Consider the following 68,997-nt stretch of genomic DNA (forward strand, 5'->3'; position numbering starts at 1 on the left):
CAGGGTTAGGGTTATGATCATAGTCAGGTATAGGGTCAGGGTTATTATTAATGTTTAGGGTTAGTTCTACGTTTAGCGTTAGGTTGACGGTTAGGGTGAGAACTTGTTAGGGTCAGGGTCCGTGGTAGGGTTAGGGCTTAGTGTTAGGGTTAGGTTCAGAGATAGGATTCGGAGGAGGGCCCATGTTAGTGTCAGGGTCAGGGTTACATTTAGGGTCAGAGTTAGGTTCAGTCTCAGAGTCAGGGTCAGGTTTAGTGTTCAGTTGATTGTCGGGGTCACTGTAAGGGTCAGGGTTAGGTTATCGTCATGGTCTGGGTCAGGGTCAGGGTGAAGTTTAGCACCAGTGTCCTTTTTAGGGTCAGGTTCAGGTATTGGTTTAAAGTCCACATTCGGGTCAGGGACAGGGCTATGTACTGGTCAGAGTTAGTGTCAAGGTTAGGATTAGGTTCAGAGTCAGGGTCAGGTAAAGGTCAGGGCCAGGGTCAGGTTCAGGGTCAGGCTTTGGTATAGGGTCAATGTTCGGTTCAGTGTCACAGTTATGTTTTGGCGGTAGGGTTTGGGATTGGGGTTTGGGTTAGAGTTAGAAGTAGGGTTATGGTGAGAGTTAGGGTTAGGGTTAGACAGCGTAAGGTCAGGGTTAGGGTTTGGTTTAGGGTCGGGGTTAGTGTTAGGTTCAGGGTCAGCATGAGGTGTAGGTTCAGGGTCCTTATTAGGATCATGGATAGAGTTACCATTAGGTTTAGGGTTAGGGTCAAGCACACTGTCACGGTCAGGGGTGGGGTTAGGGTCCGGGTTAGGTTTGAGTCATGGTTACGGTAATGTCAGAGTTAGGTTTAGGTTCAGGGTCCACATCAGGGTCAGTGTCAGGCTTAGGTTTAGGTTTAGGGTTCAGGTCAGGATCACAGTCAGGGTCAGGTTCAGGGTCAGGGTCAGGGCTTGGGTCAGGTTTTGGGGCAGGCTCACAGTCAGTGTCAGGGTCAGGGTCAGGGTTAATGGTTTCTGTTAGGGTTAGCCCCGCTCCTGGGTCATAGACCCATCCGTTCAGGGTCTCAGGATAAACCCTGGGCAGAAGGGTGTAGACCCTACACCCGATCCCACTTAAGCAGCCTTAAACTGGGGTGTGAACATGACTTGCCCACCAGATATCTAAACCCTCATCAGCCTGATCCTGCTTGGGGCATCTCCACCCAAGATGGCATGGCAAGGTCCTCTTTACACACAGTCACACAGACACCCAGAGGCACTCGCACACACACACACACACACACAGAGACAGGGAGGAGACCTAGGGCTACACAATTGGAAAAGATGTGTGGGACTCTCTGACTCTGAGCCCCCTGGCGTCACCTTTTAATTTTATTAGCCAAAGGGCCTGCGGCGTTGGGGAAACCTGATAAGACCTGCCAGGGAGGGGACGTGTCTGGCGGGCGAGCTCTCTTTTCCCTGCATCCTCTCGGCTTTAGTACAGCAGAGAACATGTCGCTTCCTTTAGGATGTGCCTAGAAATGAGCTGGGCACGGCGGTTTTCTCTGTAATGGGGTGCATGGATACGTGGGTTCCCATTCAGTTGGGCTCTGTCGTCAAGGAAGTGAGGTCACCACTGCCTGGGGGCTCCTTACCGAACTTCCTGCTCCACCGGAGCTCCCTGAGCCGCCGGTCCCCAAGCTGCTCAAGGCTCACACTCCACTCAATGCAGAGCCCATCCAGTGACCCCCATACAGCCTCCCCCCAGGCCCTGGGAGGCCTGGGTGCAGCTGTTGTCCCCGCTGGAGGGAACAGAGCTGGGTTTAGACCAGGTTAGTGTTAGGGTTAGGGTTAAGAATGACTTAGGGTCAGGGTTAGGGTTAGACGTCTTTGGGGTCAGGGTTAGCGTAAGGTTTAGGGTGGGGTCAGGGTTAGGGATAGGTTCATGGTTAGGTTTAGGGTCAGGATCACTGTTGGTTCAGGGTTAGCATTACGGTCAGAGTCAGGCTCAGGGTCAGTGTTAGGCTGATGGTTAGGTTTAGGGTCAGGTTCAGGGTCATGGTCAGTTTTAGGGTCAGGTTCAAGTTTTGGTTTGGGGGCAAGGTCATGTCAGGGTCAGGGTTAGGTTTGGGACAGGTTTAGTGTCAGGGTTAGGGTCACGGTCAGTGTTAGGTTCATGGTCATGGTAAGGTCAGCTTTATGTTTAGGTTCTGTTTCATGAGTAGGTTCAGGATCGGGGTTAGCTTTAGGTTTACTAATCTGTTCAGGACCACGGATTGGGTCAGAGTTAGGTTTACAGTCAGGGTTAGGGTCAGTATTATGGTCAAGGCCAGGGTCAGGTTTAAGGTTAAGTTCTGACATAGGCAAAGTTCAGAGTTAGGGTTATGATCAGGGTCAGGGAGAGGGTCAGGATTTTTGTTAAAGTGGGGTTAGGTTTAGGGTTAGAGGTAGGTTGCGGGTTAGGGTTCGACCGGGGTAGGGTCAGTGTCAGGGATAATGTTAGGGGTTAGTTTTAGGGTTAGGTTCAGCATTAGGTTTCGGGTAAGGGCCCGTGTTAGTGTCAGGGTCAGGGTTACGTTTAGGGTTAGAGATAGGTTCAGGCTCCCATTCAGTGTCAGGGTTCAGCGTCAGGGTCAGGGTCACTGTTAGGGTCAGGGTTAGGTTTCTGGTCTTTGCCTGTGCCTGGGGCAGGGTGAAGTCTAGGGCCAGTGTCAGGTTTACGGTCAGGATCAGGTATTGGTTTAAAGTCCACATTCGGGTCAGGGACAAGGTTATGTAGTGGTCATTGTTAGGGTCATGGTTAGGTTTAGGGTCAGGGCCAGGGTCAGGTTTTGGGTCCGGGTCTGGTATAGGCAAAGTTCAGGGTTAGGGTTATGATCATAGTCAGGTATAGGGTCAGGGTTATTATTAATGTTTAGGGTTAGTTCTACGTTTAGCGTTAGGTTGACGGTTAGGGTGAGAACTTGTTAGGGTCAGGGTCCGTGGTAGGGTTAGGGCTTAGTGTTAGGGTTAGGTTCAGAGATAGGATTCGGAGGAGGGCCCATGTTAGTGTCAGGGTCAGGGTTACATTTAGGGTCAGAGTTAGGTTCAGTCTCAGAGTCAGGGTCAGGTTTAGTGTTCAGTTGATTGTCGGGGTCACTGTAAGGGTCAGGGTTAGGTTATCGTCATGGTCTGGGTCAGGGTCAGGGTGAAGTTTAGCACCAGTGTCCTTTTTAGGGTCAGGTTCAGGTATTGGTTTAAAGTCCACATTCGGGTCAGGGACAGGGCTATGTACTGGTCAGAGTTAGTGTCAAGGTTAGGATTAGGTTCAGAGTCAGGGTCAGGTAAAGGTCAGGGCCAGGGTCAGGTTCAGGGTCAGGCTTTGGTATAGGGTCAATGTTCGGTTCAGTGTCACAGTTATGTTTTGGCGGTAGGGTTTGGGATTGGGGTTTGGGTTAGAGTTAGAAGTAGGGTTATGGTGAGAGTTAGGGTTAGGGTTAGACAGCGTAAGGTCAGGGTTAGGGTTTGGTTTAGGGTCGGGGTTAGTGTTAGGTTCAGGGTCAGCATGAGGTGTAGGTTCAGGGTCCTTATTAGGATCATGGATAGAGTTACCATTAGGTTTAGGGTTAGGGTCAAGCACACTGTCACGGTCAGGGGTGGGGTTAGGGTCCGGGTTAGGTTTGAGTCATGGTTACGGTAATGTCAGAGTTAGGTTTAGGTTCAGGGTCCACATCAGGGTCAGTGTCAGGCTTAGGTTTAGGTTTAGGGTTCAGGTCAGGATCACAGTCAGGGTCAGGTTCAGGGTCAGGGTCAGGGCTTGGGTCAGGTTTTGGGGCAGGCTCACAGTCAGTGTCAGGGTCAGGGTCAGGGTTAATGGTTTCTGTTAGGGTTAGCCCCGCTCCTGGGTCATAGACCCATCCGTTCAGGGTCTCAGGATAAACCCTGGGCAGAAGGGTGTAGACCCTACACCCGATCCCACTTAAGCAGCCTTAAACTGGGGTGTGAACATGACTTGCCCACCAGATATCTAAACCCTCATCAGCCTGATCCTGCTTGGGGCATCTCCACCCAAGATGGCATGGCAAGGTCCTCTTTACACACAGTCACACAGACACCCAGAGGCACTCGCACACACACACACACACACACAGAGACAGGGAGGAGACCTAGGGCTACACAATTGGAAAAGATGTGTGGGACTCTCTGACTCTGAGCCCCCTGGCGTCACCTTTTAATTTTATTAGCCAAAGGGCCTGCGGCGTTGGGGAAACCTGATAAGACCTGCCAGGGAGGGGACGTGTCTGGCGGGCGAGCTCTCTTTTCCCTGCATCCTCTCGGCTTTAGTACAGCAGAGAACATGTCGCTTCCTTTAGGATGTGCCTAGAAATGAGCTGGGCACGGCGGTTTTCTCTGTAATGGGGTGCATGGATACGTGGGTTCCCATTCAGTTGGGCTCTGTCGTCAAGGAAGTGAGGTCACCACTGCCTGGGGGCTCCTTACCGAACTTCCTGCTCCACCGGAGCTCCCTGAGCCGCCGGTCCCCAAGCTGCTCAAGGCTCACACTCCACTCAATGCAGAGCCCATCCAGTGACCCCCATACAGCCTCCCCCCAGGCCCTGGGAGGCCTGGGTGCAGCTGTTGTCCCCGCTGGAGGGAACAGAGCTGGGTTTAGACCAGGTTAGTGTTAGGGTTAGGGTTAAGAATGACTTAGGGTCAGGGTTAGGGTTAGACGTCTTTGGGGTCAGGGTTAGCGTAAGGTTTAGGGTGGGGTCAGGGTTAGGGATAGGTTCATGGTTAGGTTTAGGGTCAGGATCACTGTTGGTTCAGGGTTAGCATTACGGTCAGAGTCAGGCTCAGGGTCAGTGTTAGGCTGATGGTTAGGTTTAGGGTCAGGTTCAGGGTCATGGTCAGTTTTAGGGTCAGGTTCAAGTTTTGGTTTGGGGGCAAGGTCATGTCAGGGTCAGGGTTAGGTTTGGGACAGGTTTAGTGTCAGGGTTAGGGTCACGGTCAGTGTTAGGTTCATGGTCATGGTAAGGTCAGCTTTATGTTTAGGTTCTGTTTCATGAGTAGGTTCAGGATCGGGGTTAGCTTTAGGTTTACTAATATGTCCAGGACCACGGATTGGGTCAGAGTTAGGTTTACAGTCAGGGTTAGGGTCAGTATTAAGGTCAAGGCCAGGGTCAGGTTTAAGGTTAAGTTCTGACATAGGCAAAGTTCAGAGTTAGGGTTATGATCAGGGTCAGGGAGAGGGTCAGGATTATTGTTAAAGTGGGGTTAGGTTTAGGGTTAGAGGTAGGTTGCGGGTTAGGGTTCGACCGGGGTAGGGTCAGTGTCAGGGATAATGTTAGGGGTTAGTTTTAGGGTTAGGTTCAGCATTAGGTTTCGGGTCAGGGCCCGTGTTAGTGTCAGGGTCAGGGTTACGTTTAGGGTTAGAGATAGGTTCAGGCTCCCATTCAGTGTCAGGGTTAGTGTTAGGTTCAGGGTCAGGGTCACTGTTAGGGTCAGGGTTAGGTTTCTGGTCTTTGCCTGGGTCTGGGTCAGGGTGAAGTCTAGGGCCAGTGTCAGGTTTACGGTCAGGATCAGGTATTGGTTTAAAGTCCACATTCGGGTCAGGGACAAGGTTATGTAGTGGTCATTGTTAGGGTCATGGTTAGGTTTAGGGTCAGGGCCAGGGTCAGGTTTAGGGTCCGGGTCTGGTATAGGCAATGTTCAGGGTTAGGGTTATGATCATAGTCAGGTATAGGGTCAGGGTTATTGTTAATGTTTAGGGTTAGTTCTACGTTTAGCGTTAGGTTGACGGTTAGGGTGAGAACTTGTTAGGGTCAGGGTCCGTGGTAGGGTTAGGGCTTAGCGTTAGGGTTAGGTTCAGAGATAGGATTCGGGGGAGGGCCCATGTTAGTGTCAGGGTCAGGGTTACATTTAGGGTCAGAGTTAGGTTCAGTCTCACAGTCAGGGTCAGGTTTAGTGTTCAGTTGATTGTCGGGGTCACTGTAAGGGTCAGGGTTAGGTTATCGTCATGGTCTGGGTCAGGGTCAGGGTGAAGTTTAGCACCAGTGTCCTTTTTAGGGTCAGGTTCAGGTATTGGTTTAAAGTCCACATTCGGGTCAGGGACAGGGCTATGTACTGGTCAGAGTTAGTGTCAAGGTTAGGATTAGGTTCAGAGTCAGGGTCAGGTAAAGGTCAGGGCCAGGGTCAGGTTCAGGGTCAGGCTTTGGTATAGGGTCAATGTTCGGTTCAGTGTCACAGTTATGTTTTGGCGGTACGGTTTGGGATTGGGGTTTGGGTTAGAGTTAGAAGTAGGGTTATGGTGAGGGTTAGGGTTAGGGTTAGACAGCGTAAGGTCAGGGTTAGGGTTTGGTTTAGGGTCGGGGTTAGTGTTAGGTTCAGGGTCAGCATGAGGTGTAGGTTCAGGGTCCTTATTAGGGTCATGGTTAGAGTTACCATTAGGTTTAGGGTTAGGGTCAAGCACACTGTCACGGTCAGGGGTGGGGTTAGGGTCCGGGTTAGGTTTGAGTCATGGTTACGGTAATGTCAGAGTTAGGTTTAGGTTCAGGGTCCACATCAGGGTCAGTGTCAGGCTTAGGTTTAGGTTTAGGGTTCAGGTCAGGATCACAGTCAGGGTCAGGTTCAGGGTCAGGGTCAGGGCTTGGGTCAGGTTTTGGGGCAGGCTCACAGTCAGTGTCAGGGTCAGGGTCAGGGTTAATGGTTTCTGTTAGGGTTAGCCCCTCTCCTGGGTCATAGACCCATCCGTTCAGGGTCTCAGGATAAACCCTGGGCAGAAGGGTGTAGACCCTACACCCGATCCCACTTAAGCAGCCTTAAACTGGGGTGTGAACATGACTTGCCCACCAGATATCTAAACCCTCATCAGCCTGATCCTGCTTGGGGCATCTCCACCCAAGATGGCATGGCAAGGTCCTCTTTACACACAGTCACACAGACACCCAGAGGCACTCGCACACACACACACATACAGAGAGACAGGGAGGAGACCTAGGGCTACACAATTGGAAAAGATGTGTGGGACTCTCTGACTCTGAGCCCCCTGGCGTCACCTTTTAATTTTATTAGCCAAAGGGCCTGCGGCGTTGGGGAAACCTGATAAGACCTGCCAGGGAGGGGACGTGTCTGGCGGGCGAGCTCTCTTTTCCCTGCATCCTCTCGGCTTTAGTACAGCAGAGAACATGTCGCTTTCTTTAGGATGTGCCTAGAAATGAGCTGGGCACGGCGGTTTTCTCTGTAATGGGGTGCATGGATACGTGGGTTCCCATTCAGTTGGGCTCTGTTGTCAAGGAAGTGAGGTCACCACTGCCTGGGGGCTCCTTACCGAACTTCCTGCTCCACCGGAGCTCCCTGAGCCGCCGGTTCCCAAGCTGCTCAAGGCTCACACTCCACTCAATGCAGAGCCCATCCAGTGACCCCCATACAGCCTCCCCCCAGGCCCTGGGAGGCCTGGGTGCAGCTGTTGTCCCCGCTGGAGGGAACAGAGCTGGGTTTAGACCAGGTTAGTGTTAGGGTTAGGGTTAAGAATGACTTAGGGTCAGGGTTAGGGTTAGACGTCTTTGGGGTCAGGGTTAGCGTAAGGTTTAGGGTGGGGTCAGCGTTAGGGATAGGTTCATGGTTAGGTTTAGGGTCAGGATCACTGTAGGTTCAGGGTTAGCATTACGGTCAGAGTCAGGCTCAGGGTCAGTGTTAGGCTGATGGTTAGGTTTAGGGTCAGGTTCAGGGTCATGGTCAGTTTTAGGGTCAGGTTCAAGTTTTGGTTTGGGGGCAAGGTCATGTCAGGGTCAGGGTTAGGTTTGGGACAGGTTTAGTGTCAGGGTTAGGGTCACGGTCAGTGTTAGGTTCATGGTCATGGTAAGGTCAGCTTTATGTTTAGGTTCTGTTTCATGAGTAGGTTCAGGATCGGGGTTAGCTTTAGGTTTACTAATCTGTTCAGGACCACGGATTGGGTCAGAGTTAGGTTTACAGTCAGGGTTAGGGTCAGTATTAAGGTCAAGGCCAGGGTCAGGTTTAAGGTTAAGTTCTGACATAGGCAAAGTTCAGAGTTAGGGTTATGATCAGGGTCAGGGAGAGGGTCAGGATTATTGTTAAAGTGGGGTTAGGTTTAGGGTTAGAGGTAGGTTGCGGGTTAGGGTTCGACCGGGGTAGGGTCAGTGTCAGGGATAATGTTAGGGGTTAGTTTTAGGGTTAGGTTCAGCATTAGGTTTCCGGTCAGGGCCCGTGTTAGTGTCAGGGTCAGGGTTACGTTTAGAGTTAGAGATAGGTTCAGGCTCCCATTCAGTGTCAGGGTTCAGGGTCAGGGTCAGGGTCACTGTTAGGGTCAGGGTTAGGTTTCTGGTCTTTGCCTGTGCCTGGGGCAGCGTGAAGTCTAGGTCCAGTGTCAGGCTTACGGTCAGGATCAGGTATTGGTTTAAAGTCCACATTCGGGTCAGGGACAAGGTTATGTAGTGGTCATTGTTAGGGTCATGGTTAGGTTTAGGGTCAGGGCCAGGGTCAGGTTTAGGGTCCGGGTCTGGTATAGGCAAAGTTCAGGGTTAGGGTTATGATCATAGTCAGGTATAGGGTCAGGGTTATTGTTAATGTTTAGGGTTAGTTCTACGTTTAGCGTTAGGTTGACGGTTAGGGTGAGAACTTGTTAGGGTCAGGGTCCGTGGTAGGGTTAGGGCTTAGTGTTAGGGTTAGGTTCAGAGATAGGATTCGGGGGAGGGCCCATGTTAGTGTCAGGGTCAGGGTTACATTTAGGGTCAGAGTTAGGTTCAGTCTCAGAGTCAGGGTCAGGTTTAGTGTTCAGTTGATTGTCGGGGTCACTGTAAGGGTCAGGGTTAGGTTATCGTCATGGTCTGGGTCAGGGTCAGGGTGAAGTTTAGCACCAGTGTCCTTTTTAGGGTCAGGTTCAGGTATTGGTTTAAAGTCCACATTCGGGTCAGGGACAGGGCTATGTACTGGTCAGAGTTAGTGTCAAGGTTAGGATTAGGTTCAGAGTCAGGGTCAGGTAAAGGTCAGGGCCAGCGTCAGGTTCAGGGTCAGGCTTTGGTATAGGGTCAATGTTCGGTTCAGTGTCACAGTTATGTTTTGGCGGTAGGGTTTGGGATTGGGGTTTGGGTTAGAGTTAGAAGTAGGGTTATGGTGAGGGTTAGGGTTAGGGTTAGACAGCGTAAGGTCAGGGTTAGGGTTTGGTTTAGGGTCGGGGTTAGTGTTAGGTTCAGGGTCAGCATGAGGTTTAGGGTCCTTATTAGGGTCATGGTTAGAGTTACCATTAGGTTTAGGGTTAGGGTCAAGCACACTGTCACGGTCAGGGGTGGGGTTAGAGTCCGGGTTAGGTTTGAGTCATGGTTACGGTAATGTCAGAGTTAGGTTTAGGTTCAGGGTCCACATCAGGGTCAGTGTCAGGCTTAGGTTTAGGTTTAGGGTTCAGGTCAGGATCACAGTCAGGGTGAGGTTCAGGGTCAGGGTCAGGGCTTGGGTCAGGTTTTGGGGCAGGCTCACAGTCAGTGTCAGGGTCAGGGTTAATGGTTTCTGTTAGGGTTAGCCCCGCTCCTGGGTCATAGACCCATCCGTTCAGGGTCTCAGGATAAACCCTGGGCAGAAGGGTGTAGACCCTACACCCGATCCCACTTAAGCAGCCTTAAACTGGGGTGTGAACATGACTTGCCCACCAGATATCTAAACCCTCATCAGCCTGATCCTGCTTGGGGCATCTCCACCCAAGATGGCATGGCAAGGTCCTCTTTACACACAGTCACACAGACACCCAGAGGCACTCGCACACACACACACACACACACAGAGACAGGGAGGAGACCTAGGGCTACACAATTGGAAAAGATGTGTGGGACTCTCTGACTCTGAGCCCCCTGGCGTCACCTTTTAATTTTATTAGCCAAAGGGCCTGCGGCGTTGGGGAAACCTGATAAGACCTGCCAGGGAGGGGACGTGTCTGGCGGGCGAGCTCTCTTTTCCCTGCATCCTCTCGGCTTTAGTACAGCAGAGAACATGTCGCTTCCTTTAGGATGTGCCTAGAAATGAGCTGGGCACGGCGGTTTTCTCTGTAATGGGGTGCATGGATACGTGGGTTCCCATTCAGTTGGGCTCTGTCGTCAAGGAAGTGAGGTCACCACTGCCTGGGGGCTCCTTACCGAACTTCCTGCTCCACCGGAGCTCCCTGAGCCGCCGGTCCCCAAGCTGCTCAAGGCTCACACTCCACTCAATGCAGAGCCCATCCAGTGACCCCCATACAGCCTCCCCCCAGGCCCTGGGAGGCCTGGGTGCAGCTGTTGTCCCCGCTGGAGGGAACAGAGCTGGGTTTAGACCAGGTTAGTGTTAGGGTTAGGGTTAAGAATGACTTAGGGTCAGGGTTAGGGTTAGACGTCTTTGGGGTCAGGGTTAGCGTAAGGTTTAGGGTGGGGTCAGGGTTAGGGATAGGTTCATGGTTAGGTTTAGGGTCAGGATCACTGTAGGTTCAGGGTTAGCATTACGGTCAGAGTCAGGCTCAGGGTCAGTGTTAGGCTGATGGTTAGGTTTAGGGTCAGGTTCAGGGTCATGGTCAGTTTTAGGGTCAGGTTCAAGTTTTGGTTTGGGGGCAAGGTCATGTCAGGGTCAGGGTTAGGTTTGGGACAGGTTTAGTGTCAGGGTTAGGGTCACGGTCAGTGTTAGGTTCATGGTCATGGTAAGGTCAGCTTTATGTTTAGGTTCTGTTTCATGAGTAGGTTCAGGATCGGGGTTAGCTTTAGGTTTACTAATCTGTTCAGGACCACGGATTGGGTCAGAGTTAGGTTTACAGTCAGGGTTAGGGTCAGTATTATGGTCAAGGCCAGGGTCAGGTTTAAGGTTAAGTTCTGACATAGGCAAAGTTCAGAGTTAGGGTTATGATCAGGGTCAGGGAGAGGGTCAGGATTTTTGTTAAAGTGGGGTTAGGTTTAGGGTTAGAGGTAGGTTGCGGGTTAGGGTTCGACCGGGGTAGGGTCAGTGTCAGGGATAATGTTAGGGGTTAGTTTTAGGGTTAGGTTCAGCATTAGGTTTCGGGTAAGGGCCCGTGTTAGTGTCAGGGTCAGGGTTACGTTTAGGGTTAGAGATAGGTTCAGGCTCCCATTCAGTGTCAGGGTTCAGCGTCAGGGTCAGGGTCACTGTTAGGGTCAGGGTTAGGTTTCTGGTCTTTGCCTGTGCCTGGGGCAGGGTGAAGTCTAGGGCCAGTGTCAGGTTTACGGTCAGGATCAGGTATTGGTTTAAAGTCCACATTCGGGTCAGGGACAAGGTTATGTAGTGGTCATTGTTAGGGTCATGGTTAGGTTTAGGGTCAGGGCCAGGGTCAGGTTTTGGGTCCGGGTCTGGTATAGGCAAAGTTCAGGGTTAGGGTTATGATCATAGTCAGGTATAGGGTCAGGGTTATTATTAATGTTTAGGGTTAGTTCTACGTTTAGCGTTAGGTTGACGGTTAGGGTGAGAACTTGTTAGGGTCAGGGTCCGTGGTAGGGTTAGGGCTTAGTGTTAGGGTTAGGTTCAGAGATAGGATTCGGAGGAGGGCCCATGTTAGTGTCAGGGTCAGGGTTACATTTAGGGTCAGAGTTAGGTTCAGTCTCAGAGTCAGGGTCAGGTTTAGTGTTCAGTTGATTGTCGGGGTCACTGTAAGGGTCAGGGTTAGGTTATCGTCATGGTCTGGGTCAGGGTCAGGGTGAAGTTTAGCACCAGTGTCCTTTTTAGGGTCAGGTTCAGGTATTGGTTTAAAGTCCACATTCGGGTCAGGGACAGGGCTATGTACTGGTCAGAGTTAGTGTCAAGGTTAGGATTAGGTTCAGAGTCAGGGTCAGGTAAAGGTCAGGGCCAGGGTCAGGTTCAGGGTCAGGCTTTGGTATAGGGTCAATGTTCGGTTCAGTGTCACAGTTATGTTTTGGCGGTAGGGTTTGGGATTGGGGTTTGGGTTAGAGTTAGAAGTAGGGTTATGGTGAGAGTTAGGGTTAGGGTTAGACAGCGTAAGGTCAGGGTTAGGGTTTGGTTTAGGGTCGGGGTTAGTGTTAGGTTCAGGGTCAGCATGAGGTGTAGGTTCAGGGTCCTTATTAGGATCATGGATAGAGTTACCATTAGGTTTAGGGTTAGGGTCAAGCACACTGTCACGGTCAGGGGTGGGGTTAGGGTCCGGGTTAGGTTTGAGTCATGGTTACGGTAATGTCAGAGTTAGGTTTAGGTTCAGGGTCCACATCAGGGTCAGTGTCAGGCTTAGGTTTAGGTTTAGGGTTCAGGTCAGGATCACAGTCAGGGTCAGGTTCAGGGTCAGGGTCAGGGCTTGGGTCAGGTTTTGGGGCAGGCTCACAGTCAGTGTCAGGGTCAGGGTCAGGGTTAATGGTTTCTGTTAGGGTTAGCCCCGCTCCTGGGTCATAGACCCATCCGTTCAGGGTCTCAGGATAAACCCTGGGCAGAAGGGTGTAGACCCTACACCCGATCCCACTTAAGCAGCCTTAAACTGGGGTGTGAACATGACTTGCCCACCAGATATCTAAACCCTCATCAGCCTGATCCTGCTTGGGGCATCTCCACCCAAGATGGCATGGCAAGGTCCTCTTTACACACAGTCACACAGACACCCAGAGGCACTCGCACACACACACACACACACACAGAGACAGGGAGGAGACCTAGGGCTACACAATTGGAAAAGATGTGTGGGACTCTCTGACTCTGAGCCCCCTGGCGTCACCTTTTAATTTTATTAGCCAAAGGGCCTGCGGCGTTGGGGAAACCTGATAAGACCTGCCAGGGAGGGGACGTGTCTGGCGGGCGAGCTCTCTTTTCCCTGCATCCTCTCGGCTTTAGTACAGCAGAGAACATGTCGCTTCCTTTAGGATGTGCCTAGAAATGAGCTGGGCACGGCGGTTTTCTCTGTAATGGGGTGCATGGATACGTGGGTTCCCATTCAGTTGGGCTCTGTCGTCAAGGAAGTGAGGTCACCACTGCCTGGGGGCTCCTTACCGAACTTCCTGCTCCACCGGAGCTCCCTGAGCCGCCGGTCCCCAAGCTGCTCAAGGCTCACACTCCACTCAATGCAGAGCCCATCCAGTGACCCCCATACAGCCTCCCCCCAGGCCCTGGGAGGCCTGGGTGCAGCTGTTGTCCCCGCTGGAGGGAACAGAGCTGGGTTTAGACCAGGTTAGTGTTAGGGTTAGGGTTAAGAATGACTTAGGGTCAGGGTTAGGGTTAGACGTCTTTGGGGTCAGGGTTAGCGTAAGGTTTAGGGTGGGGTCAGGGTTAGGGATAGGTTCATGGTTAGGTTTAGGGTCAGGATCACTGTTGGTTCAGGGTTAGCATTACGGTCAGAGTCAGGCTCAGGGTCAGTGTTAGGCTGATGGTTAGGTTTAGGGTCAGGTTCAGGGTCATGGTCAGTTTTAGGGTCAGGTTCAAGTTTTGGTTTGGGGGCAAGGTCATGTCAGGGTCAGGGTTAGGTTTGGGACAGGTTTAGTGTCAGGGTTAGGGTCACGGTCAGTGTTAGGTTCATGGTCATGGTAAGGTCAGCTTTATGTTTAGGTTCTGTTTCATGAGTAGGTTCAGGATCGGGGTTAGCTTTAGGTTTACTAATCTGTTCAGGACCACGGATTGGGTCAGAGTTAGGTTTACAGTCAGGGTTAGGGTCAGTATTATGGTCAAGGCCAGGGTCAGGTTTAAGGTTAAGTTCTGACATAGGCAAAGTTCAGAGTTAGGGTTATGATCAGGGTCAGGGAGAGGGTCAGGATTTTTGTTAAAGTGGGGTTAGGTTTAGGGTTAGAGGTAGGTTGCGGGTTAGGGTTCGACCGGGGTAGGGTCAGTGTCAGGGATAATGTTAGGGGTTAGTTTTAGGGTTAGGTTCAGCATTAGGTTTCGGGTAAGGGCCCGTGTTAGTGTCAGGGTCAGGGTTACGTTTAGGGTTAGAGATAGGTTCAGGCTCCCATTCAGTGTCAGGGTTCAGCGTCAGGGTCAGGGTCACTGTTAGGGTCAGGGTTAGGTTTCTGGTCTTTGCCTGTGCCTGGGGCAGGGTGAAGTCTAGGGCCAGTGTCAGGTTTACGGTCAGGATCAGGTATTGGTTTAAAGTCCACATTCGGGTCAGGGACAAGGTTATGTAGTGGTCATTGTTAGGGTCATGGTTAGGTTTAGGGTCAGGGCCAGGGTCAGGTTTTGGGTCCGGGTCTGGTATAGGCAAAGTTCAGGGTTAGGGTTATGATCATAGTCAGGTATAGGGTCAGGGTTATTATTAATGTTTAGGGTTAGTTCTACGTTTAGCGTTAGGTTGACGGTTAGGGTGAGAACTTGTTAGGGTCAGGGTCCGTGGTAGGGTTAGGGCTTAGTGTTAGGGTTAGGTTCAGAGATAGGATTCGGAGGAGGGCCCATGTTAGTGTCAGGGTCAGGGTTACATTTAGGGTCAGAGTTAGGTTCAGTCTCAGAGTCAGGGTCAGGTTTAGTGTTCAGTTGATTGTCGGGGTCACTGTAAGGGTCAGGGTTAGGTTATCGTCATGGTCTGGGTCAGGGTCAGGGTGAAGTTTAGCACCAGTGTCCTTTTTAGGGTCAGGTTCAGGTATTGGTTTAAAGTCCACATTCGGGTCAGGGACAGGGCTATGTACTGGTCAGAGTTAGTGTCAAGGTTAGGATTAGGTTCAGAGTCAGGGTCAGGTAAAGGTCAGGGCCAGGGTCAGGTTCAGGGTCAGGCTTTGGTATAGGGTCAATGTTCGGTTCAGTGTCACAGTTATGTTTTGGCGGTAGGGTTTGGGATTGGGGTTTGGGTTAGAGTTAGAAGTAGGGTTATGGTGAGAGTTAGGGTTAGGGTTAGACAGCGTAAGGTCAGGGTTAGGGTTTGGTTTAGGGTCGGGGTTAGTGTTAGGTTCAGGGTCAGCATGAGGTGTAGGTTCAGGGTCCTTATTAGGATCATGGATAGAGTTACCATTAGGTTTAGGGTTAGGGTCAAGCACACTGTCACGGTCAGGGGTGGGGTTAGGGTCCGGGTTAGGTTTGAGTCATGGTTACGGTAATGTCAGAGTTAGGTTTAGGTTCAGGGTCCACATCAGGGTCAGTGTCAGGCTTAGGTTTAGGTTTAGGGTTCAGGTCAGGATCACAGTCAGGGTCAGGTTCAGGGTCAGGGTCAGGGCTTGGGTCAGGTTTTGGGGCAGGCTCACAGTCAGTGTCAGGGTCAGGGTCAGGGTTAATGGTTTCTGTTAGGGTTAGCCCCGCTCCTGGGTCATAGACCCATCCGTTCAGGGTCTCAGGATAAACCCTGGGCAGAAGGGTGTAGACCCTACACCCGATCCCACTTAAGCAGCCTTAAACTGGGGTGTGAACATGACTTGCCCACCAGATATCTAAACCCTCATCAGCCTGATCCTGCTTGGGGCATCTCCACCCAAGATGGCATGGCAAGGTCCTCTTTACACACAGTCACACAGACACCCAGAGGCACTCGCACACACACACACACACACACAGAGACAGGGAGGAGACCTAGGGCTACACAATTGGAAAAGATGTGTGGGACTCTCTGACTCTGAGCCCCCTGGCGTCACCTTTTAATTTTATTAGCCAAAGGGCCTGCGGCGTTGGGGAAACCTGATAAGACCTGCCAGGGAGGGGACGTGTCTGGCGGGCGAGCTCTCTTTTCCCTGCATCCTCTCGGCTTTAGTACAGCAGAGAACATGTCGCTTCCTTTAGGATGTGCCTAGAAATGAGCTGGGCACGGCGGTTTTCTCTGTAATGGGGTGCATGGATACGTGGGTTCCCATTCAGTTGGGCTCTGTCGTCAAGGAAGTGAGGTCACCACTGCCTGGGGGCTCCTTACCGAACTTCCTGCTCCACCGGAGCTCCCTGAGCCGCCGGTCCCCAAGCTGCTCAAGGCTCACACTCCACTCAATGCAGAGCCCATCCAGTGACCCCCATACAGCCTCCCCCCAGGCCCTGGGAGGCCTGGGTGCAGCTGTTGTCCCCGCTGGAGGGAACAGAGCTGGGTTTAGACCAGGTTAGTGTTAGGGTTAGGGTTAAGAATGACTTAGGGTCAGGGTTAGGGTTAGACGTCTTTGGGGTCAGGGTTAGCGTAAGGTTTAGGGTGGGGTCAGGGTTAGGGATAGGTTCATGGTTAGGTTTAGGGTCAGGATCACTGTTGGTTCAGGGTTAGCATTACGGTCAGAGTCAGGCTCAGGGTCAGTGTTAGGCTGATGGTTAGGTTTAGGGTCAGGTTCAGGGTCATGGTCAGTTTTAGGGTCAGGTTCAAGTTTTGGTTTGGGGGCAAGGTCATGTCAGGGTCAGGGTTAGGTTTGGGACAGGTTTAGTGTCAGGGTTAGGGTCACGGTCAGTGTTAGGTTCATGGTCATGGTAAGGTCAGCTTTATGTTTAGGTTCTGTTTCATGAGTAGGTTCAGGATCGGGGTTAGCTTTAGGTTTACTAATATGTCCAGGACCACGGATTGGGTCAGAGTTAGGTTTACAGTCAGGGTTAGGGTCAGTATTAAGGTCAAGGCCAGGGTCAGGTTTAAGGTTAAGTTCTGACATAGGCAAAGTTCAGAGTTAGGGTTATGATCAGGGTCAGGGAGAGGGTCAGGATTATTGTTAAAGTGGGGTTAGGTTTAGGGTTAGAGGTAGGTTGCGGGTTAGGGTTCGACCGGGGTAGGGTCAGTGTCAGGGATAATGTTAGGGGTTAGTTTTAGGGTTAGGTTCAGCATTAGGTTTCGGGTCAGGGCCCGTGTTAGTGTCAGGGTCAGGGTTACGTTTAGGGTTAGAGATAGGTTCAGGCTCCCATTCAGTGTCAGGGTTAGTGTTAGGTTCAGGGTCAGGGTCACTGTTAGGGTCAGGGTTAGGTTTCTGGTCTTTGCCTGGGTCTGGGTCAGGGTGAAGTCTAGGGCCAGTGTCAGGTTTACGGTCAGGATCAGGTATTGGTTTAAAGTCCACATTCGGGTCAGGGACAAGGTTATGTAGTGGTCATTGTTAGGGTCATGGTTAGGTTTAGGGTCAGGGCCAGGGTCAGGTTTAGGGTCCGGGTCTGGTATAGGCAATGTTCAGGGTTAGGGTTATGATCATAGTCAGGTATAGGGTCAGGGTTATTGTTAATGTTTAGGGTTAGTTCTACGTTTAGCGTTAGGTTGACGGTTAGGGTGAGAACTTGTTAGGGTCAGGGTCCGTGGTAGGGTTAGGGCTTAGCGTTAGGGTTAGGTTCAGAGATAGGATTCGGGGGAGGGCCCATGTTAGTGTCAGGGTCAGGGTTACATTTAGGGTCAGAGTTAGGTTCAGTCTCACAGTCAGGGTCAGGTTTAGTGTTCAGTTGATTGTCGGGGTCACTGTAAGGGTCAGGGTTAGGTTATCGTCATGGTCTGGGTCAGGGTCAGGGTGAAGTTTAGCACCAGTGTCCTTTTTAGGGTCAGGTTCAGGTATTGGTTTAAAGTCCACATTCGGGTCAGGGACAGGGCTATGTACTGGTCAGAGTTAGTGTCAAGGTTAGGATTAGGTTCAGAGTCAGGGTCAGGTAAAGGTCAGGGCCAGGGTCAGGTTCAGGGTCAGGCTTTGGTATAGGGTCAATGTTCGGTTCAGTGTCACAGTTATGTTTTGGCGGTACGGTTTGGGATTGGGGTTTGGGTTAGAGTTAGAAGTAGGGTTATGGTGAGGGTTAGGGTTAGGGTTAGACAGCGTAAGGTCAGGGTTAGGGTTTGGTTTAGGGTCGGGGTTAGTGTTAGGTTCAGGGTCAGCATGAGGTGTAGGTTCAGGGTCCTTATTAGGGTCATGGTTAGAGTTACCATTAGGTTTAGGGTTAGGGTCAAGCACACTGTCACGGTCAGGGGTGGGGTTAGGGTCCGGGTTAGGTTTGAGTCATGGTTACGGTAATGTCAGAGTTAGGTTTAGGTTCAGGGTCCACATCAGGGTCAGTGTCAGGCTTAGGTTTAGGTTTAGGGTTCAGGTCAGGATCACAGTCAGGGTCAGGTTCAGGGTCAGGGTCAGGGCTTGGGTCAGGTTTTGGGGCAGGCTCACAGTCAGTGTCAGGGTCAGGGTCAGGGTTAATGGTTTCTGTTAGGGTTAGCCCCTCTCCTGGGTCATAGACCCATCCGTTCAGGGTCTCAGGATAAACCCTGGGCAGAAGGGTGTAGACCCTACACCCGATCCCACTTAAGCAGCCTTAAACTGGGGTGTGAACATGACTTGCCCACCAGATATCTAAACCCTCATCAGCCTGATCCTGCTTGGGGCATCTCCACCCAAGATGGCATGGCAAGGTCCTCTTTACACACAGTCACACAGACACCCAGAGGCACTCGCACACACACACACATACAGAGAGACAGGGAGGAGACCTAGGGCTACACAATTGGAAAAGATGTGTGGGACTCTCTGACTCTGAGCCCCCTGGCGTCACCTTTTAATTTTATTAGCCAAAGGGCCTGCGGCGTTGGGGAAACCTGATAAGACCTGCCAGGGAGGGGACGTGTCTGGCGGGCGAGCTCTCTTTTCCCTGCATCCTCTCGGCTTTAGTACAGCAGAGAACATGTCGCTTTCTTTAGGATGTGCCTAGAAATGAGCTGGGCACGGCGGTTTTCTCTGTAATGGGGTGCATGGATACGTGGGTTCCCATTCAGTTGGGCTCTGTTGTCAAGGAAGTGAGGTCACCACTGCCTGGGGGCTCCTTACCGAACTTCCTGCTCCACCGGAGCTCCCTGAGCCGCCGGTTCCCAAGCTGCTCAAGGCTCACACTCCACTCAATGCAGAGCCCATCCAGTGACCCCCATACAGCCTCCCCCCAGGCCCTGGGAGGCCTGGGTGCAGCTGTTGTCCCCGCTGGAGGGAACAGAGCTGGGTTTAGACCAGGTTAGTGTTAGGGTTAGGGTTAAGAATGACTTAGGGTCAGGGTTAGGGTTAGACGTCTTTGGGGTCAGGGTTAGCGTAAGGTTTAGGGTGGGGTCAGCGTTAGGGATAGGTTCATGGTTAGGTTTAGGGTCAGGATCACTGTAGGTTCAGGGTTAGCATTACGGTCAGAGTCAGGCTCAGGGTCAGTGTTAGGCTGATGGTTAGGTTTAGGGTCAGGTTCAGGGTCATGGTCAGTTTTAGGGTCAGGTTCAAGTTTTGGTTTGGGGGCAAGGTCATGTCAGGGTCAGGGTTAGGTTTGGGACAGGTTTAGTGTCAGGGTTAGGGTCACGGTCAGTGTTAGGTTCATGGTCATGGTAAGGTCAGCTTTATGTTTAGGTTCTGTTTCATGAGTAGGTTCAGGATCGGGGTTAGCTTTAGGTTTACTAATCTGTTCAGGACCACGGATTGGGTCAGAGTTAGGTTTACAGTCAGGGTTAGGGTCAGTATTAAGGTCAAGGCCAGGGTCAGGTTTAAGGTTAAGTTCTGACATAGGCAAAGTTCAGAGTTAGGGTTATGATCAGGGTCAGGGAGAGGGTCAGGATTATTGTTAAAGTGGGGTTAGGTTTAGGGTTAGAGGTAGGTTGCGGGTTAGGGTTCGACCGGGGTAGGGTCAGTGTCAGGGATAATGTTAGGGGTTAGTTTTAGGGTTAGGTTCAGCATTAGGTTTCCGGTCAGGGCCCGTGTTAGTGTCAGGGTCAGGGTTACGTTTAGAGTTAGAGATAGGTTCAGGCTCCCATTCAGTGTCAGGGTTCAGGGTCAGGGTCAGGGTCACTGTTAGGGTCAGGGTTAGGTTTCTGGTCTTTGCCTGTGCCTGGGGCAGCGTGAAGTCTAGGTCCAGTGTCAGGCTTACGGTCAGGATCAGGTATTGGTTTAAAGTCCACATTCGGGTCAGGGACAAGGTTATGTAGTGGTCATTGTTAGGGTCATGGTTAGGTTTAGGGTCAGGGCCAGGGTCAGGTTTAGGGTCCGGGTCTGGTATAGGCAAAGTTCAGGGTTAGGGTTATGATCATAGTCAGGTATAGGGTCAGGGTTATTGTTAATGTTTAGGGTTAGTTCTACGTTTAGCGTTAGGTTGACGGTTAGGGTGAGAACTTGTTAGGGTCAGGGTCCGTGGTAGGGTTAGGGCTTAGTGTTAGGGTTAGGTTCAGAGATAGGATTCGGAGGAGGGCCCATGTTAGTGTCAGGGTCAGGGTTACATTTAGGGTCAGAGTTAGGTTCAGTCTCAGAGTCAGGGTCAGGTTTAGTGTTCAGTTGATTGTCGGGGTCACTGTAAGGGTCAGGGTTAGGTTATCGTCATGGTCTGGGTCTGGGTCAGGGCGAAGTTTAGCACCAGTGTCCTTTTTAGGGTCAGGTTCAGGTATTGGTTTAAAGTCCACATTCGGGTCAGGGACAGGGCTATGTACTGGTCAGAGTTAGTGTCAAGGTTAGGATTAGGTTCAGAGTCAGGGTCAGGTAAAGGTCAGGGCCAGCGTCAGGTTCAGGGTCAGGCTTTGGTATAGGGTCAATGTTCGGTTCAGTGTCACAGTTATGTTTTGGCGGTAGGGTTTGGGATTGGGGTTTGGGTTAGAGTTAGAAGTAGGGTTATGGTGAGGGTTAGGGTTAGGGTTAGACAGCGTAAGGTCAGGGTTAGGGTTTGGTTTAGGGTCGGGGTTAGTGTTAGGTTCAGGGTCAGCATGAGGTGTAGGTTCAGGGTCCTTATTAGGGTCATGGTTAGAGTTACCATTAGGTTTAGGGTTAGGGTCAAGCACACTGTCACGGTCAGGGGTGGGGTTAGGGTCCGGGTTAGGTTTGAGTCATGGTTACGGTAATGTCAGAGTTAGGTTTAGGTTCAGGGTCCACATCAGGGTCAGTGTCAGGCTTAGGTTTAGGTTTAGGGTTCAGGTCAGGATCACAGTCAGGGTCAGGTTCAGGGTCAGGGTCAGGGCTTGGGTCAGGTTTTGGGGCAGGCTCACAGTCAGTGTCAGGGTCAGGGTCAGGGTTAATGGTTTCTGTTAGGGTTAGCCCCGCTCCTGGGTCATAGACCCATCCGTTCAGGGTCTCAGGATAAACCCTGGGCAGAAGGGTGTAGACCCTACACCCGATCCCACTTAAGCAGCCTTAAACTGGGGTGTGAACATGACTTGCCCACCAGATATCTAAACCCTCATCAGCCTGATCCTGCTTGGGGCATCTCCACCCAAGATGGCATGGCAAGGTCCTCTTTACACACAGTCACACAGACACCCAGAGGCACTCGCACACACACACACACACACACACAGAGACAGGGAGGAGACCTAGGGCTACACAATTGGAAAAGATGTGTGGGACTCTCTGACTCTGAGCCCCCTGGCGTCACCTTTTAATTTTATTAGCCAAAGGGCCTGCGGCGTTGGGGAAACCTGATAAGACCTGCCAGGGAGTGGACGTGTCTGGCGGGCGAGCTCTCTTTTCCCTGCATCCTCTCGGATTTAGTACAGCAGAGAACATGTCGCTTCCTTTAGGATGTGCCTAGAAATGAGCTGGGCACGGCGGTTTTCTCTGTAATGGGGTGCATGGATACGTGGGTTCCCATTCAGTTGGGCTCTGTCGTCAAGGAAGTGAGGTCACCACTGCCTGGGGGCTCCTTACCGAACTTCCGGCTCCACCGGAGCTCCCTGAGCCGCCGGTCCCCAAGCTGCTCAAGGCTCACACTCCACTCAATGCAGAGCCCATCCAGTGACCCCCATACAGCCTCCCCCCAGGCCCTGGGAGGCCTGGGTGCAGCTGTTGTCCCTGCTGGAGGGAACAGAGCTGGGTTTAGACCAGGTTAGTGTTAGGGTTAGGGTTAAGAATGACTTAGGGTCAGGGTTAGGGTTAGACGTCTTTGGGGTCAGGGTTAGCGTAAGGTTTAGGGTGGGGTCAGGGTTAGGGATAGGTTCATGGTTAGGTTTAGGGTCAGGATCACTGTAGGTTCAGGGTTAGCATTACGGTCAGAGTCAGGCTCAGGGTCAGTGTTAGGCTGATGCTTAGGTTTAGGGTCAGGTTCAGGGTCATGGTCAGTTTTAGGGTCGGTTCAAGTTTTGGTTTGGGGGCAAGGTCATGTCAGGGTCAGGGTTAGGTTTGGGACAGGTTTAGTGTCAGGGTTAGGGTCACGGTCAGTGTTAGGTTCATGGTCATGGTAAGGTCAGCTTTATGTTTAGGTTCTGTTTCATGAGTAGGTTCAGGATCGGGGTTAGCTTTAGGTTTACTAATCTGTTCAGGACCACGGATTGGGTCAGAGTTAGGTTTACAGTCAGGGTTAGGGTCAGTATTATGGTCAAGGCCAGGGTCAGGTTTAAGGTTAAGTTCTGACATAGGCAAAGTTCAGAGTTAGGGTTATGATAAGGGTCAGGGAGAGGGTCAGGATTATTGTTAAAGTGGGGTTAGGTTTAGGGTTAGAGGTAGGTTGCGGGTTAGGGTTCGACCGGGGTAGGGTCAGTGTCAGGGATAATGTTAGGGGTTAGTTTTAGGGTTAGGTTCAGCATTAGGTTTCCGGTCAGGGCCCGTGTTAGTGTCAGGGTCAGGGTTACGTTTAGAGTTAGAGATAGGTTCAGGCTCCCATTCAGTGTCAGGGTTCAGGGTCAGGGTCAGGGTCACTGTTAGGGTCAGGGTTAGGTTTCTGGTCTTTGCCTGTGCCTGGGGCAGCGTGAAGTCTAGGGCCAGTGTCAGGCTTACGGTCAGGATCAGGTATTGGTTTAAAGTCCACATTCGGGTCAGGGACAAGGTTATGTAGTGGTCATTGTTAGGGTCATGGTTAGGTTTAGGGTCAGGGCCAGGGTCAGGTTTAGGGTCAGGGTCTGGTATAGGCAAAGTTCAGGGTTACGGTTATGATCATAGTCAGGTATAGGGTCAGGGTTATTGTTAATGTTTAGGGTTAGTTCTACGTTTAGCGTTAGGTTGACGGTTAGGGTGAGAACTTGTTAGGGTCAGGGTCCGTGGTAGGGTTAGGGCTTAGTGTTAGGGTTAGGTTCAGAGATAGGATTCGGAGGAGGGCCCATGTTAGTGTCAGGGTCAGGGTTACATTTAGGGTCAGAGTTAGGTTCAGTCTCAGAGTAAGGGTCAGGTTTAGTGTTCAGTTGATTGTCGGGGTCACTGTAAGGGTCAGGGTTAGGTTATCGTCATGGTCTGGGTCAGGGTCAGGGTGAAGTTTAGCACCAGTGTCCTTTTTAGGGTCAGGTTCAGGTATTGGTTTAAAGTCCACATTCAGGTCAGGGACAGGGCTATGTACTGGTCAGAGTTAGTGTCAAGGTTAGGATTAGGTTCAGAGTCAGGTTCAGGTAAAGGTCAGGGCCAGCGTCAGGTTCAGGGTCAGGCTTTGGTATAGGGTCAATGTTCGGTTCAGTGTCACAGTTATGTTTTGGCGGTAGGGTTTGGGATTGGGGTTTGGGTTAGAGTTAGAAGTAGGGTTATGGTGAGGGTTAGGGTTAGGGTTAGACAGCGTAAGGTCAGGGTTAGGGTTTGGTTTAGGGTCGGGGTTAGTGTTAGGTTCAGGGTCAGCATGAGGTGTAGGTTCAGGGTCCTTATTAGGGTCATGGTTAGAGTTACCATTAGGTTTAGGGTTAGGGTCAAGCACACTGTCACGGTCAGGGGTGGGGTTAGGGTCCGGGTTAGGTTTGAGTCATGGTTACGGTAATGTCAGAGTTAGGTTTAGGTTCAGGGTCCACATCAGGGTCAGTGTCAGGCTTAGGTTTAGGTTTAGGGTTCAGGTCAGGATCACAGTCAGGGTCAGGTTCAGGGTCAGGGTCAGGGCTTGGGTCAGGTTTTGGGGCAGGCTCACAGTCAGTGTCAGGGTCAGGGTCAGGGTTAATGGTTTCTGTTAGGGTTAGCCCCGCTCCTGGGTCATAGACCCATCCGTTCAGGGTCTCAGGATAAACCCTGGGCAGAAGGGTGTAGACCCTACACCCGATCCCACTTAAGCAGCCTTAAACTGGGGTGTGAACATGACTTGCCCACCAGATATCTAAACCCTCATCAGCCTGATCCTGCTTGGGGCATCTCCACCCAAGATGGCATGGCAAGGTCCTCTTTACACACAGTCACACAGACACCCGGAGGCACTCGCACACACACACACACACACACACACAGAGACAGGGAGGAGACCTAGGGCTACACAATTGGAAAAGATGTGTGGGACTCTCTGACTCTGAGCCCCCTGGCGTCACCTTTTAATTTTATTAGCCAAAGGGCCTGCGGCGTTGGGGAAACCTGATAAGACCTGCCAGGGAGTGGACGTGTCTGGCGGGCGAGCTCTCTTTTCCCTGCATCCTCTCGGATTTAGTACAGCAGAGAACATGTCGCTTCCTTTAGGATGTGCCTAGAAATGAGCTGGGCACGGCGGTTTTCTCTGTAATGGGGTGCATGGATACGTGGGTTCCCATTCAGTTGGGCTCTGTCGTCAAGGAAGTGAGGTCACCACTGCCTGGGGGCTCCTTACCGAACTTCCTGCTCCACCGGAGCTCCCTGAGCCGCCGGTCCCCAAGCTGCTCAAGGCTCACACTCCACTCAATGCAGAGCCCATCCAGTGACCCCCATACAGCCTCCCCCCAGGCCCTGGGAGGCCTGGGTGCAGCTGTTGTCCCCGCTGGAGGGAACAGAGCTGGGTTTAGACCAGGTTAGTGTTAGGGTTAGGGTTAAGAATGACTTAGGGTCAGGGTTAGGGTTAGACGTCTTTGGGGTCAGGGTTAGCGTAAGGTTTAGGGTGGGGTCAGGGTTAGGGATAGGTTCATGGTTAGGTTTAGGGTCAGGATCACTGTAGGTTCAGGGTTAGCATTACGGTCAGAGTCAGGCTCAGGGTCAGTGTTAGGCTGATGCTTAGGTTTAGGGTCAGGTTCAGGGTCATGGTCAGTTTTAGGGTCAGGTTCAAGTTTTGGTTTGGGGGCAAGGTCATGTCAGGGTCAGGGTTAGGTTTGGGACAGGTTTAGTGTCAGGGTTAGGGTCACGGTCAGTGTTAGGTTCATGGTCATGGTAAGGTCAGCTTTATGTTTAGGTTCTGTTTCATGAGTAGGTTCAGGATCGGGGTTAGCTTTAGGTTTACTAATCTGTTCAGGACCACGGAATGGGTCAGAGTTAGGTTTACAGTCAGGGTTAGGGTCAGTATTAAGGTCAAGGCCAGGGTCAGGTTTAAGGTTAAGTTCTGACATAGGCAAAGTTCAGAGTTAGGGTTATGATCAGGGTCAGGGAGAGGGTCAGGATTATTGTTAAAGTGGGGTTAGGTTTAGGGTTAGAGGTAGGTTGCGGGTTAGGGTTCGACCGGGGTAGGGTCAGTGTCAAGGATAATGTTAGGGGTTAGTTTTAGGGTTAGGTTCAGCGTTAGGTTTCGGGTCAGGGCCCGTGTTAGTGTCAGGGTCAGGGTTACGTTTAGGGTTAGAGATAGGTTCAGGCTCCCATTCAGTGTCAGGGTTAGTGTTAGGTTCAGGGTCAGGGTCACTGTTAGGGTCAGGGTTAGGTTTCTGGTCTTTGTCTGGGCCTGGGGCAGGGTGAAGTCTAGGGCCAGTGTCAGGCTTACGGTCAGGATCAGGTATTGGTTTAAAGTCCACATTCGGGTCAGGGACAAGGTTATGTAGTGGTCATTGTTAGGGTCATGGTTAGGTTTAGGGTCAGGGCCAGGGTCAGGTTTAGGGTCCGGGTCTGGTATAGGCAAAGTTCAGGGTTAGGGTTATGATCATAGTCAGGTATAGGGTCAGGGTTATTGTTAATGTTTAGGGTTAGTTCTACGTTTAGTGTTAGGTTGACGGTTAGGGTGAGAACTTGTTAGGGTCAGGGTCCGTGGTAGGGTTAGGGCTTAGTGTTAGGGTTAGGTTCAGAGATAGGATTCGGAGGAGGGCCCATGTTAGTGTCAGGGTCAGGGTTACATTTAGGGTCAGAGTTAGGTTCAGTCTCAGAGTAAGGGTCAGGTTTAGTGTTCAGTTGATTGTCGGGGTCACTGTAAGTGTCAGGGTTAGGTTATCGTCATGGTCTGGGTCAGGGTCAGGGTGAAGTTTAGCACCAGTGTCCTTTTTAGGGTCAGGTTCAGGTATTGGTTTAAAGTCCACATTCAGGTCAGGGACAGGGCTATGTACTGGTCAGAGTTAGTGTCAAGGTTAGGATTAGGTTCAGAGTCAGGTTCAGGTAAAGGTCAGGGCCAGCGTCAGGTTCAGGGTCAGGCTTTGGTATAGGGTCAATGTTCGGTTCAGTGTCACAGTTATGTTTTGGCGGTAGGGTTTGGGATTGGGGTTTGGGTTAGAGTTAGAAGTAGGGTTATGGTGAGGGTTAGGGTTAGGGTTAGACAGCGTAAGGTCAGGGTTAGGGTTTGGTTTAGGGTCGGGGTTAGTGTTAGGTTCAGGGTCAGCATGAGGTGTAGGTTCAGGGTCCTTATTAGGGTCATGGTTAGAGTTACCATTAGGTTTAGGTTTAGGGTCAAGCACACTGTCACGGTCAGGGGTGGGGTTAGGGTCCGGGTTAGGTTTGAGTCATGGTTACGGTAATGTCAGAGTTAGGTTTAGGTTCAGGGTCCACATCAGGGTCAGTGTCAGGCTTAGGTTTAGGTTTAGGGTTCAGGTCAGGATCACAGTCAGGGTCAGGTTCAGGGTCAGGGTCAGGGCTTGGGTCAGGTTTTGGGGCAGGCTCACAGTCAGTGTCAGGGTCAGGGTCAGGGTTAATGGTTTCTGTTAGGGTTAGCCCCGCTCCTGGGTCATAGACCCATCCGTTCAGGGTCTCAGGATAAACCCTGGGCAGAAGGGTGTAGACCCTACACCCGATCCCACTTAAGCAGCCTTAAACTGGGGTGTGAACATGACTTGCCCACCAGATATCTAAACCCTCATCAGCCTGATCCTGCTTGGGGCATCTCCACCCAAGATGGCATGGCAAGGTCCTCTTTACACACAGTCACACAGACACCCGGAGGCACTCGCACACACACACACACACACACACAGAGACAGGGAGGAGACCTAGGGCTACACAATTGGAAAAGATGTGTGGGACTCTCTGACTCTGAGCCCCCTGGCGTCACCTTTTAATTTTATTAGCCAAAGGGCCTGCGGCGTTGGGGAAACCTGATAAGACCTGCCAGGGAGTGGACGTGTCTGGCGGGCGAGCTCTCTTTTCCCTGCATCCTCTCGGATTTAGTACAGCAGAGAACATGTCGCTTCCTTTAGGATGTGCCTAGAAATGAGCTGGGCACGGCGGTTTTCTCTGTAATGGGGTGCATGGATACGTGGGGTCCCATTCAGTTGGGCTCTGTCGTCAAGGAAGTGAGGTCACCACTGCCTGGGGGCTCCTTACCGAACTTCCTGCTCCACCGGAGCTCCCTGAGCCGCCGGTCCCCAAGCTGCTCAAGGCTCACACTCCACTCAATGCAGAGCCCATCCAGTGACCCCCATACAGCCTCCCCCCAGGCCCTGGGAGGCCTGGGTGCAGCTGTTGTCCCCGCTGGAGGGAACAGAGCTGGGTTTAGACCAGGTTAGTGTTAGGGTTAGGGTTAAGAATGACTTAGGGTCAGGGTTAGGGTTAGACGTCTTTGGGGTCAGGGTTAGCGTAAGGTTTAGGGTGGGGTCAGGGTTAGGGATAGGTTCATGGTTAGGTTTAGGGTCAGGATCACTGTAGGTTCAGGGTTAGCATTACGGTCAGAGTCAGGCTCAGGGTCAGTGTTAGGCTGATGCTTAGGTTTAGGGTCAGGTTCAGGGTCATGGTCAGTTTTAGGGTCAGGTTCAAGTTTTGGTTTGGGGGCAAGGTCATGTCAGGGTCAGGGTTAGGTTTGGGACAGGTTTAGTGTCAGGGTTAGGGTCACGGTCAGTGTTAGGTTCATGGTCATGGTAAGGTCAGCTTTATGTTTAGGTTCTGTTTCATGAGTAGGTTCAGGATCGGGGTTAGCTTTAGGTTTACTAATCTGTTCAGGACCACGGAATGGGTCAGAGTTAGGTTTACAGTCAGGGTTAGGGTCAGTATTAAGGTCAAGGCCAGGGTCAGGTTTAAGGTTAAGTTCTGACATAGGCAAAGTTCAGAGTTAGGGTTATGATCAGGGTCAGGGAGAGGGTCAGGATTATTGTTAAAGTGGGGTTAGGTTTAGGGTTAGAGGTAGGTTGCGGGTTAGGGTTCGACCGGGGTAGGGTCAGTGTCAAGGATAATGTTAGGGGTTAGTTTTAGGGTTAGGTTCAGCGTTAGGTTTCGGGTCAGGGCCCGTGTTAGTGTCAGGGTCAGGGTTACGTTTAGGGTTAGAGATAGGTTCAGGCTCCCATTCAGTGTCAGGGTTAGTGTTAGGTTCAGGGTCAGGGTCACTGTTAGGGTCAGGGTTAGGTTTCTGGTCTTTGTCTGGGCCTGGGGCAGGGTGAAGTCTAGGGCCAGTGTCAGGCTTACGGTCAGGATCAGGTATTGGTTTAAAGTCCACATTCGGGTCAGGGACAAGGTTATGTAGTGGTCATTGTTAGGGTCATGGTTAGGTTTAGGGTCAGGGCCAGGGTCAGGTTTAGGGTCCGGGTCTGGTATAGGCAAAGTTCAGGGTTAGGGTTATGATCATAGTCAGGTATAGGGTCAGGGTTATTGTTAATGTTTAGGGTTAGTTCTACGTTTAGCGTTAGGTTGACGGTTAGGGTGAGAACTTGTTAGGGTCAGGGTCCGTGGTAGGGTTAGGGCTTAATGTTAGGGTTAGGTTCAGAGATAGGATTCGGAGGAGGGCCCATGTTAGTGTCAGGGTCAGGGTTACATTTAGGGTCAGAGTTAGGTTCAGTCTCAGAGTAAGGGTCAGGTTAAGTGTTCAGTTGATTGTCGGGGTCACTGTAAGGGTCAGGGTTAGGTTATCGTCATGGTCTGGGTCAGGGTCAGGGTGAAGTTTAGCACCAGTGTCCTTTTTAGGGTCAGGTTCAGGTATTGGTTTAAAGTCCACATTCGGGTCAGGGACAGGGCTATGTACTGGTCAGAGTTAGTGTCAAGGTTAGGATTAGGTTCAGAGTCAGGGTCAGGTAAAGGTCAGGGCCAGCGTCAGGTTCAGGGTCAGGCTTTGGTATAGGGTCAATGTTCGGTTCAGTGTCACAGTTATGTTTTGGCGGTAGGGTTTGGGATTGGGGTTTGGGTTAGAGTTAGAAGTAGGGTTATGGTGAGGGTTAGGGTTAGGGTTAGACAGCGTAAGGTCAGGGTTAGGGTTTGGTTTAGGGTCGGGGTTAGTGTTAGGTTCAGGGTCAGCATGAGGTGTAGGTTCAGGGTCCTTATTAGGGTCATGGTTAGAGTTACCATTAGGTTTAGGGTTAGGGTCAAGCACACTGTCACGGTCAGGGGTGGGGTTAGGGTCCGGGTTAGGTTTGAGTCATGGTTACGGTAATGTCAGAGTTAGGTTTAGGTTCAGGGTCCACATCAGGGTCAGTGTCAGGCTTAGGTTTAGGTTTAGGGTTCAGGTCAGGATCACAGTCAGGGTCAGGTTCAGGGTCAGGGTCAGGGCTTGGGTCAGGTTTTGGGGCAGGCTCACAGTCAGTGTCAGGGTCAGGGTCAGGGTTAATGGTTTCTGTTAGGGTTAGCCCCGCTCCTGGGTCATAGACCCATCCGTTCAGGGTCTCAGGATAAACCCTGGGCAGAAGGGTGTAGACCCTACACCCGATCCCACTTAAGCAGCCTTAAACTGGGGTGTGAACATGACTTGCCCACCAGATATCTAAACCCTCATCAGCCTGATCCTGCTTGGGGCATCTCCACCCAAGATGGCATGGCAAGGTCCTCTTTACACACAGTCACACAGACACCCAGAGGCACTCGCACACACACACACACACACACAGAGACAGGGAGGAGACCTAGGGCTACACAATTGGAAAAGATGTGTGGGACTCTCTGACTCTGAGCCCCCTGGCGTCACCTTTTAATTTTATTAGCCAAAGGGCCTGGGGCGTTGGGGAAACCTGATAAGACCTGCCAGGGAGGGGACGTGTCTGGCGGGCGAGCTCTCTTTTCCCTGCATCCTCTCGGCTTTAGTACAGCAGAGAACATGTCGCTTTCTTTAGGATGTGCCTAGAAATGAGCTGGGCACGGCGGTTTTCTCTGTAATGGGGTGCATGGATACGTGGGTTCCCATTCAGTTGGGCTCTGTCGTCAAGGAAGTGAGGTCACCACTGCCTGGGGGCTCCTTACCGAACTTCCTGCTCCACCGGAGCTCCCTGAGCCGCCGGTCCCCAAGCTGCTCAAGGCTCACACTCCACTCAATGCAGAGCCCATCCAGTGACCCCCATACAGCCTCCCCCCAGGCCCTGGGAGGCCTGGGTGCAGCTGTTGTCCCCGCTGGAGGGAACAGAGCTGGGTTTAGACCAGGTTAGTGTTAGGGTTAGGGTTAAGAATGACTTAGGGTCAGGGTTAGGGTTAGACGTCTTTGGGGTCAGGGTTAGCGTAAGGTTTAGGGTGGGGTCAGGGTTAGGGATAGGTTCATGGTTAGGTTTAGGGTCAGGATCACTGTAGGTTCAGGGTTAGCATTACGGTCAGAGTCAGGCTCAGGGTCAGTGTTAGGCTGATGGTTAGGTTTAGGGTCAGGTTCAGGGTCATGGTCAGTTTTAGGGTCAGGTTCAAGTTTTGGTTTGGGGGCAAGGTCATGTCAGGGTCAGGGTTAGGTTTGGGACAGGTTTAGTGTCAGGGTTAGGGTCACGGTCAGTGTTAGGTTCATGGTCATGGTAAGGTCAGCTTTATGTTTAGGTTCTGTTTCATGAGTAGGCTCAGGATCGGGGTTAGCTTTAGGTTTACTAATCTGTTCAGGACCACGGATTGGGTCAGAGTTAGGTTTACAGTCAGGGTTAGGGTCAGTATTATGGTCAAGGCCAGGGTCAGGTTTAAGGTTAAGTTCTGACATAGGCAAAGTTCAGAGTTAGGGTTATGATCAGGGTCAGGGAGAGGGTCAGGATTATTGTTAAAGTGGGGTTAGGTTTAGGGTTAGAGGTAGGTTGCGGGTTAGGGTTCGACCGGGGTAGGGTCAGTGTCAGGGATAATGTTAGGGGTTAGTTTTAGGATTAGGTTCAGCATTAGGTTTCGGGTAAGGGCCCGTGTTAGTGTCAGGGTCAGGGTTACGTTTAGGGTTAGAGATAGGTTCAGGCTCCCATTCAGTGTCAGGGTTCAGCGTCAGGGTGAGGGTCACTGTTAGGGTCAGGGTTAGGTTTCTGGTCTTTGCCTGTGCCTGGGGCAGGGTGAAGTCTAGGGCCAGTGTCAGGTTTACGGTCAGGATCAGGTATTGGTTTAAAGTCCACATTCGGGTCAGGGACAAGGTTATGTAGTGGTCATTGTTAGGGTCATGGTTAGGTTTAGGGTCAGGGCCAGGTTCAGGTTTAGGGTCCGGGTCTGGTATAGGCAAAGTTCAGGGTTAGGGTTATGATCATAGTCAGGTATAGGGTCAGGGTTATTGTTAATGTTTAGGGTTAGTTCTACGTTTAGCGTTAGGTTGACGGTTAGGGTGAGAACTTGTTAGGGTCAGGGTCCGTGGTAGGGTTAGGGCTTAGTGTTAGGGTTAGGTTCAGAGATAGGATTCGGAGGAGGGCCCATGTTAGTGTCAGGGTCAGGGTTACATTTAGGGTCAGAGTTAGGTTCAGTCTCACAGTCAGGGTCAGGTTTAGTGTTCAGTTGATTGCCGGGGTCACTGTAAGGGTCAGGGTTAGGTTATCGTCATGGTCTGGGTCAGGGTCAGGGTGAAGTTTAGCACCAGTGTCCTTTTTAGGGTCAGGTTCAGGTATTGGTTTAAAGTCCACATTCGGGTCAGGGACAGGGCTATGTACTGGTCAGAGTTAGTGTCAAGGTTAGGATTAGGTTCAGAGTCAGGGTCAGGTAAAGGTCAGGGCCAGCGTCAGGATCAGGGTCAGGCTTTGGTATAGGGTCAATGTTCGGTTCAGTGTCACAGTTATGTTTTGGCGGTAGGGTTTGGGATTGGGGTTTGGGTTAGAGTTAGAAGTAGGGTTATGGTGAGGGTTAGTGTTAGGGTTAGACAGCGTAAGGTCAGGGTTAGGGTTTGGTTTAGGGTCGGGGTTAGTGTTAGGTTCAGGGTCAGCATGAGGTGTAGGTTCAGGGTCCTTATTAGGGTCATGGTTAGAGTTACCATTAGGTTTAGGGTTAGGGTCAAGCACACTGTCACGGTCAGGGGTGGGGTTAGGGTCCGGGTTAGGTTTGAGTCATGGTTACGGTAATGTCAGAGTTAGGTTTAGATTCAGGGTCCACATCAGGGTCAGTGTCAGGCTTAGGTTTAGGTTTAGGGTTCAGGTCAGGATCACAGTCAGGGTCAGGTTCAGGGTCAGGGTCAAGGGCTTGGGTCAGGTTTTGGGGCAGGCTCACAGTCAGTGTCAGGGTCAGGGTCAGGGTTAATGGTTTCTGTTAGGGTTAGCCCCGCTCCTGGGTCATAGACCCATCCGTTCAGGGTCTCAGGATAAACCCTGGGCAGAAGGGTGTAGACCCTACACCCGATCCCACTTAAGCAGCCTTAAACTGGGGTGTGAACATGACTTGCCCACCAGATATCTAAACCCTCATCAGCCTGATCCTGCTTGGGGCATCTCCACCCAAGATGGCATGGCAAGGTCCTCTTTACACACAGTCACACAGACACCCAGAGGCACTCGCACACACACACACACACACACAGAGACAGGGAGGAGACCTAGGGCTACACAATTGGAAAAGATGTGTGGGACTCTCTGACTCTGAGCCCCCTGGCGTCACCTTTTAATTTTATTAGCCAAAGGGCCTGCGGCGTTGGGGAAACCTGATAAGACCTGCCAGGGAGTGGACGTTTCTGGCGGGCGAGCGCTCCTTTCCCTGCATCCTCTCGGATTTAGTACAGCAGAGAACATGTCGCTTCCTTTAGGATGTGCCTAGAAATGAGCTGGGCACGGCGGTTTTCTCTGTAATGGGGTGCATGGATACGTGGGTTCCCATTCAGTTGGGCTCTGTCGTCAAGGAAGTGAGGTCACCACTGCCTGGGGGCTCCTTACCGAACTTCCTGCTCCACCGGAGCTCCCTGAGCCGCCGGTCCCCAAGCTGCTCAAGGCTCACACTCCACTCAATGCAGAGCCCATCCAGTGACCCCCATACAGCCTCCCCCCAGGCCCTGGGAGGCCTGGGTGCAGCTGTTGTCCCCACTGCAGGGAACAGAGCTGGGTTTAGACCAGGTTAGTGTTAGGGTTAGGGTTAAGAATGACTTAGGGTCAGGGTTAGGGTTAGACTTCTTTGGGGTCAGGGTTAGCGTAAGGTTTAGGGTGGGGTCAGGGTTAGGGATAGGTTCATGGTTAGGTTTAGGGTCAGGATCACTGTAGGTTCAGGGTTAGCATTACGGTCAGAGTCAGGCTCAGGGTCAGTGTTAGGCTGATGGTTAGGTTTAGGGTCAGGTTCAGGGTCATGGTCAGTTTTAGGGTCAGGTTCAAGTTTTGGTTTGGGGGCAAGGTCATGTCAGGGTCAGGGTTAGGTTTGGGACAGGTTTAGTGTCAGGGTTAGGGTCACGGTCAGTGTTAGGTTCATGGTCATGGTAAGGTCAGCTTTATGTTTAGGTTCTGTTTCATGAGTAGGTTCAGGATCGGGGTTAGCTTTAGGTTTACTAATCTGTTCAGGACCACGGATTGGGTCAGAGTTAGGTTTACAGTCAGGGTTAGGGTCAGTATTAAGGTCAAGGCCAGGGTCAGGTTTAAGGTTAAGTTCTGACATAGGCAAAGTTCAGAGTTAGGGTTATGATCAGGGTCAGGGAGAGGGTCAGGATTATTGTTAAAGTGGGGTTAGGTTTAGGGTTAGAGGTAGGTTGCGGGTTAGGGTTCGACCGGGGTAGGGTCAGTGTCAGGGATAATGTTAGGGGTTAGTTTTAGGGTTAGGTTCAGCATTAGGTTTCGGGTCAGTGCCCGTGTTAGTGTTAGGGTCAGGGTTACGTTTAGGGTTAGAGATAGGTTCAGGCTCCCATTCAGTGTCAGGGTTCAGGGTCAGGGTCAGGGTCACTGTTAGGGTCAGGGTTAGGTTTCTGGTCTTTGCCTGGGCCTGGGGCAGGGTGAAGTCTAGGGCCAGTGTCAGGCTTACGGTCAGGATCAGGTATTGGTTTAAAGTCCACATTCGGGTCAGGGACAAGGTTATGTAGTGGTCATTGTTAGGGTCATGGTTAGGTTTAGGGTCAGGGCCAGGGTCAGGTTTAGGGTCCGGGTCTGGTATAGGCAAAGTTCAGGGTTAGGGTTATGATCATAGTCAGGTATAGGGTCAGGGTTATTGTTAATGTTTAGGGTTAGTTCTACGTTTAGCGTTAGGTTGACGGTTAGGGTGAGAACTTGTTAGGGTCAGGGTCCGTGGTAGGGTTAGGGCTTAGTGTTAGGGTTAGGTTCAGAGATAGGATTCGGGGGAGGGCCCATGTTAGTGTCAGGGTCAGGGTTACATTTAGGGTCAGAGTTAGGTTCAGTCTCAGAGTCAGGGTCAGGTTTAGTGTTCAGTTGATTGTCGGGGTCACTGTAAGGGTCAGGGTTAGGTTATCGTCATGGTCTGGGTCAGGGTCAGGGTGAAGTTTAGCACCAGTGTCCTTTTTAGGGTCAGGTTCAGGTATTGGTTTAAAGTCCACATTCGGGTCAGGGACAGGGCTATGTACTGGTCAGAGTTAGTGTCAAGGTTAGGATTAGGTTCAGAGTCAGGGTCAGGTAAAGGTCAGGGCCAGCGTCAGGTTCAGGGTCAGGCTTTGGTATAGGGTCAATGTTCGGTTCAGTGTCACAGTTATGTTTTGGCGGTACAGTTTGGGATTGGGGTTTGGGTTAGAGTTAGAAGTAGGGTTATGGTGAGGGTTAGGGTTAGGGTTAGACAGCGTAAGGTCAGGGTTAGGGTTTGGTTTAGGGTCGGGGTTAGTGTTAGGTTCAGGGTCAGCATGAGGTGTAGGTTCAGGGTCCTTATTAGGGTCATGGTTAGAGTTACCATTAGGTTTAGGGTTAGGGTCAAGCACACTGTCACGGTCAGGGGTGGGGTTAGGGTCCGGGTTAGGTTTGAGTCATGGTTACGGTAATGTCAGAGTTAGGTTTAGGTTCAGGGTCCACATCAGGGTCAGTGTCAGGCTTAGGTTTAGGTTTAGGGTTCAGGTCAGGATCACAGTCAGGGTCAGGTTCAGGGTCAGGGTCAGGGCTTGGGTCAGGTTTTGGGGCAGGCTCACAGTCAGTGTCAGGGTCAGGGTCAGGGTTAATGGTTTCTGTTAGGGTTAGCCCCGCTCCTGGGTCATAGACCCATCCGTTCAGGGTCTCAGGATAAACCCTGGGCAGAAGGGTGTAGACCCTACACCCGATCCCACTTAAGCAGCCTTAAACTGGGGTGTGAACATGACTTGCCCACCAGATATCTAAACCCTCATCAGCCTGATCCTGCTTGGGGCATCTCCACCCAAGATGGCATGGCAAGGTCCTCTTTACACACAGTCACACAGACACCCAGAGGCACTCGCACACACACACACACACACACACAGAGACAGGGAGGAGACCTAGGGCTACACAATTGGAAAAGATGTGTGGGACTCTCTGACTCTGAGCCCCCTGGCGTCACCTTTTAATTTTATTAGCCAAAGGGCCTGCGGCGTTGGGGAAACCTGATAAGACCTGCCAGGGAGTGGACGTGTCTGGCGGGCGAGCTCTCTTTTCCCTGCATCCTCTCGGCTTTAGTACAGCAGAGAACATGTCGCTTCCTTTAGGATGTGCCTAGAAATGAGCTGGGCACGGCGGTTTTCTCTGTAATGGGGTGCATGGATACGTGGGTTCCCATTCAGTTGGGCTCTGTCGTCAAGGAAGTGAGGTCACCACTGCCTGGGGGCTCCTTACCGAACTTCCTGCTCCACCGGAGCTCCCTGAGCCGCCGGTCCCCAAGCTGCTCAAGGCTCACACTCCACTCAATGCAGAGCCCATCCAGTGACCCCCATACAGCCTCCCCCCAGGCCCTGGGAGGCCTGGGTGCAGCTGTTGTCCCCACTGGAGGGAACAGAGCTGGGTTTAGACCAGGTTAGTGTTAGGGTTAGGGTTAAGAATGACTTAGGTTCAGGGTTAGGGTTAGACTTCTTTGGGGTCAGGGTTAGCGTAAGGTTTAGGGTGGGGTCAGGGTTAGGGATAGGTTCATGGTTAGGTTTAGGGTCAGGATCACTGTAGGTTCAGGGTTAGCATTATGGTCAGAGTCAGGCTCAGGGTCAGTGTTAGGCTGATGGTTAGGTTTAGGGTCAGGTTCAGGGTCATGGTCAGTTGTAGGGTCAGGTTCAAGTTTTGGTTTGGGGGCAAGGTCATGTCAGGGTCAGGGTTAGGTTTGGGACAGGTTTAGTGTCAGGGTTAGGGTCACGGTCAGTGTTAGGTTCATGGTCATGGTAAGGTCAGCTTTATGTTCTGGTTCTGTTTCATGAGTAGGTTCAGGATCGGGGTTAGCTTTAGGTTTACTAATCTGTTCAGGACCACGGATTGGGTCAGAGTTAGGTTTACAGTCAGGGTTAGGGTCAGTATTATGGTCAAGGCCAGGGTCAGGTTTAAGGTTAAGTTCTGACATAGGCAAAGTTCAGAGTTAGGGTTATGATCAGGCTCAGGGAGAGGGTCAGGATTATTGTTAAAGTGGGGTTAGGTTTAGGGTTAGAGGTAGGTTGCGGGTTAGGGTTCGACCGGGGTAGGGTCAGTGTCAGGGATAATGTTAGGGGTTAGTTTTAGGGTTAGGTTCAGCATTAGGTTTCGGGTCAGGGCCCGTGTTAGTGTCAGGGTCAGGGTTACGTTTAGGGTTAGAGATAGGTTCAGGCTCCCATTCAGTGTCAGGGTTAGTGTTAGGTTCAGGGTCAGGGTCACTGTTAGGGTCAGGGTTAGGTTTCTGGTCTTTGCCTGGGTCTGGGTCAGGGTGAAGTCTAGGGCCAGTGTCAGGTTTACGGTCAGGATCAGGTATTGGTTTAAAGTCCACATTCGGGTCAGGGACAAGGTTATGTAGTGGTCATTGTTAGGGTCATGGTTAGGTTTAGGGTCAGGGCCAGGGTCAGGTTTAGGGTCCGGGTCTGGTATAGGCAATGTTCAGGGTTAGGGTTATGATCATAGTCAGGTATAGGGTCAGGGTTATTGTTAATGTTTAGGGTTAGTTCTACGTTTAGCGTTAGGTTGACGGTTAGGGTGAGAACTTGTTAGGGTCAGGGTCCGTGGTAGGGTTAGGGCTTAGCGTTAGGGTTAGGTTCAGAGATAGGATTCGGGGGAGGGCCCATGTTAGTGTCAGGGTCAGGGTTACATTTAGGGTCAGAGTTAGGTTCAGTCTCACAGTCAGGGTCAGGTTTAGTGTTCAGTTGATTGTCGGGGTCACTGTAAGGGTCAGGGTTAGGTTATCGTCATGGTCTGGGTCAGGGTCAGGGTGAAGTTTAGCACCAGTGTCCTTTTTAGGGTCAGGTTCAGGTATTGGTTTAAAGTCCACATTCGGGTCAGGGACAGGGCTATGTACTGGTCAGAGTTAGTGTCAAGGTTAGGATTAGGTTCAGAGTCAGGGTCAGGTAAAGGTCAGGGCCAGGGTCAGGTTCAGGGTCAGGCTTTGGTATAGGGTCAATGTTCGGTTCAGTGTCACAGTTATGTTTTGGCGGTACGGTTTGGGATTGGGGTTTGGGTTAGAGTTAGAAGTAGGGTTATGGTGAGGGTTAGGGTTAGGGTTAGACAGCGTAAGGTCAGGGTTAGGGTTTGGTTTAGGGTCGGGGTTAGTGTTAGGTTCAGGGTCAGCATGAGGTGTAGGTTCAGGGTCCTTATTAGGGTCATGGTTAGAGTTACCATTAGGTTTAGGGTTAGGGTCAAGCACACTGTCACGGTCAGGGGTGGGGTTAGGGTCCGGGTTAGGTTTGAGTCATGGTTACGGTAATGTCAGAGTTAGGTTTAGGTTCAGGGTCCACATCAGGGTCAGTGTCAGGCTTAGGTTTAGGTTTAGGGTTCAGGTCAGGATCACAGTCAGGGTCAGGTTCAGGGTCAGGGTCAGGGCTTGGGTCAGGTTTTGGGGCAGGCTCACAGTCAGTGTCAGGGTCAGGGTCAGGGTTAATGGTTTCTGTTAGGGTTAGCCCCTCTCCTGGGTCATAGACCCATCCGTTCAGGGTCTCAGGATAAACCCTGGGCAGAAGGGTGTAGACCCTACACCCGATCCCACTTAAGCAGCCTTAAACTGGGGTGTGAACATGACTTGCCCACCAGATATCTAAACCCTCATCAGCCTGATCCTGCTTGGGGCATCTCCACCCAAGATGGCATGGCAAGGTCCTCTTTACACACAGTCACACAGACACCCAGAGGCACTCGCACACACACACACACACAGAGAGACAGGGAGGAGACCTAGGGCTACACAATTGGAAAAGATGTGTGGGACTCTCTGACTCTGAGCCCCCTGGCGTCACCTTTTAATTTTATTAGCCAAAGGGCCTGCGGCGTTGGGGAAACCTGATAAGACCTGCCAGGGAGGGGACGTGTCTGGCGGGCGAGCTCTCTTTTCCCTGCATCCTCTCGGCTTTAGTACAGCAGAGAACATGTCGCTTTCTTTAGGATGTGCCTAGAAATGAGCTGGGCACGGCGGTTTTCTCTGTAATGGGGTGCATGGATACGTGGGTTCCCATTCAGTTGGGCTCTGTTGTCAAGGAAGTGAGGTCACCACTGCCTGGGGGCTCCTTACCGAACTTCCTGCTCCACCGGAGCTCCCTGAGCCGCCGGTTCCCAAGCTGCTCAAGGCTCACACTCCACTCAATGCAGAGCCCATCCAGTGACCCCCATACAGCCTCCCCCCAGGCCCTGGGAGGCCTGGGTGCAGCTGTTGTCCCCGCTGGAGGGAACAGAGCTGGGTTTAGACCAGGTTAGTGTTAGGGTTAGGGTTAAGAATGACTTAGGGTCAGGGTTAGGGTTAGACGTCTTTGGGGTCAGGGTTAGCGTAAGGTTTAGGGTGGGGTCAGCGTTAGGGATAGGTTCATGGTTAGGTTTAGGGTCAGGATCACTGTAGGTTCAGGGTTAGCATTACGGTCAGAGTCAGGCTCAGGGTCAGTGTTAGGCTGATGGTTAGGTTTAGGGTCAGGTTCAGGGTCATGGTCAGTTTTAGGGTCAGGTTCAAGTTTTGGTTTGGGGGCAAGGTCATGTCAGGGTCAGGGTTAGGTTTGGGACAGGTTTAGTGTCAGGGTTAGGGTCACGGTCAGTGTTAGGTTCATGGTCATGGTAAGGTCAGCTTTATGTTTAGGTTCTGTTTCATGAGTAGGTTCAGGATCGGGGTTAGCTTTAGGTTTACTAATCTGTTCAGGACCACGGATTGGGTCAGAGTTAGGTTTACAGTCAGGGTTAGGGTCAGTATTAAGGTCAAGGCCAGGGTCAGGTTTAAGGTTAAGTTCTGACATAGGCAAAGTTCAGAGTTAGGGTTATGATCAGGGTCAGGGAGAGGGTCAGGATTATTGTTAAAGTGGGGTTAGGTTTAGGGTTAGAGGTAGGTTGCGGGTTAGGGTTCGACCGGGGTAGGGTCAGTGTCAGGGATAATGTTAGGGGTTAGTTTTAGGGTTAGGTTCAGCATTAGGTTTCCGGTCAGGGCCCGTGTTAGTGTCAGGGTCAGGGTTACGTTTAGAGTTAGAGATAGGTTCAGGCTCCCATTCAGTGTCAGGGTTCAGGGTCAGGGTCAGGGTCACTGTTAGGGTCAGGGTTAGGTTTCTGGTCTTTGCCTGTGCCTGGGGCAGCGTGAAGTCTAGGGCCAGTGTCAGGCTTACGGTCAGGATCAGGTATTGGTTTAAAGTCCACATTCGGGTCAGGGACAAGGTTATGTAGTGGTCATTGTTAGGGTCATGGTTAGGTTTAGGGTCAGGGCCAGGGTCAGGTTTAGGGTCCGGGTCTGGTATAGGCAAAGTTCAGGGTTAGGGTTATGATCATAGTCAGGTATAGGGTCAGGGTTATTGTTAATGTTTAGGGTTAGTTCTACGTTTAGCGTTAGGTTGACGGTTAGGGTGAGAACTTGTTAGGGTCAGGGTCCGTGGTAGGGTTAGGGCTTAGTGTTAGGGTTAGGTTCAGAGATAGGATTCGGAGGAGGGCCCATGTTAGTGTCAGGGTCAGGGTTACATTTAGGGTCAGAGTTAGGTTCAGTCTCAGAGTCAGGGTCAGGTTTAGTGTTCAGTTGATTGTCGGGGTCACTGTAAGGGTCAGGGTTAGGTTATCGTCATGGTCTGGGTCTGGGTCAGGGCGAAGTTTAGCACCAGTGTCCTTTTTAGGGTCAGGTTCAGGTATTGGTTTAAAGTCCACATTCGGGTCAGGGACAGGGCTATGTACTGGTCAGAGTTAGTGTCAAGGTTAGGATTAGGTTCAGAGTCAGGGTCAGGTAAAGGTCAGGGCCAGCGTCAGGTTCAGGGTCAGGCTTTGGTATAGGGTCAATGTTCGGTTCAGTGTCACAGTTATGTTTTGGCGGTAGGGTTTGGGATTGGGGTTTGGGTTAGAGTTAGAAGTAGGGTTATGGTGAGGGTTAGGGTTAGGGTTAGACAGCGTAAGGTCAGGGTTAGGGTTTGGTTTAGGGTCGGGGTTAGTGTTAGGTTCAGGGTCAGCATGAGGTGTAGGTTCAGGGTCCTTATTAGGGTCATGGTTAGAGTTACCATTAGGTTTAGGGTTAGGGTCAAGCACACTGTCACGGTCAGGGGTGGGGTTAGGGTCCGGGTTAGGTTTGAGTCATGGTTACGGTAATGTCAGAGTTAGGTTTAGGTTCAGGGTCCACATCAGGGTCAGTGTCAGGCTTAGGTTTAGGTTTAGGGTTCAGGTCAGGATCACAGTCAGGGTCAGGTTCAGGGTCAGGGTCAGGGCTTGGGTCAGGTTTTGGGGCAGGCTCACAGTCAGTGTCAGGGTCAGGGTCAGGGTTAATGGTTTCTGTTAGGGTTAGCCCCGCTCCTGGGTCATAGACCCATCCGTTCAGGGTCTCAGGATAAACCCTGGGCAGAAGGGTGTAGACCCTACACCCGATCCCACTTAAGCAGCCTTAAACTGGGGTGTGAACATGACTTGCCCACCAGATATCTAAACCCTCATCAGCCTGATCCTGCTTGGGGCATCTCCACCCAAGATGGCATGGCAAGGTCCTCTTTACACACAGTCACACAGACACCCAGAGGCACTCGCACACACACACACACACACACACAGAGACAGGGAGGAGACCTAGGGCTACACAATTGGAAAAGATGTGTGGGACTCTCTGACTCTGAGCCCCCTGGCGTCACCTTTTAATTTTATTAGCCAAAGGGCCTGCGGCGTTGGGGAAACCTGATAAGACCTGCCAGGGAGGGGACGTGTCTGGCGGGCGAGCTCTCTTTTCCCTGCATCCTCTCGGCTTTAGTACAGCAGAGAACATGTCGCTTCCTTTAGGATGTGCCTAGAAATGAGCTGGGCACGGCGGTTTTCTCTGTAATGGGGTGCATGGATACGTGGGTTCCCATTCAGTTGGGCTCTGTCGTCAAGGAAGTGAGGTAACCACTGCCTGGGGGCTCCTTACCGAACTTCCTGCTCCACCGGAGCTCCCTGAGCCGCCGGTCCCCAAGCTGCTCAAGGCTCACACTCCACTCAATGCAGAGCCCATCCAGTGACCCCCATACAGCCTCCCCCCAGGACCTGGGAGGCCTGGGTGCAGCTGTTGTCCCCGCTGGAGGGAACAGAGCTGGGTTTAGACCAGGTTAGTGTTAGGGTTAGGGTTAAGAATGACTTAGGGTCAGGGTTAGGGTTAGACTTCTTTGGGGTCAGGGTTAGCGTAAGGTTTAGGGTGGGGTCAGGGTTAGGGATAAGTTCATGGTTAGGTTTAGGGTCAGGATCACTGTAGGTTCAGGGTTAGCATTACGGTCAGAGTCAGGCTCAGGGTCAGTGTTAGGCTGATGGTTAGGTTTAGGGTCAGGTTCAGGGTCATGGTCAGTTTTAGGGTCAGGTTCAAGTTTTGGTTTGGGGGCAAGGTCATGTCAGGGTCAGGGTTAGGTTTGGGACAGTTTAGTGTCAGGGTTAGGGTCACGGTCAGTGTTAGGTTCATGGTCATGGTAAGGTCAGCTTTATGTTTAGGTTCTGTTTCATGAGTAGGTTCAGGATCGGGGTTAGCTTTAGGTTTACTAATCTGTTCAGGACCACGGATTGGGTCAGAGTTAGGTTTACAGTCAGGGTTAGGGTCAGTATTATGGTCAAGGCCAGGGTCAGGTTTAAGGTTAAGTTCTGACATAGGCAAAGTTCAGAGTTAGGGTTATGATCAGGGTCAGGGAGAGGGTCAGGATTATTGTTAAAGTGGGGTTAGGTTTAGGGTTAGAGGTAGGTTGCGGGTTAGGGTTCGACCGGGGTAGGGTCAGTGTCAGGGATAATGTTAGGGGTTAGTTTTAGGGTTAGGTTCAGCATTAGGTTTCGGGTCAGGGCCCGTGTTAGTGTCAGGGTCAGGGTTACGTTTAGGGTTAGAGATAGGTTCAGGCTCCCATTCAGTGTCAGGGTTCAGGGTCAGGGTCAGGGTCACTGTTAGGGTCAGGGTTAGGTTTCTGGTCTTTGCCTGTGCCTGGGGCAGGGTGGAGTCTAGGGCCAGTGTCAGGCTTACGGTCAGGATCAGGTATTGGTTTAAAGTCCACATTCGGGTCAGGGACAAGGTTATGTAGTGGTCATTGTTAGGGTCATGGTTAGGTTTAGGGTCAGGGCCAGGGTCAGGTTTAGGGTCCGGGTCTGGTATAGGCAAAGTTCAGGGTTAGGGTTATGATCATAGTCAGGTATAGGGTCAGGGTTATTGTTAATGTTTAGGGTTAGTTCTACGTTTAGCGTTAGGTTGACGGTTAGGGTGAGAACTTGGTAGGGTCAGGGTCCGTGGTAGGGTTAGGGCTTAGTGTTAGGGTTAGGTTCAGAGATAGGATTCGGGGGAGGGCCCATGTTAGTGTCAGGGTCAGGGTTACATTTAGGGTCAGAGTTAGGTTCAGTCTCAGAGTCAGGGTCAGGTTTAGTGTTCAGTTGATTGTCGGGGTCACTGTAAGGGTCAGGGTTAGGTTATCGTCATGGTCTGGGTCAGGGTCAGGGTGAAGTTTAGCACCAGTGTCCTTTTTAGGGTCAGGTTCAGGTATTGGTTTAAAGTCCACATTCGGGTCAGGGACAGGGCTATGTACTGGTCAGAGTTAGTGTCAAGGTTAGGATTAGGTTCAGAGTCAGGGTCAGGTAAAGGTCAGGGCCAGCGTCAGGTTCAGGGTCAGGCTTTGGTATAGGGTCAATATTCGGTTCAGTGTCACAGTTATGTTTTGGCGGTACGGTTTGGGATTGGGGTTTGGGTTAGAGTTAGAAGTAGGGTTATGGTGAGGGTTAGGGTTAGGGTTAGACAGCGTAAGGTCAGGGTTAGGGTTTGGTTTAGGGTCGGGGTTAGTGTTAGGTTCAGGGTCAGCATGAGGTGTAGGTTCAGGGTCCTTATTAGGGTCATGGTTAGAGTTACCATTAGGTTTAGGGTTAGGGTCAAGCACACTGTCACGGTCAGGGGTGGGGTTAGGGTCCGGGTTAGGTTTGAGTCATGGTTACGGTAATGTCAGAGTTAGGTTTAGATTCAGGGTCCACATCAGGGTCAGTGTCAGGCTTAGGTTTAGGTTTAGGGTTCAGGTCAGGATCACAGTCAGGGTCAGGTTCAGGGTCAGGGTCAGGGCTTGGGTCAGGTTTTGGGGCAGGCTCACAGTCAGTGTCAGGGTCAGGGTCAGGGTTAATGGTTTCTGTTAGGGTTAGCCCCGCTCCTGGGTCATAGACCCATCCGTTCAGGGTCTCAGGATAAACCCTGGGCAGAAGGGTGTAGACCCTACACCCGATCCCACTTAAGCAGCCTTAAACTGGGGTGTGAACATGACTTGCCAACCAGATATCTAAACCCTCATCAGCCTGATCCTGCTTGGGGCATCTCCACCCAAGATGGCATGGCAAGGTCCTCTTTACACACAGTCACACAGACCCCCAGAGGCACTCGCGCACACACACACACACACACACACACACACAGAGACAGGGAGGAGACCTAGGGCTACACAATTGGAAAAGATGTGTGGGACTCTCTGACTCTGAGCCCCCTGGCGTCACCTTTTAATTTTATTAGCCAAAGGGCCTGCGGCGTTGGGGAAACCTGATAAGACCTGCCAGGGAGTAGACGTGTCTGGCGGGCGAGCTCTCTTTTCCCTGCATCCTCTCGGATTTAGTACAGCAGAGAACATGTCGCTTCCTTTAGGATGTGCCTAGAAATGAGCTGGGCACGGCGGTTTTCTCTGTAATGGGGTGCATGGATACGTGGGTTCCCATTCAGTTGGGCTCTGTCGTCAAGGAAGTGAGGTCACCACTGCCTGGGGGCTCCTTACCGAACTTCCGGCTCCACCGGAGCTCCCTGAGCCGCCGGTCCCCAAGCTGCTCAAGGCTCACACTCCACTCAATGCAGAGCCCATCCAGTGACCCCCATACAGCCTCCCCCCAGGCCCTGGGAGGCCTGGGTGCAGCTGTTGTCCCTGCTGGAGGGAACAGAGCTGGGTTTAGACCAGGTTAGTGTTAGGGTTAGGGTTAAGAATGACTTAGGGTCAGGGTTAGGGTTAGACGTCTTTGGGGTCAGGGTTAGCGTAAGGTTTAGGGTGGGGTCAGGGTTAGGGATAGGTTCATGGTTAGGTTTAGGGTCAGGATCACTGTAGGTTCAGGGTTAGCATTACGGTCAGAGTCAGGCTCAGGGTCAGTGTTAGGCTGATGGTTAGGTTTAGGGTCAGGTTCAGGGTCATGGTCAGTTTTAGGGTCGGTTCAAGTTTTGGTTTGGGGGCAAGGTCATGTCAGGGTCAGGGTTAGGTTTGGGACAGGTTTAGTGTCAGGGTTAGGGTCACGGTCAGTGTTAGGTTCATGGTCATGGTAAGGTCAGCTTTATGTTCTGGTTCTGTTTCATGAGTAGGTTCAGGATCGGGGTTAGCTTTAGGTTTACTAATCTGTTCAGGACCACGGATTGGGTCAGAGTTAGGTTTACAGTCAGGGTTAGGGTCAGTATTATGGTCAAGGCCAGGGTCAGGTTTAAGGTTAAGTTCTGACATAGGCAAAGTTCAGAGTTAGGGTTATGATAAGGGTCAGGGAGAGGGTCAGGATTATTGTTAAAGTGGGGTTAGGTTTAGGGTTAGAGGTAGGTTGCGGGTTAGGGTTCGACCGGGGTAGGGTCAGTGTCAGGGATAATGTTAGGGGTTAGTTTTAGGGTTAGGTTCAGCATTAGGTTTCGGGTCAGGGCCCGTGTTAGTGTCAGGGTCAGGGTTACGTTTAGAGTTAGAGATAGGTTCAGGCTCCCATTCAGTGTCAGGGTTCAGGGTCAGGGTCAGGGTCACTGTTAGGGTCAGGGTTAGGTTTCTGGTCTTTGCCTGTGCCTGGGGCAGCGTGAAGTCTAGGGCCAGTGTCAGGCTTACGGTCAGGATCAGGTATTGGTTTAAAGTCCACATTCGGGTCAGGGACAAGGTTATGTAGTGGTCATTGTTAGGGTCATGGTTAGGTTTAGGGTCAGGGCCAGGGTCAGGTTTAGGGTCAGGGTCTGGTATAGGCAAAGTTCAGGGTTACGGTTATGATCATAGTCAGGTATAGGGTCAGGGTTATTGTTAATGTTTAGGGTTAGTTCTACGTTTAGCGTTAGGTTGACGGTTAGGGTGAGAACTTGTTAGGGTCAGGGTCCGTGGTAGGGTTAGGGCTTAGTGTTAGGGTTAGGTTCAGAGATAGGATTCGGAGGAGGGCCCATGTTAGTGTCAGGGTCAGGGTTACATTTAGGGTCAGAGTTAGGTTCAGTCTCAGAGTAAGGGTCAGGTTTAGTGTTCAGTTGATTGTCGGGGTCACTGTAAGGGTCAGGGTTAGGTTATCGTCATGGTCTGGGTCAGGGTCAGGGTGAAGTTTAGCACCAGTGTCCTTTTTAGGGTCAGGTTCAGGTATTGGTTTAAAGTCCACATTCAGGTCAGGGACAGGGCTATGTACTGGTCAGAGTTAGTGTCAAGGTTAGGATTAGGTTCAGAGTCAGGTTCAGGTAAAGGTCAGGGCCAGCGTCAGGTTCAGGGTCAGGCTTTGGTATAGGGTCAATGTTCGGTTCAGTGTCACAGTTATGTTTTGGCGGTAGGGTTTGGGATTGGGGTTTGGGTTAGAGTTAGAAGTAGGGTTATGGTGAGGGTTAGGGTTAGGGTTAGACAGCGTAAGGTCAGGGTTAGGGTTTGGTTTAGGGTCGGGGTTAGTGTTAGGTTCAGGGTCAGCATGAGGTGTAGGTTCAGGGTCCTTATTAGGGTCATGGTTAGAGTTACCATTAGGTTTAGGGTTAGGGTCAAGCACACTGTCACGGTCAGGGGTGGGGTTAGGGTCCGGGTTAGGTTTGAGTCATGGTTACGGTAATGTCAGAGTTAGGTTTAGGTTCAGGGTCCACATCAGGGTCAGTGTCAGGCTTAGGTTTAGGTTTAGGGTTCAGGTCAGGATCACAGTCAGGGTCAGGTTCAGGGTCAGGGTCAGGGCTTGGGTCAGGTTTTGGGGCAGGCTCACAGTCAGTGTCAGGGTCAGGGTCAGGGTTAATGGTTTCTGTTAGGGTTAGCCCCGCTCCTGGGTCATAGACCCATCCGTTCAGGGTCTCAGGATAAACCCTGGGCAGAAGGGTGTAGACCCTACACCCGATCCCACTTAAGCAGCCTTAAACTGGGGTGTGAACATGACTTGCCCACCAGATATCTAAACCCTCATCAGCCTGATCCTGCTTGGGGCATCTCCACCCAAGATGGCATGGCAAGGTCCTCTTTACACACAGTCACACAGACACCCGGAGGCACTCGCACACACACACACACACACACACAGAGACAGGGAGGAGACCTAGGGCTACACAATTGGAAAAGATGTGTGAGACTCTCTGACTCTGAGCCCCCTGGCGTCACCTTTTAATTTTATTAGCCAAAGGGCCTGCGGCGTTGGGGAAACCTGATAAGACCTGCCAGGGAGTGGACGTGTCTGGCGGGCGAGCTCTCTTTTCCCTGCATCCTCTCGGATTTAGTACAGCAGAGAACATGTCGCTTCCTTTAGGATGTGCCTAGAAATGAGCTGGGCACGGCGGTTTTCTCTGTAATGGGGTGCATGGATACGTGGGTTCCCATTCAGTTGGGCTCTGTCGTCAAGGAAGTGAGGTCACCACTGCCTGGGGGCTCCTTACCGAACTTCCTGCTCCACCGGAGCTCCCTGAGCCGCCGGTCCCCAAGCTGCTCAAGGCTCACACTCCACTCAATGCAGAGCCCATCCAGTGACCCCCATACAGCCTCCCCCCAGGCCCTGGGAGGCCTGGGTGCAGCTGTTGTCCCCGCTGGAGGGAACAGAGCTGGGTTTAGACCAGGTTAGTGTTAGGGTTAGGGTTAAGAATGACTTAGGGTCAGGGTTAGGGTTAGACGTCTTTGGGGTCAGGGTTAGCGTAAGGTTTAGGGTGGGGTCAGGGTTAGGGATAGGTTCATGGTTAGGTTTAGGGTCAGGATCACTGTAGGTTCAGGGTTAGCATTACGGTCAGAGTCAGGCTCAGGGTCAGTGTTAGGCTGATGCTTAGGTTTAGGGTCAGGTTCAGGGTCATGGTCAGTTTTAGGGTCAGGTTCAAGTTTTGGTTTGGGGGAAAGGTCATGTCAGGGTCAGGGTTAGGTTTGGGACAGGTTTAGTGTCAGGGTTAGGGTCACGGTCAGTGTTAGGTTCATGGTCATGGTAAGGTCAGCTTTATGTTTAGGTTCTGTTTCATGAGTAGGTTCAGGATCGGGGTTAGCTTTAGGTTTACTAATCTGTTCAGGACCACGGAATGGGTCAGAGTTAGGTTTACAGTCAGGGTTAGGGTCAGTATTAAGGTCAAGGCCAGGGTCAGGTTTAAGGTTAAGTTCTGACATAGGCAAAGTTCAGAGTTAGGGTTATGATCAGGGTCAGGGAGAGGGTCAGGATTATTGTTAAAGTGGGGTTAGGTTTAGGGTTAGAGGTAGGTTGCGGGTTAGGGTTCGACCGGGGTAGGGTCAGTGTCAAGGATAATGTTAGGGGTTAGTTTTAGGGTTAGGTTCAGCGTTAGGTTTCGGGTCAGGGCCCGTGTTAGTGTCAGGGTCAGGGTTACGTTTAGGGTTAGAGATAGGTTCAGGCTCCCATTCAGTGTCAGGGTTAGTGTTAGGTTCAGGGTCAGGGTCACTGTTAGGGTCAGGGTTAGGTTTCTGGTCTTTGTCTGGGCCTGGGGCAGGGTGAAGTCTAGGGCCAGTGTCAGGCTTACGGTCAGGATCAGGTATTGGTTTAAAGTCCACATTCGGGTCAGGGACAAGGTTATGTAGTGGTCATTGTTAGGGTCATGGTTAGGTTTAGGGTCAGGGCCAGGGTCAGGTTTAGGGTCCGGGTCTGGTATAGGCAAAGTTCAGGGTTAGGGTTATGATCATAGTCAGGTATAGGGTCAGGGTTATTGTTAATGTTTAGTGTTAGTTCTACGTTTAGTGTTAGGTTGACGGTTAGGGTGAGAACTTGTTAGGGTCAGGGTCCGTGGTAGGGTTAGGGCTTAGTGTTAGGGTTAGGTTCAGAGATAGGATTCGGAGGAGGGCCCATGTTAGTGTCAGGGTCAGGGTTACATTTAGGGTCAGAGTTAGGTTCAGTCTCAGAGTAAGGGTCAGGTTTAGTGTTCAGTTGATTGTCGGGGTCACTGTAAGTGTCAGGGTTAGGTTATCGTCATGGTCTGGGTCAGGGTCAGGGTGAAGTTTAGCACCAGTGTCCTTTTTAGGGTCAGGTTCAGGTATTGGTTTAAAGTCCACATTCAGGTCAGGGACAGGGCTATGTACTGGTCAGAGTTAGTGTCAAGGTTAGGATTAGGTTCAGAGTCAGGTTCAGGTAAAGGTCAGGGCCAGCGTCAGGTTCAGGGTCAGGCTTTGGTATAGGGTCAATGTTCGGTTCAGTGTCACAGTTATGTTTTGGCGGTAGGGTTTGGGATTGGGGTTTGGGTTAGAGTTAGAAGTAGGGTTATGGTGAGGGTTAGGGTTAGGGTTAGACAGCGTAAGGTCAGGGTTAGGGTTTGGTTTAGGGTCGGGGTTAGTGTTAGGTTCAGGGTCAGCATGAGGTGTAGGTTCAGGGTCCTTATTAGGGTCATGGTTAGAGTTACCATTAGGTTTAGGTTTAGGGTCAAGCACACTGTCACGGTCAGGGGTGGGGTTAGGGTCCGGGTTAGGTTTGAGTCATGGTTACGGTAATGTCAGAGTTAGGTTTAGGTTCAGGGTCCACATCAGGGTCAGTGTCAGGCTTAGGTTTAGGTTTAGGGTTCAGGTCAGGATCACAGTCAGGGTCAGGTTCAGGGTCAGGGTCAGGGCTTGGGTCAGGTTTTGGGGCAGGCTCACAGTCAGTGTCAGGGTCAGGGTCAGGGTTAATGGTTTCTGTTAGGGTTAGCCCCGCTCCTGGGTCATAGACCCATCCGTTCAGGGTCTCAGGATAAACCCTGGGCAGAAGGGTGTAGACCCTACACCCGATCCCACTTAAGCAGCCTTAAACTGGGGTGTGAACATGACTTGCCCACCAGATATCTAAACCCTCATCAGCCTGATCCTGCTTGGGGCATCTCCACCCAAGATGGCATGGCAAGGTCCTCTTTACACACAGTCACACAGACACCCGGAGGCACTCGCACACACACACACACACACACACAGAGACAGGGAGGAGACCTAGGGCTACACAATTGGAAAAGATGTGTGGGACTCTCTGACTCTGAGCCCCCTGGCGTCACCTTTTAATTTTATTAGCCAAAGGGCCTGCGGCGTTGGGGAAACCTGATAAGACCTGCCAGGGAGTGGACGTGTCTGGCGGGCGAGCTCTCTTTTCCCTGCATCCTCTCGGATTTAGTACAGCAGAGAACATGTCGCTTCCTTTAGGATGTGCCTAGAAATGAGCTGGGCACGGCGGTTTTCTCTGTAATGGGGTGCATGGATACGTGGGTTCCCATTCAGTTGGGCTCTGTCGTCAAGGAAGTGAGGTCACCACTGCCTGGGGGCTCCTTACCGAACTTCCTGCTCCACCGGAGCTCCCTGAGCCGCCGGTCCCCAAGCTGCTCAAGGCTCACACTCCACTCAATGCAGAGCCCATCCAGTGACCCCCATACAGCCTCCCCCCAGGCCCTGGGAGGCCTGGGTGCAGCTGTTGTCCCCGCTGGAGGGAACAGAGCTGGGTTTAGACCAGGTTAGTGTTAGGGTTAGGGTTAAGAATGACTTAGGGTCAGGGTTAGGGTTAGACGTCTTTGGGGTCAGGGTTAGCGTAAGGTTTAGGGTGGGGTCAGGGTTAGGGATAGGTTCATGGTTAGGTTTAGGGTCAGGATCACTGTAGGTTCAGGGTTAGCATTACGGTCAGAGTCAGGCTCAGGGTCAGTGTTAGGCTGATGCTTAGGTTTAGGGTCAGGTTCAGGGTCATGGTCAGTTTTAGGGTCAGGTTCAAGTTTTGGTTTGGGGGCAAGGTCATGTCAGGGTCAGGGTTAGGTTTGGGACAGGTTTAGTGTCAGGGTTAGGGTCACGGTCAGTGTTAGGTTCATGGTCATGGTAAGGTCAGCTTTATGTTTAGGTTCTGTTTCATGAGTAGGTTCAGGATCGGGGTTAGCTTTAGGTTTACTAATCTGTTCAGGACCACGGAATGGGTCAGAGTTAGGTTTACAGTCAGGGTTAGGGTCAGTATTAAGGTCAAGGCCAGGGTCAGGTTTAAGGTTAAGTTCTGACATAGGCAAAGTTCAGAGTTAGGGTTATGATCAGGGTCAGGGAGAGGGTCAGGATTATTGTTAAAGTGGGGTTAGGTTTAGGGTTAGAGGTAGGTTGCGGGTTAGGGTTCGACCGGGGTAGGGTCAGTGTCAAGGATAATGTTAGGGGTTAGTTTTAGGGTTAGGTTCAGCGTTAGGTTTCGGGTCAGGGCCCGTGTTAGTGTCAGGGTCAGGGTTACGTTTAGGGTTAGAGATAGGTTCAGGCTCCCATTCAGTGTCAGGGTTAGTGTTAGGTTCAGGGTCAGGGTCACTGTTAGGGTCAGGGTTAGGTTTCTGGTCTTTGTCTGGGCCTGGGGCAGGGTGAAGTCTAGGGCTAGTGTCAGGCTTACGGTCAGGATCAGGTATTGGTTTAAAGTCCACATTCGGGTCAGGGACAAGGTTATGTAGTGGTCATTGTTAGGGTCATGGTTAGGTTTAGGGTCAGGGCCAGGGTCAGGTTTAGGGTCCGGGTCTGGTATAGGCAAAGTTCAGGGTTAGGGTTATGATCATAGTCAGGTATAGGGTCAGGGTTATTGTTAATGTTTAGGGTTAGTTCTACGTTTAGCGTTAGGTTGACGGTTAGGGTGAGAACTTGTTAGGGTCAGGGTCCGTGGTAGGGTTAGGGCTTAATGTTAGGGTTAGGTTCAGAGATAGGATTCGGAGGAGGGCCCATGTTAGTGTCAGGGTCAGGGTTACATTTAGGGTCAGAGTTAGGTTCAGTCTCAGAGTAAGGGTCAGGTTAAGTGTTCAGTTGATTGTCGGGGTCACTGTAAGGGTCAGGGTTAGGTTATCGTCATGGTCTGGGTCAGGGTCAGGGTGAAGTTTAGCACCAGTGTCCTTTTTAGGGTCAGGTTCAGGTATTGGTTTAAAGTCCACATTCGGGTCAGGGACAGGGCTATGTACTGGTCAGAGTTAGTGTCAAGGTTAGGATTAGGTTCAGAGTCAGGGTCAGGTAAAGGTCAGGGCCAGCGTCAGGTTCAGGGTCAGGCTTTGGTATAGGGTCAATGTTCGGTTCAGTGTCACAGTTATGTTTTGGCGGTACAGTTTGGGATTGGGGTTTGGGTTAGAGTTAGAAGTAGGGTTATGGTGAGGGTTAGGGTTAGGGTTAGACAGCGTAAGGTCAGGGTTAGGGTTTGGTTTAGGGTCGGGGTTAGTGTTAGGTTCAGGGTCAGCATGAGGTGTAGGTTCAGGGTCCTTATTAGGGTCATGGTTAGAGTTACCATTAGGTTTAGGGTTAGGGTCAAGCACACTGTCACGGTCAGGGGTGGGGTTAGGGTCCGGGTTAGGTTTGAGTCATGGTTACGGTAATGTCAGAGTTAGGTTTAGGTTCAGGGTCCACATCAGGGTCAGTGTCAGGCTTAGGTTTAGGTTTAGGGTTCAGGTCAGGATCACAGTCAGGGTCAGGTTCAGGGTCAGGGTCAGGGCTTGGGTCAGGTTTTGGGGCAGGCTCACAGTCAGTGTCAGGGTCAGGGTCAGGGTTAATGGTTTCTGTTAGGGTTAGCCCCGCTCCTGGGTCATAGACCCATCCGTTCAGGGTCTCAGGATAAACCCTGGGCAGAAGGGTGTAGACCCTACACCCGATCCCACTTAAGCAGCCTTAAACTGGGGTGTGAACATGACTTGCCCACCAGATATCTAAACCCTCATCAGCCTGATCCTGCTTGGGGCATCTCCACCCAAGATGGCATGGCAAGGTCCTCTTTACACACAGTCACACAGACACCCAGAGGCACTCGCACACACACACACACACACACAGAGACAGGGAGGAGACCTAGGGCTACACAATTGGAAAAGATGTGTGGGACTCTCTGACTCTGAGCCCCCTGGCGTCACCTTTTAATTTTATTAGCCAAAGGGCCTGGGGCGTTGGGGAAACCTGATAAGACCTGCCAGGGAGGGGACGTGTCTGGCGGGCGAGCTCTCTTTTCCCTGCATCCTCTCGGCTTTAGTACAGCAGAGAACATGTCGCTTTCTTTAGGATGTGCCTAGAAATGAGCTGGGCACGGCGGTTTTCTCTGTAATGGGGTGCATGGATACGTGGGTTCCCATTCAGTTGGGCTCTGTCGTCAAGGAAGTGAGGTCACCACTGCCTGGGGGCTCCTTACCGAACTTCCTGCTCCACCGGAGCTCCCTGAGCCGCCGGTCCCCAAGCTGCTCAAGGCTCACACTCCACTCAATGCAGAGCCCATCCAGTGACCCCCATACAGCCTCCCCCCAGGCCCTGGGAGGCCTGGGTGCAGCTGTTGTCCCCGCTGGAGGGAACAGAGCTGGGTTTAGACCAGGTTAGTGTTAGGGTTAGGGTTAAGAATGACTTAGGGTCAGGGTTAGGGTTAGACGTCTTTGGGGTCAGGGTTAGCGTAAGGTTTAGGGTGGGGTCAGGGTTAGGGATAGGTTCATGGTTAGGTTTAGGGTCAGGATCACTGTAGGTTCAGGGTTAGCATTACGGTCAGAGTCAGGCTCAGGGTCAGTGTTAGGCTGATGGTTAGGTTTAGGGTCAGGTTCAGGGTCATGGTCAGTTTTAGGGTCAGGTTCAAGTTTTGGTTTGGGGGCAAGGTCATGTCAGGGTCAGGGTTAGGTTTGGGACAGGTTTAGTGTCAGGGTTAGGGTCACGGTCAGTGTTAGGTTCATGGTCATGGTAAGGTCAGCTTTATGTTTAGGTTCTGTTTCATGAGTAGGCTCAGGATCGGGGTTAGCTTTAGGTTTACTAATCTGTTCAGGACCACGGATTGGGTCAGAGTTAGGTTTACAGTCAGGGTTAGGGTCAGTATTATGGTCAAGGCCAGGGTCAGGTTTAAGGTTAAGTTCTGACATAGGCAAAGTTCAGAGTTAGGGTTATGATCAGGCTCAGGGAGAGGGTCAGGATTATTGTTAAAGTGGGGTTAGGTTTAGGGTTAGAGGTAGGTTGCGGGTTAGGGTTCGACCGGGGTAGGGTCAGTGTCAGGGATAATGTTAGGGGTTAGTTTTAGGATTAGGTTCAGCATTAGGTTTCGGGTAAGGGCCCGTGTTAGTGTCAGGGTCAGGGTTACGTTTAGGGTTAGAGATAGGTTCAGGCTCCCATTCAGTGTCAGGGTTCAGCGTCAGGGTGAGGGTCACTGTTAGGGTCAGGGTTAGGTTTCTGGTCTTTGCCTGTGCCTGGGGCAGGGTGAAGTCTAGGGCCAGTGTCAGGTTTACGGTCAGGATCAGGTATTGGTTTAAAGTCCACATTCGGGTCAGGGACAAGGTTATGTAGTGGTCATTGTTAGGGTCATGGTTAGGTTTAGGGTCAGGGCCAGGTTCAGGTTTAGGGTCCGGGTCTGGTATAGGCAAAGTTCAGGGTTAGGGTTATGATCATAGTCAGGTATAGGGTCAGGGTTATTGTTAATGTTTAGGGTTAGTTCTACGTTTAGCGTTAGGTTGACGGTTAGGGTGAGAACTTGTTAGGGTCAGGGTCCGTGGTAGGGTTAGGGCTTAGTGTTAGGGTTAGGTTCAGAGATAGGATTCGGAGGAGGGCCCATGTTAGTGTCAGGGTCAGGGTTACATTTAGGGTCAGAGTTAGGTTCAGTCTCACAGTCAGGGTCAGGTTTAGTGTTCAGTTGATTGCCGGGGTCACTGTAAGGGTCAGGGTTAGGTTATCGTCATGGTCTGGGTCAGGGTCAGGGTGAAGTTTAGCACCAGTGTCCTTTTTAGGGTCAGGTTCAGGTATTGGTTTAAAGTCCACATTCGGGTCAGGGACAGGGCTATGTACTGGTCAGAGTTAGTGTCAAGGTTAGGATTAGGTTCAGAGTCAGGGTCAGGTAAAGGTCAGGGCCAGCGTCAGGATCAGGGTCAGGCTTTGGTATAGGGTCAATGTTCGGTTCAGTGTCACAGTTATGTTTTGGCGGTAGGGTTTGGGATTGGGGTTTGGGTTAGAGTTAGAAGTAGGGTTATGGTGAGGGTTAGTGTTAGGGTTAGACAGCGTAAGGTCAGGGTTAGGGTTTGGTTTAGGGTCGGGGTTAGTGTTAGGTTCAGGGTCAGCATGAGGTGTAGGTTCAGGGTCCTTATTAGGGTCATGGTTAGAGTTACCATTAGGTTTAGGGTTAGGGTCAAGCACACTGTCACGGTCAGGGGTGGGGTTAGGGTCCGGGTTAGGTTTGAGTCATGGTTACGGTAATGTCAGAGTTAGGTTTAGATTCAGGGTCCACATCAGGGTCAGTGTCAGGCTTAGGTTTAGGTTTAGGGTTCAGGTCAGGATCACAGTCAGGGTCAGGTTCAGGGTCAGGGTCAAGGGCTTGGGTCAGGTTTTGGGGCAGGCTCACAGTCAGTGTCAGGGTCAGGGTCAGGGTTAATGGTTTCTGTTAGGGTTAGCCCCGCTCCTGGGTCATAGACCCATCCGTTCAGGGTCTCAGGATAAACCCTGGGCAGAAGGGTGTAGACCCTACACCCGATCCCACTTAAGCAGCCTTAAACTGGGGTGTGAACATGACTTGCCCACCAGATATCTAAACCCTCATCAGCCTGATCCTGCTTGGGGCATCTCCACCCAAGATGGCATGGCAAGGTCCTCTTTACACACAGTCACACAGACACCCAGAGGCACTCGCACACACACACACACACACACACAGAGACAGGGAGGAGACCTAGGGCTACACAATTGGAAAAGATGTGTGGGACTCTCTGACTCTGAGCCCCCTGGCGTCACCTTTTAATTTTATTAGCCAAAGGGCCTGCGGCGTTGGGGAAACCTGATAAGACCTGCCAGGGAGTGGACGTTTCTGGCGGGCGAGCGCTCCTTTCCCTGCATCCTCTCGGATTTAGTACAGCAGAGAACATGTCGCTTCCTTTAGGATGTGCCTAGAAATGAGCTGGGCACGGCGGTTTTCTCTGTAATGGGGTGCATGGATACGTGGGTTCCCATTCAGTTGGGCTCTGTCGTCAAGGAAGTGAGGTCACCACTGCCTGGGGGCTCCTTACCGAACTTCCTGCTCCACCGGAGCTCCCTGAGCCGCCGGTCCCCAAGCTGCTCAAGGCTCACACTCCACTCAATGCAGAGCCCATCCAGTGACCCCCATACAGCCTCCCCCCAGGCCCTGGGAGGCCTGGGTGCAGCTGTTGTCCCCACTGCAGGGAACAGAGCTGGGTTTAGACCAGGTTAGTGTTAGGGTTAGGGTTAAGAATGACTTAGGGTCAGGGTTAGGGTTAGACTTCTTTGGGGTCAGGGTTAGCGTAAGGTTTAGGGTGGGGTCAGGGTTAGGGATAGGTTCATGGTTAGGTTTAGGGTCAGGATCACTGTAGGTTCAGGGTTAGCATTACGGTCAGAGTCAGGCTCAGGGTCAGTGTTAGGCTGATGGTTAGGTTTAGGGTCAGGTTCAGGGTCATGGTCAGTTTTAGGGTCAGGTTCAAGTTTTGGTTTGGGGGCAAGGTCATGTCAGGGTCAGGGTTAGGTTTGGGACAGGTTTAGTGTCAGGGTTAGGGTCACGGTCAGTGTTAGGTTCATGGTCATGGTAAGGTCAGCTTTATGTTTAGGTTCTGTTTCATGAGTAGGTTCAGGATCGGGGTTAGCTTTAGGTTTACTAATCTGTTCAGGACCACGGATTGGGTCAGAGTTAGGTTTACAGTCAGGGTTAGGGTCAGTATTAAGGTCAAGGCCAGGGTCAGGTTTAAGGTTAAGTTCTGACATAGGCAAAGTTCAGAGTTAGGGTTATGATCAGGGTCAGGGAGAGGGTCAGGATTATTGTTAAAGTGGGGTTAGGTTTAGGGTTAGAGGTAGGTTGCGGGTTAGGGTTCGACCGGGGTAGGGTCAGTGTCAGGGATAATGTTAGGGGTTAGTTTTAGGGTTAGGTTCAGCATTAGGTTTCGGGTCAGGGCCCGTGTTAGTGTCAGGGTCAGGGTTACGTTTAGGGTTAGAGATAGGTTCAGGCTCCCATTCAGTGTCAGGGTTCAGGGTCAGGGTCAGGGTCACTGTTAGGGTCAGGGTTAGGTTTCTGGTCTTTGCCTGGGCCTGGGGCAGGGTGAAGTCTAGGGCCAGTGTCAGGCTTACGGTCAGGATCAGGTATTGGTTTAAAGTCCACATTCGGGTCAGGGACAAGGTTATGTAGTGGTCATTGTTAGGGTCATGGTTAGGTTTAGGGTCAGGGCCAGGGTCAGGTTTAGGGTCCGGGTCTGGTATAGGCAAAGTTCAGGGTTAGGGTTATGATCATAGTCAGGTATAGGGTCAGGGTTATTGTTAATGTTTAGGGTTAGTTCTACGTTTAGCGTTAGGTTGACGGTTAGGGTGAGAACTTGTTAGGGTCAGGGTCCGTGGTAGGGTTAGGGCTTAGTGTTAGGGTTAGGTTCAGAGATAGGATTCGGGGGAGGGCCCATGTTAGTGTCAGGGTCAGGGTTACATTTAGGGTCAGAGTTAGGTTCAGTCTCAGAGTCAGGGTCAGGTTTAGTGTTCAGTTGATTGTCGGGGTCACTGTAAGGGTCAGGGTTAGGTTATCGTCATGGTCTGGGTCAGGGTCAGGGTGAAGTTTAGCACCAGTGTCCTTTTTAGGGTCAGGTTCAGGTATTGGTTTAAAGTCCACATTCGGGTCAGGGACAGGGCTATGTACTGGTCAGAGTTAGTGTCAAGGTTAGGATTAGGTTCAGAGTCAGGGTCAGGTAAAGGTCAGGGCCAGCGTCAGGTTCAGGGTCAGGCTTTGGTATAGGGTCAATGTTCGGTTCAGTGTCACAGTTATGTTTTGGCGGTACAGTTTGGGATTGGGGTTTGGGTTAGAGTTAGAAGTAGGGTTATGGTGAGGGTTAGGGTTAGGGTTAGACAGCGTAAGGTCAGGGTTAGGGTTTGGTTTAGGGTCGGGGTTAGTGTTAGGTTCAGGGTCAGCATGAGGTGTAGGTTCAGGGTCCTTATTAGGGTCATGGTTAGAGTTACCATTAGGTTTAGGGTTAGGGTCAAGCACACTGTCACGGTCAGGGGTGGGGTTAGGGTCCGGGTTAGGTTTGAGTCATGGTTACGGTAATGTCAGAGTTAGGTTTAGGTTCAGGGTCCACATCAGGGTCAGTGTCAGGGTTAGGTTTAGGTTTAGGGTTCAGGTCAGGATCACAGTCAGGGTCAGGTTCAGGGTCAGGGTCAGGGCTTGGGTCAGGTTTTGGGGCAGGCTCACAGTCAGTGTCAGGGTCAGGGTCAGGGTTAATGGTTTCTGTTAGGGTTAGCCCCGCTCCTGGGTCATAGACCCATCCGTTCAGGGTCTCAGGATAAACCCTGGGCAGAAGGGTGTAGACCCTACACCCGATCCCACTTAAGCAGCCTTAAACTGGGGTGTGAACATGACTTGCCCACCAGATATCTAAACCCTCATCAGCCTGATCCTGCTTGGGGCATCTCCACCCAAGATGGCATGGCAAGGTCCTCTTTACACACAGTCACACAGACACCCAGAGGCACTCGCACACACACACACACACACACACAGAGACAGGGAGGAGACCTAGGGCTACACAATTGGAAAAGATGTGTGGGACTCTCTGACTCTGAGCCCCCTGGCGTCACCTTTTAATTTTATTAGCCAAAGGGCCTGCGGCGTTGGGGAAACCTGATAAGACCTGCCAGGGAGTGGACGTGTCTGGCGGGCGAGCTCTCTTTTCCCTGCATCCTCTCGGCTTTAGTACAGCAGAGAACATGTCGCTTCCTTTAGGATGTGCCTAGAAATGAGCTGGGCACGGCGGTTTTCTCTGTAATGGGGTGCATGGATACGTGGGTTCCCATTCAGTTGGGCTCTGTCGTCAAGGAAGTGAGGTCACCACTGCCTGGGGGCTCCTTACCGAACTTCCTGCTCCACCGGAGCTCCCTGAGCCGCCGGTCCCCAAGCTGCTCAAGGCTCACACTCCACTCAATGCAGAGCCCATCCAGTGACCCCCATACAGCCTCCCCCCAGGCCCTGGGAGGCCTGGGTGCAGCTGTTGTCCCCACTGGAGGGAACAGAGCTGGGTTTAGACCAGGTTAGTGTTAGGGTTAGGGTTAAGAATGACTTAGGGTCAGGGTTAGGGTTAGACTTCTTTGGGGTCAGGGTTAGCGTAAGGTTTAGGGTGGGGTCAGGGTTAGGGATAGGTTCATGGTTAGGTTTAGGGTCAGGATCACTGTAGGTTCAGGGTTAGCATTATGGTCAGAGTCAGGCTCAGGGTCAGTGTTAGGCTGATGGTTAGGTTTAGGGTCAGGTTCAGGGTCATGGTCAGTTGTAGGGTCAGGTTCAAGTTTTGGTTTGGGGGCAAGGTCATGTCAGGGTCAGGGTTAGGTTTGGGACAGGTTTAGTGTCAGGGTTAGGGTCACGGTCAGTGTTAGGTTCATGGTCATGGTAAGGTCAGCTTTATGTTCTGGTTCTGTTTCATGAGTAGGTTCAGGATCGGGGTTAGCTTTAGGTTTACTAATCTGTTCAGGACCACGGATTGGGTCAGAGTTAGGTTTACAGTCAGGGTTAGGGTCAGTATTATGGTCAAGGCCAGGGTCAGGTTTAAGGTTAAGTTCTGACATAGGCAAAGTTCAGAGTTAGGGTTATGATCAGGCTCAGGGAGAGGGTCAGGATTATTGTTAAAGTGGGGTTAGGTTTAGGGTTAGAGGTAGGTTGCGGGTTAGGGTTCGACCGGGGTAGGGTCAGTGTCAGGGATAATGTTAGGGGTTAGTTTTAGGGTTAGGTTCAGCATTAGGTTTCGGGACAGGGCCCGTGTTAGTGTCAGGGTCAGGGTTACGTTTAGGGTTAGAGATAGGTTCAGGCTCCCATTCAGTGTCAGGGTTAGTGTTAGGTTCAGGGTAAGGGTCACTGTTAGGGTCAGGGTTAGGTTTCTGGTCTTTGCCTGGGCCTGGATCAGGGTGAAGTCTAGGGCCAGTGTCAGGCTTACGGTCAGGATCAGGTATTGGTTTAAAGTCCACATTCGGGTCAGGGACAAGGTTATGTAGTGGTCATTGTTAGGGTCATGGTTAGGTTTAGGGTCAGGGCCAGGGTCAGGTTTAGGGTCAGGGTCTGGTATAGGCAAAGTTCAGGGTTAGGGTTATGATCATAGTCAGGTATAGGGTCAGGGTTATTGTTAATGTTTAGGGTTAGTTCTACGTTTAGCGTTAGGTTGACGGTTAGGGTGAGAACTTGTTAGGGTCAGGGTCCGTGGTAGGGTTAGGGCTTAGTGTTAGGGTTAGGTTCAGAGATAGGATTCGGGGGAGGGCCCATGTTAGTGTCAGGGTCAGGGTTACATTTAGGGTCAGAGTTAGGTCCAGTCTCAGAGTCAGGGTCAGGTTTAGTGTTCAGTTGATTGTCGGGGTCACTGTAAGGGTCAGGGTTAGGTTATCGTCATGGTCTGGGTCAGGGTCAGGGTGAAGTTTAGCACCAGTGTCCTTTTTAGGGTCAGGTTCAGGTATTGGTTTAAAGTCCACATTCGGGTCAGGGACAGGGCTATGTACTGGTCAGAGTTAGTGTCAAGGTTAGGATTAGGTTCAGAGTCAGGGTCAGGTAAAGGTCAGGGCCAGCGTCAGGTTCAGGGTCAGGCTTTGGTATAGGGTCAATGTTCGGTTCAGTGTCACAGTTATGTTTTGGCGGTACGGTTTGGGATTGGGGTTTGGGTTAGAGTTAGAAGTAGGGTTATGGTGAGGGTTAGGGTTAGGGTTAGAGAGCGTAAGGTCAGGGTTAGGGTTTGGTTTAGGGTCGGGGTTAGTGTTAGGTTCAGGGTCAGCATGAGGTGTAGGTTCAGGGTCCTTATTAGGGTCATGGTTAGAGTTACCATTACGTTTAGGGTTAGGGTCAAGCACACTGTCACGGTCAGGGGTGGGGTTAGGGTCCGGGTTAGGTTTGAGTCATGGTTACGGTAATGTCAGAGTTAGGTTTAGGTTCAGGGTCCACATCAGGGTCAGTGTCAGGCTTAGGTTTAGGTTTAAGGTTCAGGTCAGGATCACAGTCAGGGTCAGGTTCAGGGTCAGGGTCAGGGCTTGGGTCAGGTTTTGGGGCAGGCTCACAGTCAGTGTCAGGGTCAGGGTCAGGGTTAATGGTTTCTGTTAGGGTTAGCCCCGCTCCTGGGTCATAGACCCATCCGTTCAGGGTCTCAGGATAAACCCTGGGCAGAAGGGTGTAGACCCTACACCCGATCCCACTTAAGCAGCCTTAAACTGGGGTGTGAACATGACTTGCCCACCAGATATCTAAACCCTCATCAGCCTGATCCTGCTTGGGGCATCTCCACCCAAGATGGCATGGCAAGGTCCTCTTTACACACAGTCACACAGACACCCAGAGGCACTCGCACACACACACACACACACACAGAGACAGGGAGGAGACCTAGGGCTACACAATTGGAAAAGATGTGTGGGACTCTCTGACTCTGAGCCCCCTGGCGTCACCTTTTAATTTTATTAGCCAAAGGGCCTGCGGCGTTGGGGAAACCTGATAAGACCTGCCAGGGAGGGGACGTGTCTGGCGGGCGAGCTCTCTTTTCCCTGCATCCTCTCGGCTTTAGTACAGCAGAGAACATGTCGCTTTCTTTAGGATGTGCCTAGAAATGAGCTGGGCACGGCGGATTTCTCTGTAATGGGGTGCATGGATACGTGGGTTCCCATTCAGTTGGGCTCTGTCGTCAAGGAAGTGAGGTCACCACTGCCTGGGGGCTCCTTACCGAACTTCCTGCTCCAACGGAGCTCCCTGAGCCGCCGGTCCCCAAGCTGCTCAAGGCTCACACTCCACTCAATGCAGAGCCCATCCAGTGACCCCCATACAGCCTCCCCCCAGGCCCTGGGAGGCCTGGGTGCAGCTGTTGTCCCCGCTGGAGGGAACAGAGCTGGGTTTAGACCAGGTTAGTGTTAGGGTTAGGGTTAGGAATGACTTGGGGTCAGGGTTAGGGTTAGACGTCTTTGGGGTCAGGGTTAGCGTAAGGTTTAGGGTGGGGTCAGGGTTAGGGATAGGTTCATGGTTAGGTTTAGGGTCAGGATCACTGTAGGTTCAGGGTTAGCATTACGGTCAGAGTCAGGCTCAGGGTCAGTGTTAGGCTGATGGTTAGGTTTAGGGTCAGGTTCAGGGTCATGGTCAGTTTTAGGGTCAGGTTCAAGTTTTGGTTTGGGGGCAAGGTCATGTCAGGGTCAGGGTTAGGTTTGGGACAGGTTTAGTGTCAGGGTTAGGGTCACGGTCAGTGTTAGGTTCATGGTCATGGTAAGGTCAGCTTTATGTTTAGGTTCTGTTTCATGAGTAGGTTCAGGATCGGGGTTAGCTTTAGGTTTACTAATCTGTTCAGGACCACGGATTGGGTCAGAGTTAGGTTTACAGTCAGGGTTAGGGTCAGTATTAAGGTCAAGGCCAGGGTCAGGTTTAAGGTTAAGTTCTGACATAGGCAAAGTTCAGAGTTAGGGTTATGATCAGGGTCAGGGAGAGGGTCAGGATTATTGTTAAAGTGGGGTTAGGTTTAGGGTTAGAGGTAGGTTGCGGGTTAGGGTTCGACCGGGGTAGGGTCAGTGTCAGGGATAATGTTAGGGGTTAGTTTTAGGGTTAGGTTCAGCATTAGGTTTCGGGACAGGGCCCGTGTTAGTGTCAGGGTCAGGGTTACGTTTAGGGTTAGAGATAGGTTCAGGCTCCCATTCAGTGTCAGGGTTAGTGTTAGGTTCAGGGTCAGGGTCACTGTTAGGGTCAGGGTTAGGTTTCTGGTCTTTGCCTGGGTCTGGGTCAGGGTGAAGTCTAGGGCCAGTGTCAGGTTTACGGTCAGGATCAGGTATTGGTTTAAAGTCCACATTCGGGTCAGGGACAAGGTTATGTAGTGGTCATTGTTAGGGTCATGGTTAGGTTTAGGGTCAGGGCCAGGGTCAGGTTTAGGGTCAGGGTCTGGTATAGGCAAAGTTCAGGGTTAGGGTTATGATCATAGTCAGGTATAGCGTCAGGGTTATTGTTAATGTTTAGGGTTAGTTCTACGTTTAGCGTTAGGTTGACGGTTAGGGTGAGAACTTGTTAGGGTCAGGGTCCGTGGTAGGGTTAGGGCTTAGTGTTAGGGTTAGGTTCAGAGATAGGATTCGGAGGAGGGCCCATGTTAGTGTCAGGGTCAGGGTTACATTTAGGGTCAGAGTTAGGTTCAGTCTCAGAGTAAGGGTCAGGTTAAGTGTTCAGTTCATTGTCGGGGTCACTGTAAGGGTCAGGGTTAGGTTATCGTCATGGTCTGGGTCAGGGTCAGGGTGAAGTTTAGCACCAGTGTCCTTTTTAGGGTCAGGTTCAGGTATTGGTTTAAAGTCCACATTCGGGTCAGGGACAGGGCTATGTACTGGTCAGAGTTAGTGTCAAGGTTAGGATTAGGTTCAGAGTCAGGGTCAGGTAAAGTTCAGGGCCAGCGTCAGGTTCAGGGTCAGGCTTTGATATAGGGTCAATGTTCGGTTCAGTGTCACAGTTATGTTTTGGCGGTAGGGTTTGGGATTGGGGTTTGGGTTAGAGTTAGAAGTAGGGTTATGGTGAGGGTTAGGGTTAGGGTTAGACAGCGTAAGGTCAGGGTTAGGGTTTGGTTTAGGGTCGGGGTTAGTGTTAGGTTCAGGGTCAGCATGAGGTGTAGGTTCAGGGTCCTTATTAGGGTCATGGTTAGAGTTACCATTAGGTTTAGGGTTAGGGTCAAGCACACTGTCACGGTCAGGGGTGGGGTTAGGGTCCGGGTTAGGTTTGAGTCATGGTTACGGTAATGTCAGAGTTAGGTTTAGGTTCAGGGTCCACATCAGGGTCAGTGTCAGGCTTAGGTTTAGGTTTAGGGTTCAGGTCAGGATCACAGTCAGGGTCAGGTTCAGGGTCAGGGTCAGGGCTTGGGTCAGGTTTTGGGGCAGGCTCACAGTCAGTGTCAGGGTCAGGGTCAGGGTTAATGGTTTCTGTTAGGGTTAGCCCCGCTCCTGGGTCATAGACCCATCCGTTCAGGGTCTCAGGATAAACCCTGGGCAGAAGGGTGTAGACCCTACACCCGATCCCACTTAAGCAGCCTTAAACTGGGGTGTGAACATGACTTGCCCACCAGATATCTAAACCCTCATCAGCCTGATCCTGCTTGGGGCATCTCCACCCAAGATGGCATGGCAAGGTCCTCTTTACACACAGTCACACAGACACCCAGAGGCACTCGCACACACACACACACACACACAGAGACAGGGAGGAGACCTAGGGCTACACAATTGGAAAAGATGTGTGGGACTCTCTGACTCTGAGCCCCCTGGCGTCACCTTTTAATTTTATTAGCCAAAGGGCCTGGGGCGTTGGGGAAACCTGATAAGACCTGCCAGGGAGGGGACGTGTCTGGCGGGCGAGCTCTCTTTTCCCTGCATCCTCTCGGCTTTAGTACAGCAGAGAACATGTCGCTTTCTTTAGGATGTGCCTAGAAATGAGCTGGGCACGGCGGATTTCTCTGTAATGGGGTGCATGGATACGTGGGTTCCCATTCAGTTGGGCTCTGTCGTCAAGGAAGTGAGGTCACCACTGCCTGGGGGCTCCTTACCGAACTTCCTGCTCCACCGGAGCTCCCTGAGCCGCCGGTCCCCAAGCTGCTCAAGGCTCACACTCCACTCAATGCAGAGCCCATCCAGTGACCCCCATACAGCCTCCCCCCAGGCCCTGGGAGGCCTGGGTGCAGCTGTTGTCCCCGCTGGAGGGAACAGAGCTGGGTTTAGACCAGGTTAGTGTTAGGGTTAGGGTTAAGAATGACTTAGGGTCAGGGTTAGGGTTAGACGTCTTTGGGGTCAGGGTTAGCGTAAGGTTTAGGGTGGGGTCAGGGTTAGGGATAGGTTCATGGTTAGGTTTAGGGTCAGGATCACTGTAGGTTCAGGGTTAGCATTACGGTCAGAGTCAGGCTCAGGGTCAGTGTTAGGCTGATGGTTAGGTTTAGGGTCAGGTTCAGGGTCATGGTCAGTTTTAGGGTCAGGTTCAAGTTTTGGTTTGGGGGCAAGGTCATGTCAGGGTCAGGGTTAGGTTTGGGACAGGTTTAGTGTCAGGGTTAGGGTCACGGTCAGTGTTAGGTTCATGGTCATGGTAAGGTCAGCTTTATGTTTAGGTTCTGTTTCATGAGTAGGCTCAGGATCGGGGTTAGCTTTAGGTTTACTAATCTGTTCAGGACCACGGATTGGGTCAGAGTTAGGTTTACAGTCAGGGTTAGGGTCAGTATTATGGTCAAGGCCAGGGTCAGGTTTAAGGTTAAGTTCTGACATAGGCAAAGTTCAGAGTTAGGGTTATGATCAGGGTCAGGGAGAGGGTCAGGATTATTGTTAAAGTGGGGTTAGGTTTAGGGTTAGAGGTAGGTTGCGGGTTAGGGTTCGACCGGGGTAGGGTCAGTGTCAGGGATAATGTTAGGGGTTAGTTTTAGGATTAGGTTCAGCATTAGGTTTCGGGTAAGGGCCCGTGTTAGTGTCAGGGTCAGGGTTACGTTTAGGGTTAGAGATAGGTTCAGGCTCCCATTCAGTGTCAGGGTTCAGCGTCAGGGTGAGGGTCACTGTTAGGGTCAGGGTTAGGTTTCTGGTCTTTGCCTGTGCCTGGGGCAGGGTGAAGTCTAGGGCCAGTGTCAGGTTTACGGTCAGGATCAGGTATTGGTTTAAAGTCCACATTCGGGTCAGGGACAAGGTTATGTAGTGGTCATTGTTAGGGTCATGGTTAGGTTTAGGGTCCGGGCCAGGGTCAGGTTTAGGGTCAGGGTCTGGTATAGGCAAAGTTCAGGGTTAGGGTTATGATCATAGTCAGGTATAGGGTCAGGGTTATTGTTAATGTTTAGGGTTAGTTCTACGTTTAGCGTTAGGTTGACGGTTAGGGTGAGAACTTGTTAGGGTCAGGGTCCGTGGTAGGGTTAGGGCTTAGTGTTAGGGTTAGGTTCAGAGATGGGATTCGGGGGAGGGCCCATGTTAGTGTCAGGGTCAGGGTTACATTTAGGGTCAGAGTTAGGTCCAGTCTCAGAGTCAGGGTCAGGTTTAGTGTTCAGTTGATTGTCGGGGTCACTGTAAGGGTCAGGGTTAGGTTATCGTCATGGTCTGGGTCAGGGTCAGGGTGAAGTTTAGCACCAGTGTCCTTTTTAGGGTCAGGTTCAGGTATTGGTTTAAAGTCCACATTCGGGTCAGGGACAGGGCTATGTACTGGTCAGAGTTAGTGTCAAGGTTAGGATTAGGTTCAGAGTCAGGGTCAGGTAAAGGTCAGGGCCAGCGTCAGGTTCAGGGTCAGGCTTTGGTATAGGGTCAATGTTCGGTTCAGTGTCACAGTTATGTTTTGGCGGTACGGTTTGGGATTGGGGTTTGGGTTAGAGTTAGAAGTAGGGTTATGGTGAGGGTTAGGGTTAGGGTTAGAGAGCGTAAGGTCAGGGTTAGGGTTTGGTTTAGGGTCGGGGTTAGTGTTAGGTTCAGGGTCAGCATGAGGTGTAGGTTCAGGGTCCTTATTAGGGTCATGGTTAGAGTTACCATTAGGTTTAGGGTTAGGGTCAAGCACACTGTCACGGTCAGGGGTGGGGTTAGGGTCCGGGTTAGGTTTGAGTCATGGTTACGGTAATGTCAGAGTTAGGTTTAGGTTCAGGGTCCACATCAGGGTCAGTGTCAGGCTTAGGTTTAGGTTTAAGGTTCAGGTCAGGATCACAGTCAGGGTCAGGTTCAGGGTCAGGGTCAGGGCTTGGTCAGGTTTTGGGGCAGGCTCACAGTCAGTGTCAGGGTCAGGGTCAGGGTTAATGGTTTCTGTTAGGGTTAGCCCCGCTCCTGGGTCATAGACCCATCCGTTCAGGGTCTCAGGATAAACCCTGGGCAGAAGGGTGTAGACCCTACACCCGATCCCACTTAAGCAGCCTTAAACTGGGGTGTGAACATGACTTGCCCACCAGATATCTAAACCCTCATCAGCCTGATCCTGCTTGGGGCATCTCCACCCAAGATGGCATGGCAAGGTCCTCTTTACACACAGTCACACAGACACCCAGAGGCACTCGCACACACACACACACACACACAGAGACAGGGAGGAGACCTAGGGCTACACAATTGGAAAAGATGTGTGGGACTCTCTGACTCTGAGCCCCCTAGCGTCACCTTTTAATTTTATTAGCCAAAGGGCCTGCGGCGTTGGGGAAACCTGATAAGACCTGCCAGGGAGGGGACGTGTCTGGCGGGCGAGCTCTCTTTTCCCTGCATCCTCTCGGCTTTAGTACAGCAGAGAACATGTCGCTTCCTTTAGGATGTGCCTAGAAATGAGCTGGGCACGGCGGTTTTCTCTGTAATGGGGTGCATGGATACGTGGGTTCCCATTCAGTTGGGCTCTGTCGTCAAGGAAGTGAGGTCACCACTGCCTGGGGGCTCCTTACCGAACTTCCTGCTCCACCGGAGCTCCCTGAGCCGCCGGTCCCCAAGCTGCTCAAGGCTCACACTCCACTCAATGCAGAGCCCATCCAGTGACCCCCATACAGCCTCCCCCCAGGCCCTGGGAGGCCTGGGTGCAGCTGTTGTCCCCGCTGGAGGGAACAGAGCTGGGTTTAGACCAGGTTAGTGTTAGGGTTAGGGTTAAGAATGACTTAGGGTCAGGGTTAGGGTTAGACGTCTTTGGGGTCAGGGTTAGCGTAAGGTTTAGGGTGGGGTCAGGGTTAGGGATAGGTTCATGGTTAGGTTTAGGGTCAGGATCACTGTAGGTTCTGGGTTAGCATTACGGTCAGAGTCAGGCTCAGGGTCAGTGTTAGGCTGATGGTTAGGTTTAGGGTCAGGTTCAGGGTCATGGTCAGTTTTAGGGTCAGGTTCAAGTTTTGGTTTGGGGGCAAGGTCATGTCAGGGTCAGGGTTAGGTTTGGGACAGGTTTAGTGTCAGGGTTAGGGTCACGGTCAGTGTTAGGTTCATGGTCATGGTAAGGTCAGCTTTATGTTTAGGTTCTGTTTCATGAGTAGGTTCAGGATCGGGGTTAGCTTTAGGTTTACTAATCTGTTCAGGACCACGGATTGGGTCAGAGTTAGGTTTACAGTCAGGGTTAGGGTCAGTATTAAGGTCAAGGCCAGGGTCAGGTTTAAGGTTAAGTTCTGACATAGGCAAAGTTCAGAGTTAGGGTTATGATCAGGCTCAGGGAGAGGGTCAGGATTATTGTTAAAGTGGGGTTAGGTTTAGGGTTAGAGGTAGGTTGCGGGTTAGGGTTCGACCGGGGTAGGGTCAGTGTCAGGGATAATGTTAGGGGTTAGTTTTAGGGTTAGGTTCAGCATTAGGTTTCCGGTCAGGGCCCGTGTTAGTGTCAGGGTCAGGGTTACGTTTAGGGTTAGAGATAGGTTCAGGCTCCCATTCAGTGTCAGGGTTCAGGGTCAGGGTCAGGGTCACTGTTAGGGTCAGGGTTAGGTTTCTGGTCTTTGCCTGTGCCTGGGGCAGGGTGAAGTCTAGGGCCAGTGTCAGGCTTACGGTCAGGATCAGGTATTGGTTTAAAGTCCACATTCGGGTCAGGGACAAGGTTATGTAGTGGTCATTGTTAGGGTCATGGTTAGGTTTAGGGTCAGGGCCAGGGTCAGGTTTAGGGTCCGGGTCTGGTATAGGCAAAGTTCAGGGTTAGGGTTATGATCATAGTCAGGTATAGGGTCAGGGTTATTGTTAATGTTTAGGGTTAGTTCTACGTTTAGCGTTAGGTTGACGGTTAGGGTGAGAACTTGTTAGGGTCAGGGTCCGTGGTAGGGTTAGGGCTTAGTGTTAGGGTTAGGTTCAGAGATAGGATTCGGAGGAGGGCCCATGTTAGTGTCAGGGTCAGGGTTACATTTAGGGTCAGAGTTAGGTTCAGTCTCAGAGTAAGGGTCAGGTTTAGTGTTCAGTTGATTGTCGGGGTCACTGTAAGGGTCAGGGTTAGGTTATCGTCATGGTCTGGGTCAGGGTCAGGGTGAAGTTTAGCACCAGTGTCCTTTTTAGGGTCAGGTTCAGGTATTGGTTTAAAGTCCACATTCGGGTCAGGGACAGGGCTATGTACTGGTCAGAGTTAGTGTCAAGGTTAGGATTAGGTTCAGAGTCAGGGTCAGGTAAAGGTCAGGGCCAGCGTCAGGTTCAGGGTCAGGCTTTGGTATAGGGTCAATGTTCGGTTCAGTGTCACAGTTATGTTTTGGCGGTAGGTTTTGGGATTGGGGTTTGGGTTAGAGTTAGAAGTAGGGTTATGGTGAGGGTTAGGGTTAGGGTTAGACAGCGTAAGGTCAGGGTTAGGGTTTGGTTTAGGGTCGGGGTTAGTGTTAGGTTCAGGGTCAGCATGAGGTGTAGGTTCAGGGTCCTTATTAGGGTCATGGTTAGAGTTACCATTAGGTTTAGGGTTAGGGTCAAGCACACTGTCACGGTCAGGGGTGGGGTTAGGGTCCGGGTTAGGTTTGAGTCATGGTTACGGTAATGTCAGAGTTAGGTTTAGGTTCAGGGTCCACATCAGGGTCAGTGTCAGGCTTAGGTTTAGGTTTAGGGTTCAGGTCAGGATCACAGTCAGGGTCAGGTTCAGGGTCAGGGTCAGGGCATGGGTCAGGTTTTGGGGCAGGCTCACAGTCAGTGTCAGGGTCAGGGTCAGGGTTAATGGTTTCTGTTAGGGTTAGCCCCGCTCCTGGGTCATAGACCCATCCGTTCAGGGTCTCAGGATAAACCCTGGGCAGAAGGGTGTAGACCCTACACCCGATCCCACTTAAGCAGCCTTAAACTGGGGTGTGAACATGACTTGCCCACCAGATATCTAAACCCTCATCAGCCTGA

The sequence above is a fragment of the Mustela lutreola genome, chromosome 15 (assembly GCF_030435805.1).
Source record: "Mustela lutreola isolate mMusLut2 chromosome 15, mMusLut2.pri, whole genome shotgun sequence".
Taxonomy (NCBI): Eukaryota; Metazoa; Chordata; class Mammalia; order Carnivora; family Mustelidae; genus Mustela; species Mustela lutreola.